We start from the raw sequence: 60,948 nt of genomic DNA on the forward strand, positions 1-60,948 counted from the left end.
CAGCCCGCAGACATCTTTAGGGTGAACTTCCATATGTTTCACCAATGAGAGTTCGGAGTAAAAAGATTTCTCACATACTTTGCAGATGATACAGGATTTTAGCTTTTTCTTTGTCCGTGGTGTCTTACCAGTCAGTGTACGATGTTGTCCGCTTGGCGTCCACTCTTTACTTCTGTCACCGTCTCCATCTTGAGTAGCATTCCAGTCATCGTCAATTCCGTTTTCAGCCTCAGAGAATCCTGGAGATGGGACCTCTTCATCAGTCTCTATTGGCATCTGCTCAGCTGAAGTGACAGGTAGAGGTTCCTCCTCTACTTTGTATATTATTTCATGTTCATTTTTCTCACACTGAGGAGTGAATATGTCATGGATGGTGTCGTCCTCTGGTCTTCTGTCCTGGCTGATGCTCAAAGGTTCATTGTGGCTCCTCTCAGTCTGCAGGGACTCAGGGTTCTTCTGCCTCGGACTGGAATTCCACTCCTGCTGCTGCTCAGTGAGGAGATCCTCCTCCCACACAGAGAGGTTGAGCTTTGCATCCTCTGAGGAGCAGAAAAGGAGAAGAGAACAGAAATGATTTGAAAACTTGTCAAACATTACTTGAGCATGCACTCATACATTAATTCATAATGAATTTACCATGACATCATCATTAATTCCTCGACCTCACCATTAACTATTGCTGAAGTCACTCACTCACTCACTATGACTAACGAAGTGTAATATATCATGATTTGTTAATGATGTTATTCCACAGTTCCACTTCCATGCCCAGGATGAGTGCTCATAGGAGTAGAGATCAGGAGGGTCAGTCTCACTCTGGATGTTGCAGAGGTGAGCACACATCCAGTGGGCATAGAAATGGAACTGTGGAAAGACCCACCATATATAATTACAGGCAATATGGATAAACCATTAAAAGCTGTCCATATATATGCATGGTGCAATATTGGTGAGTTTATCGTCGAGTAATACAACTAGATGGGACTGTTCTGTTCAATTCATAAATGGGGAATTTAACCTTAATCTATAGGTTGCTCGCGCATATGGAGTCATCTTGGAGATCAAAATGTTAAACAATGCACATATCAGATCTGATGTTCTATTTAATTTGATCATGGATAGGCATGACCCCGATTTTAGTAAGTAGCCTATGATAATCATATGCATACCCGATAATATATTTGACCTGATCTCTCGTTTGTACTGGTGCATTTCTTCCTCGTAGCCGGCAATTATTTTTTCAACAGCTTCCACGATCTCATCAGCAGCCGCAGACAGAAACTGCTTCACAAGGACCCGAAGACCTTGAATTTTACTCATCTTGTTATCTAGTCATCAAACGGTTATGACCGCACTGACTCCCTGTTGACCATAAACCATGTTCTGGTCACAATAAACTACACGAGTGTCTGTTTACATCCGTTGTCCTTCTTCTCTATTGGGGTTTATTGCTCTTATTCTTTCGTGTTTATTGGCCGTTAGCAAACATATTTGTGCATTACCGCCACCTACTGTTGTCTTCATTCGGCCTGCTACCCTGTCCTGTGCAAACTTAAACTATTTATAGAAGTGTCTGTCAACCCAAACAAGTGATTTCATTCCCAACTCATGGTCTGAGTATTGGTTGATGTGCATTCGTCCCTCAGAACACAATCCACACTGTCAGTGATGTGCACAACATTTAAGAATATCCAACCTAGCTGCTTCCAGTACTTATCATCTTGATTCTCAGACTTTCATCACAAATTCACAATAATAAATGCTTTTTCCCTCCTGTTCTTGTTGTACCACCACCCTGTTGTGTTAATTGTGCCCCTCCACTCCACGCTTTGTCATGATATATATACCGGCGGTAGCCTATATATGAGGCAAAGAAGAACTTCTGTTTTTTGAATAATGTATTTTGAAGGGGCAGTGTGTGGGGGCATCGGCAATGTGAGCACAATTTTATCCAACCGTCCTATGCTACTTCCATTTGATCTGCCTCTTTCCAGTTGAATCCATTCTTCTGCAAAACAACTTTTCACTCAATAACCTGTTATCAAAACATTCACTCCCCTGTAATGTATGTAGGAACTCTCGTTTTAAGGCACTTTTAATAATTATTTTAATCAGTTGGCATGGTAGCCTATGCCGCAGAGCAGCAGAACAACGAACACGTTTCGGCGTACAAGCCTTCATTATCTTTCTGAGAGAGACAACGCTCTCAATTTAATTGATTATTTGATTTTGCACTACAGTACATATGAATGATATTTCGGTGAGGTAAGAAGTGGCTTATACGAGAACCTCATCTCTTTTCCTTTTTGACTGGAAAGGTAAATTAGTCTTTGTGTCGTTTTAATGTAGAGTAGTCATTGAAGCATTTTGTGCAGGAGTATGGCTTCTCCCCAGTGTGGACTGGATCATGATTCATGAGGGGTCTTGTCATATTTTGGTATTGGTTGAAGGATTTACCACATTCATTGCAATTGAACGGCTTCTCTCCTGTCTGGATCCTCTTGTGTATCTCCAAACCGCTAGGATTGGCAAAGCAGTTCCCACAAACTAACAGCTGGCTAAATTAATAAATTCATAAACCTTGGCCTCAATTCGGCCATATCCACTGCCCAAATGTGCTGATCGTCACATTTGTGATGACGGCTATCGCTGTTTTTAGGCCAAGGAGTGTTTTTAGTGCAAAACTAATGCTTGGAATGGATTCAGAAACATGAAAACCCCCTAGTTTGACATGTCACATGCTAAAGTATGATGAAATGTTGCCTTATTATTTGTCTATGGTGTGGTATACAAAAATGGCCGTAACTTTTGTCGCAATGTTTCCGGCAGGGGAGGCATACTTTGGTTAGACATAGCATTGGTCCGACCGGATTAAGGTTGGTGAGGGGTGCGTTAAAACGACCGGATTAAGGTAGGTGAGGGGTGCGTTAAAACAACCGGATTAAGGTTGGTGAGGGGTGCGTTAAGGGTTGGGAGAGGGTTAACGTTAGGTTTAGGTGTGCTGCCCCGTGGGAGGTTAGGGTTTGAGTTATCGGACCTCTCATTCTGTGGACCTTAATGACCAAGTGAATAGAAAAAACACAAATAAAAAGTATGTCATGACATCACAGGTTAATCCTTAACCGTTGAGCTTTTGGACCTGTGGCTCCCCGGCTACTACACTAGCGTTGACTCCCATTATAAGAATGGAATGCGGAAGTGCTCATTCTATCTCAATGGGATAACGCCAATGGTGAGCATTCTCTTGTATTATTTATTTCTCATTCTCACCACGGAGTAACCTCGCGTCTCGGAGAACAGTCAAGACGGGCAATGTCGGTAGGCCAATCACAGGCAGCATGCCTATGCTCGGATGCAAATGAGATTGACATTTTCCTGTTCTAAATATCAAAACGTTTATACCACCCCCTTTAATAAACTAGAATGAAAATTACTTCTGAAGACTGGATTGGAATATTCACATGTGGCATTTTAATCAATATAGAGCAGTCATTCTGATTCTAAGTGAATAGTAGGGTCCATGTAAACACAGTCACTATTACTTCAGTACTGTTGCATCTTCTCCAACACTGGTTCTAGTGTGCATCGGGTGCAGACAAAGCCAACGACAGTTCAAGACCAGATGTGAGATTTGGCGTGGTGTACGTCAAAGTTCAGTGTCAGTCAAATGCGGAAAATGTGATGTCACTATATCACTGCATATTTCATTGGCACCTTTGAATGTCAAGGTTTCAGCTTCCAGGAAGAAACCCTAAATACAAAGGGAAGATATTATTTCACATAACCACACCAAGGGGTCTAATGAAGTATTGTCACATCATAAATACAGGAAGAATTGGAAAAAATACAAAAATCACGGCACTCCATCTTTAAATGAGCCTGCATCTCTTCATGTGCTGTCCTAAATTAGAATTGGTCCTGAAGCATTTTCTGCAGGTGGTACATGAGAATGGCTTCTCCTCAGTGTGGATCCTGAAGTGATCATTCAGTTTGCTGCGGTTTCTGAAGGCTTTATCACACACAGTGCATTTGAACCGCTTCTCTCCTGTGTGGCTTCTCATGTGTATTTCCAAATAGAAAGGTTTGGCAAAGCATTTCCCACAAACATCACAAACCTTTGCAATCTCATCGTTGTGAGTTTTCAGGTGAAGTTCAAAACCTTCCTCAGTATTAAAGTGCGTCCCACACAGACCGCAGTCATCTTTAGGGTGACTTTCCAGATGATTCACCAATGAGACTTTGGAGTGAAAATCCTTCCCACACACTTTACATATGATTCTCACCAGCTGCTCTTTTGTGATCACATCTGCATCAACATCCCCATCGTCATATACAGGAGTGGTACTGGTTACAGTTCCTTTTTTGTGTTTTAAATGAGTCCGCATGTGTTTTCTTAATGTAGAGTACCTAATGAAATGTCCACTGCAGATGGTGCATGCGTATGGCTTCTCCCCAGTGTGGGTCAGGTGGTGGTTTGTCAAATTGTCTTCAAGTCTGAATGATTTACCACACACCTCACATCTGAAAGGCTTCTCCCCAGTGTGAATCGTGAGGTGTTTTGTCATACTTTGGCGAACGTTGAAGGATTTACCACACACCTCACATGTGAACGGCTTCTCTCCCGTGTGGATCCTCATGTGCATCTCCAAATTGCAACGTTTGGAAAAGCATTTTCCACAAACATCACAAACTGCTACTTTCACCTGCTTGTGAGTTTTCAGGTGAAGTTCAAAATCCTCCTCTGTCTTGAAGTGCATCCCACATAGCCCGCAGTAATCTTTAGGGTGACTTTCCAAATGTTTCAGAAATGAGCCTTCATAATGAAAAGATTTCCCACATACTTTGCAGATAATACTTTTCTTTTTCTTCGTCTGTGGTGTATTACCAGTCAACCACTCTTCACTTCTGTCACTGTCTCCATCTTGAGTAGCATTCCAGACATTGTCATCTTCGTTTTCAGCATCAGAGAATCCTGGAGATGGGACCTCTTCATGAGCCTCTATGGGCATCTGCTCAGCTGAAGGAACAGGTAGAGGTCTTTCTACTTTGTCCATTTCATCTGAGGAGCAGAAAAGGAGACGTTAACATTCAGCGTCCATCCGACGTGTCCACACGTCCTAGGGAATCCAACCGACAGGTTGCAATGACGTTTGTACACATCCTAGCTCATCTTCAATGATATCAGGCGAGAGAATAATATTCAGATTTTTTTCCTTTTTGAGTGGATCTTCTGCCATCCAAAATTCGGATGTAATTTGTGCCTTTGTACCGCGTCACTCCCGAAATGTAAATGCTTCTGGCGACAGGTAAACGAACAGAACATCGATGTTAGGGGCTCATTACTGAATCATCACTACCTCGCGGTTACACTATTAATGCATCTTTTGATGACTTTTAAAGTTACACTGGTCACATAATTAGCTAGAGGCATATATGCTTCCTGTTATTTGGTGAATTTTGCGGTCTTCAAAATAAAAGACTGCTCGTCTACGGCTGGCGGTGAGGGACATTAGACTGAATTGTGGGAGGATGTCAGCATTGCCATCCAGAACAGATTTTCTTTGAAGTAGTATGACTGAAAAGAGAATGTATGGAAATCATATGGTCACCAGTTTTACCCCCAGCCCACCCATTCTACAGTACATATGTTTCAATGTACTACAATGTGTAAAACCCATAACTGCTCACAGGGCCCACTGTAATAATCACACCTATTAATTGTGTGCCCCATACGTTTGTGCTCCCAAAATGAAGTTTTCATTTATTCTGTCCAACAATCAAGTGTCAAGCCTGTCACACTGAAAGTTGTCCTTGTGCAGGTTGTGTAAAAGTGGAGATATTACTAAAACTAATTTACTGCGTGAACTTTCAAATGGATATGAAGCTAGAGGACGATATCCAACACAAAGTCGCAGCAATTAATTATTGGGTCAGTGAGTACACACACAGTGATACAAGTTTAAATACTGCCATGATCAGTCTGCTACCCAGGAAGGCATATCTATGTCACCACGTCAATGAGATGCATTTGAACACATACCTGTACCTGGTATTTTAGTTAACCTGATCTCAGGTTGTAGAAGCACATTGATCATCTTGCATTGTCGACTGATCTCTCGTTTTGACTGGTGCATTTCTCCCTTGTAGCCTGAGATCATCTTCTCAACAGCTTCCATGATCCTATCAGCAGCCACAGACAGAAAATGCTTCACAGAGACTTCACAGGAATTCCACTCCTGCTGCCGCTCAGTGAGGAGATCCTCTTCCCACACAGAGAGGTTGAGCTGTTCTTCCTCTGAGGAGCAGGAAAGGAGAAGAGAACATTCAGCAATATCTAATTACAACATCTGTATGTATGCGTAGTGTCTCCTCCTGACTGGTAACCATGGCAGCTGTGCCTGTGATCTTTTTTTTTTTTTAGCTCCAGGGCTCAGTCAAGGTTTGTCTATCAGTTCAGTGATTTATTTAAAAAATCATTATGCATTTCTAAACCAATCATCCTGAATTTCACCAGAATAAACATTTGATTTGAAGTGGGCGTTTTACATTAGAGGCAGGCTGCTTGAGTTGATTCTGCAGGCTAGATTAAGGCAATCATCTCTGGTATTCTGTTGATCAGATCTGTGTTTTATAAACGCACCAATCAATCATACATAATTTGTATGTGTATCACATACCTGGTGTTCTATTTAACCTGATCTCAGACTGTATAAAAGCATCGAGCATCTTGCGTTGTCGACTGATCTCAAGTTTGGACTGGAACATTTCTTCCTCGTAGCCTGAGATCATCTTTTCAACAGCGTCCACGATCTGATCAGCAGTCGCACACAGAAACTGCTCCACAAGGATCCGAAGACCTTGAATTTTACTCATCTTGGTATCTAGTTAAGCGGCTAATATCACATCGACTGACTGTTACTGTTATGGAGACTAGCAATGGTTCTCTTTATGTTCGCATCATCACAAACAGTTCTTCGGACTGGACATGTTTAGTTTGTTTACTTCCGCTGCCCTGCAAGGGGTTGAACTTACGGGTAACCCATTTCTTTCTTCTTTTTTTAACCCATTTATCAAGAAGCTCTTATCCAGACTAGAGCACCGCCGCCTGGTGGTAGAAGCATTTAGATTTGATGTATTTAGCGCAGTAAAAAAAAACTGCACAAAAGGGAAGATAAGTAGAGAAATAATTGAATAAAATTAACCGTTTGCAGTTTCACAGTAGGCCTACATTTCAAGCACAACACAATACATGACTCCATCGAAAATAAATGCCATTTATTATTTCCAGTGATGTTATGTATGTTTTGTCCCCGTTTCATTGAATTAAATGCATGCTTTTCTTTGGGGAATCTAGAATGTCATGTTTGGTTATATAATTTTTTTTTGTAAAAACATTAACTTAAGCATAACTACTTTGGGAAAATTCTCAAAACATATGAACATTTATTTGAGTTAAACAATAGCAAAAAGTAGCAATATGTTACTGGAACAACTCTTATCATTTTCTCCTATTTTCTCCAACCTTCCTTTGTAGCCTATAGGCATAACAACTAAATTGGGGCGAAAAAGGGTTAAAAAAAACACATTATGAGCTTCACTCATCCCAACGGTAAACTGAAGAGTGGGCATCTCAATGTTAGATTGGTATGTTTTTATTTAATCTTTGGAAAAAGTTTATTTTTTAAGAGTATTTTTTTTTCTCCATGTAAAGTACACATTGATCAGAGCATGCTTGAACATTCAACAATAAACCTAATATTTTCTGCAATTGCTTCAACTGTAACTGTTGAAGGGTACATTTAATTCTAATAATGATGTATGTTCATGAATAGTCTTCATTGCTTCCACCTTCTATGTGGCATAAAAGCATCCAACTATCAAGGCCTCCTGGCAATTCCCAAGAGAAGAAAAATAAAATACCATTCACCCTGACTCCTATCACAAGAGGAAATCAGCAATTTCTATGTTGAGCACTGTAGAGTAGAGTAGAGCACTGATGATTCACTACAAGTAATCTTAAAGAAAACATGACAGAAAACGCTATGTTAACATACAATAAAGGGCTATCCACACCAAGCACTCTTAGTCTTAACTATAACGTTATTGTTTTAAACATCGTTCTAATTCAAGTGTATGGAAGAGTGCACACACAACTACAAAGACGACAGAGTTCAATGATTGTTCAATTGTTGTAGTGCTTGCTGTGGACAGCCCGTAACATAACAGAATACAAAAAAACAATTTGAGTGCAATATTAAAAATGGCCTGCCCCGAGCTACAGATAATTGGAGATACTCGACTCTCGAGTCGTGCTGCAGATGGTGCACGAATATCAAGAGAGCACCTCTGCATTACCAAGTTACATCCCCCTACAGGTGGTTACAGGAGTGGTCATCTTTTAAATTATTCTGCATCTCTTCACGTGTTGTCTTAAATTAGAGTTGGTTGTGAAGCATTTACTGCAGGTGGTACACGAGAATGGCTTCTCCCCAGTGTGGATCCTGAGGTGTTGTGTCACCTCCCAGGGTTGTCTGAAGGCTTTATCACACACACTGCATTTGAACCGCTTCTCTCCTGTGTGGCTTCTCATGTGTATTTCCAAATAGAAAGGTTTGGCAAAGCATTTCCCACAAACATCACAAACCTTTGCAACCTCATCCTTGTGACTTTTCAGGTGAAGTTCAAAATCCTCCTCGGTATTAAAGTACATCCCACACAGTCCACAGTCATCTTTAGGGTGACTTTCCAGATGATTCACCAATGAGACTTTGGAGTGAAAATCCTTCCCACACACTTTACATATGATTTGCACCAGCTGATCTTTTGTGATCACCCCTGTATCAACATCCTCATCGTCATATACAGGAGTGGTACTGGTTACAGTTCCTTTTTTGTGAGTCTGCATGTGTTTTCTTAATGTAGAGTACCTAATGAAATGTTCGCTGCAGATGGTGCATGCGTATGGCTTCTCCCCAGTGTGGATCTGGTGGTGTCTAAACAAACTGCTGTGATAGCTGAATGATTTACCACACACTTCACATCTGAAAGGCTTCTCCCCAGTGTGAGTGTTGAGGTGTTGTGTCATATATTGGCGAACGCTGAACGATTTACCACACACCTTACATGTGAATGGCTTCTCTCCCGTGTGGCTCCTCATGTGAATCCTCAAAACTCTACTATTGACAAAGCATTTTCCACAAACATCACAAACCGCTATTTTCACATTCTTGCGTTTAGTTCTCATTCTCTCTCTCATTATCTCATTCTTGTGAGTTGTCAAGTGAAGTTCAAAATCCTCCTCTGTCTTGAAGTGCATCCCACATAGCCCGCACTCATCTTTATGGTGACTTTCCAAGTGTTTCAGAAATGGGCCTTTATAATGAAAGGATTTCCCACATACTTTGCAGATACAGGATTTTTCCCTTTTCTTCGTCTGTGGTGTCTTAACAGTTGGTGTGTGATGTTGTTTGCTTGGCGTTGGCGACAACTCTTCATTTCTGTCACTGTCTCCATCTTGAGTAGCATTCCAGTCATCATCATCTTCGTTTTCAGGCTCAGATAATCCTGGAGATGGGACCTCTTCATCAGCCTCTATGGGCATCTGCTCAGCTGAAGGTAGAGGTTCTTCTACTTTGTCAATATCATGTGAGGAGCAGAAAAGGAGAAGTGAACATTCAGCAATGATTAAACAACATCAGTATATCACACATTTCAAGGTTCTCACTTCAAAATGTTAAATGGACATAATTTCTCTGTAACCGTAGTGACAATTTAAGAAACAGTTTTCATTTAGCACACAAACACATCCAAGAATCTGCACGCACACAATAGTAGATGCACAAACTTTGAGAACTCAACATTTTTCAACACGGGTGGGCAACTACCACTTTTTGATGAGATTGGGCTATTGAGGTGATGTTGAGTTGGCAGATCTAAAGGAAGCATCGCCTCCTCCACCAGGTACAGAATCAATTTAACTCTCATACCGGTCATTTTGTTCCCAAAAGCCCTTTTGACAAACGCATCCGAGAATCTGCACGAGCACACACACACACAGGTCATATAAAAGTGGAGATATTACTGTACTAAGAACATGTTTACTGCCAGAACTTTTAAATTAAAACTAAAGGACAATATCTGACTCCAAGTAGCAGCAATTAATGAATGAATTAACTAATTAATTAATCAATTCATATTAATTAATTAATTGATTAATGGGTGTACACACGCAGTGATAGAAGTTAAAATTCTGCCACAATTCATGAGGGGTCTTGTCATATTTTGGTATTGGTTGAAGGATTTACCACATTAATTGCAATTGAACGGCTTCTCTCCTGTCTGGATCCTCTTGTGTATCTCCAAACCGCTAGGATTGGCAAAGCAGTTCCCACAAATTAACAGCTGGCTAAATTAATAAACCTTGGCCTCAATTTGGCCATATCCACTGCCAAAATGTGCTGATCATCACATTTGTGATGACGGCTATCGCTGTTTTTAGGCCAAGGAGTGTTTTTAGTGCAAAACTAATGCTTGGAATGGATTCAGAAACATGAAAACCCTAGTTTGACATGTCACATGCTAAAGTAGCCTATGATGAAATGTTGCCTTATTATTTGTCTATGGTGTGGTATACAAAAATGGCCATAACTTTTGTCGCAATGTTTCCGGCAGGGGAGGCATACTTTGGTTAGACATAGCATTGGTTAGATTTAGCATTGGTCCGACCGGATTAAGGTTGGTGAGGGGTGCGTTAAAACGACCGGATTAAGGTTGGTGAGGGGTGCGTTAAGGGTTGGGAGAGGGTTAACGTTAGGTTTAGGTGTGCTGCCCCGTGGGAGGTTAGGGTTAGGGTTTGAGTTATCGGACCTCTCATTCTGTGGACCTTAATGACCAAGTGAATAGAAAAAACACAAATAAAAAGTATGTCATGACATCACAGGTTAATCCTTAACCGGCTCCCCGGCTACTACACTAGCGTTGACTCCCATTATAAGAATGGAATGCGGAAGTGCTCATTCTATCTCAATGGGATAACGCCAATGGTGTGTCATTCTCTTGTATTATTTATTTCTCAATCTCACCACGGAGTAACCTCGCGTCTCGGAGAACAGTCAAGACGGGCAATGTCGGTAGGCCAATCACAGGCAGCATGCCTATGCTCGGATGCAAATGAGATTGACATTTTCCTGTTCTAAATATCAAAACGTTTATACCACCCCCTTTAATAAACTAGAATGAAAATTACTTCTGAAGACTGGATTGGAATATTCACATGTGGCATTTTAATCAATATAGAGCAGTCATTCTGATTCTAAGTGAATAGTAGGGTCCATGTAAACACAGTCACTATTACTTCAGTACTGTTGCATCTTCTCCAACACTGGTTCTAGTGTGCATCGGGTGCAGACCAAGGTTATAATAGTTAACTAAAAATAAATTAAAAACAATAACTAAACTGAAACTGTATTGTGTGTTCACAAAACTAACTAAAACTAACTGAAATTATAGAAAGAATACCCTTAGTTATAGTTTTTATCAATATTTATATGCATTTCGGAAATTCATATTATAAACCTTTTAAATCCATTAGATTAATTTCCTCATTTCTCCAACAAGTTTTACGGCTGTTTTCAGCACCGTACGGCAGCATGTAGCCACACTTTACATTGCTTGTTTACATTCTGCACTGCCTGAAACTGACTGCATGTTACTTGGAAAATCAAACCCGTCTTAAGTGAGTGGTACTGTACTGTACTGTACTGTACTGTACTGTAAGCCCTCCTCCCTGGCCTGTGTGTGTCTGTGTGTTAGGCTGTGCAACAGTGACACTTGGTGGTGAACAAACGCTATTTTCGTGCTCGGACACTGCCAGGAAAAGTTGGAAGAAAGACAGTCCAATATGGGAGAGAGACGCAAGGAAGTGCCTTGTGGAAAAGGATGATAGTAAAATATGCGGAGCACTTCTGAAGGGTATAGGCATATTATATAAGGATCAGGCATTTGTGGAATGAGCAACACAGCTAAATGCGTGGGTAGCACACATTTGCCAAAATGGCAAGTGGTTGGTATTTATTCACCCTTGCCACAACAGCTTGGTTTGGTATGGAACAGCATCTCTCTCACGGGCAAGACAGAACTTGTCATCATTAAAGGCAATCTCAATGCAGTGAGATTCTGAAGCCAGTGGCGATCCCATATCTTCAAAATATTGGACCTAACACCATCCTCCAGGATGCCAACGCTCTCCCCGTAGAGCCAGGATCACAGAGTACCCCCAAAATGTAGGAGTGAGTGAGGAGTGAAATGCTGTGAGTCTAGACCTCAACCCAATTGAACACTTGTGGGATCAGCTTGGGCGTGCTGTACGAGTGCATGTGCTGTACATGCAACCAACAGAACCAAGTGTTGTTTTTTCCTTATTACTGTGGGAGAGTGCAATCATCCAATCCACTAAGCAACTCAAAGCAAGGGTTGGTATACCAACCATTTGCAATTTTGGCACATTTTTTGGGGGCGCTACCCACACGTTTAGCTGTGTTGCTCATTCCACGAATGCCCGATTCGGCGATTCTTACAATCTATACAGACTATACCTCGTTGTACAGGTGACAATGATCAACGATTAAAATGATATAAAACACAATACCAAATGGTATCATCAAAGTGGAGAAATAAAGGACCAAAGTTACGTTTCTGAACTTTTAGTTTATATTTTTAAATGGTATATCTTTTAGGTTTTATTACACAATACTTATTGATCTTTTTTAATCCTATACCTGACAAATAAACCAAAGTACGAAAAAAAACTAAAACTAAATTATAACTAAACTAAAACTAAACTAAAACTAAGCATTTCAACAAAATAAAAACTAGCAAACCTGCTCTAAAAACTAACTAAAACTAACTGAATTAGAAGGAAAAAAAACAAGTCAAAACTAACTAAAACTAAACTATAATGAAAAAACCAAAACTATTATAACCTTGGTGCAGACAAAGCCAACGACAGCTCAAGACCAGACGTGAGATTTGGCGTGGTGTAGGTCAAAGTTCAGTGTCAGTCAAATGCGGAAAATGTGATGTCACTATATCACTGCATTTTTCATTGGCACCTTTGAATGTCAAGGTTTCAACTTCCAGGAAGAAACCCTAAATACAAAGGGAAGATATTATTGCACATAACCACACCAAGGGGTCTAATGAAGTATTGTCACATCATAAATACAGGAAGAATTGGAAAAAATACAAAAATCACGGCACTCCATCTTTAAATGAGCCTGCATCTCTTCATGTGCTGTCCTAAATTAGAATTGGTCCTGAAGCATTTTCTGCAGGTGGTACATGAGAATGGCTTCTCCTCAGTGTGGATCCTGAAGTGATCATTCAGTTTGCTGCGGTTTCTGAAGGCTTTATCACACACACTGCATTTGAACCGCTTCTCTCCTGTGTGGCTTCTCATGTGTATTTCCAAATAGAAAGGTTTGGCAAAGCATTTCCCACAAACATCACAAACCTTTGCAATCTCATCGTTGTGAGTTTTCAGGTGAAGTTCAAAATCCTCCTCGGTATTAAAGTACATCCCACACAGACCGCAGTCATCTTTAGGGTGACTTTCCAGATGATTCACCAATGAGACTTTGGAGTGAAAATCCTTCCCACACACTTTACATATGATTCTCACCAGCTGCTCTTTTGTGATCACATCTGCATCAACATCCCCATCGTCATATACAGGAGTGGTACTGGTTACAGTTCCTTTTTTGTGTTTTAAATGAGTCCGCATGTGTTTTCTTAATGTAGAGTACCTAATGAAATGTCCGCTGCAGATGGTGCATGCGTATGGCTTCTCCCCAGTGTGGGTCAGGTGGTGTTTTGTCAAATTGTCTTCAAGTCTGAATGATTTACCACACACCTCACATCTGAAAGGCTTCTCCCCAGTGTGAATCGTGAGGTGTTTTGTCATACTTTGGCGCATGTTGAAGGATTTACCACACACCTCACATGTGAACGGCTTCTCTCCCGTGTGGATCCTCATGTGCATCACCAAATTTTGTTTGGAAAAGCATTTTCCACAAACATCACAAACCGCTACTTTCACCTGCTTGTGGGTTTTCAGGTGAAGTTCAAAATCCTCCTCTGTCTTGAAGTGCATCCCACATAGCCCGCACTCATCTTTAGGGTGACTTTCCAAATGTTTCAGAAATGAGCCTTCATAACGAAAAGATTTCCCACATACTTTGCAGATAATACTTTTCTTTTTTTTCGTCTGTGGTGTATTACCACTAGTCAACCACTCTTCACTTCTGTCACTGTCTACATCTTGAGTAGCATTCCAGACATTGTCATCTTCGTTTTCAGCATCAGAGAATCCTGGAGATGGGACCTCTTCATGAGCCTCTATGGGCATCTGCTCAGCTGAAGGAACAGGTAGAGGTTTTTCTACTTTGTCCATTTCATCTGAGGAGCAGAAAAGGAGACGTTAACATTCAGCGTCCATCCGACGTGTCCACACGTCCTAGGGAATCCAACCGACAGGTTGCAATGACGTTTGTACACATCCTAGCGCATCTTCAATGATATCAGGCGAGAGAATAATATTCAGATTTTTTTCCTTTTTGAGTGGATCTTCTGCCATCCAAAATTCGGATGCAATTTGTGCCTTTGTACCGCGTCACTCCCGAAATGTAAATGCTTCTGGCGAAAGGTAAACGAACAGAACATCGATGTTAGGGGCTCATTACTGAATCATCACTACCTCGCGGTTACACTATTAATGCTTCTTTTGATGACTTTTAAAGTTACACTGGTCACATAATTAGCTAGAGGCATTATGCTTCCTGTTTTTAAAAGACTGCTCATCTACGGCTGGCGGTGAGGGACATTAGACTGAATCGTGGGAGGATGTCAGCATTGCCATCCAGAACAGATTTTCTTTAAAGTAGTATGACTGAAAAGAGAATGTATGGAAATCATATGGTCACCAGTTTTACCCCCAGCCCACCCATTCTACAGTACATATGTGTCAATGTACTACAATGTATTACAATGTGTAATACCTGAGTAAGACACTCAACCCATAACTGCTCCCAGGGCCCACTGTAATAATCACACCTATTAATTGTGTGCCCCATACGTTTGTGCTCCCAAAATGAAGTTTTCATTTATTCAGTCCAGCAATCCTGTCACACTGAAAGAACAGGGGAGGCGCTGTTTTCCCGAATATTTGACGATGGGATTCTCAGATTGCACTGAAAGTTGTCCTTGTGCAGGTTGTGTAAAAGTGGAGATATTACTAAAACTAATTTACTGCGTGAACTTTCAAATGGATATGAAACTTGAGGACGATATCCAACACAAAGTCGCAGCAATTAATTATTGGGTCAGTGAGTACACACACAGTGATACAAGTTTAAATACTGCCACAATCAGTCTGCTACCCGGGCAGGCATATCTATGTCACCACTTCAATGAGATGCATTTGAACACATACCTGTACCTGGTATTTTAGTTAACCTGATCTCAGGTTGTAGAAGCGCATTGAGCATCTTGCATTGTCGACTGATCTCTCGTTTTGACTGGTGCATTTCTCCCTTATAGCCTGAGATCATCTTCTCAACAGCTTCCATGATTCTATCAGCAGCCACAGACAGAAAATGCTTCACAGAGACTTCACAGGAATTCCACTCCTGCTGCTGCTCAGTGAGATCCTCCCACACAGAGAGGTTGAGCTGTTCTTCCTCTGAGCAGAAAAGGAGAAGAGAACATTCAGCAATATCTAATTACAACATCTGTATGTATGCATGTATGTATGCTTAGTGTCTCCTCCTGACTGGTAACCATGGCAGCTGTGCCTGTGACCTTTTTTGCGTTTGTTTTTTAGCTCCAGGGCTCAGTCAAGGTTTGTCTATCAGTTCAGTGATTTATTTAAAAAATCATTATGCATTTCTAAACCAATCATCCTGAATTTCACCAGAATAAACATTTGATTTGAAGTGGGCGTTTTACATTAGAGGCAGGCTGCTTGAGTTGATTCTGCAGGCTAGATTAAGGCAATCATCTCTGGTATTCGATCTGTTGATCAGATCTGTGTTTTATAAACGCACCAATCAATCATACATAATTTGTATGTGTATCACATACCTGGTGTTCTATTTAACCTGATCTCAGGTTGTATAAAAGCATCGAGCATCTTGCGTTGTCGACTGATCTCTCGTTTGGACTGGAACATTTCTTCCTCGTAGCCTGAGATCATCTTTTCAACAGCTTCCACGATCTGATCAGCAGTCGCACACAGAAACTGCTCCACAAGGACCCGAACACCTTGAATTTTACTCATCTTGGCATCTAGTTAAGCGGATATTATCACGATCGATTGACAGAGCAATAGTTATCTTTATGAGCCCAGTTCTTCGGACTGGACATGTTTACTTCCGCTGCCGTGCAAGGGGTTGCACTTCCGAGTATATCCCTTTTCTTTCTTCTTTTTTTAACACCATTTATCAAGAAGCTCTTATCCAGAGCACCGCCGCCTGGTGGTAGAAGCATTTAGATTTGATCTATGTATTTTAGCCATAGACTGTAAAATTTTTTAGCACAGTATAAAAACTGCACAAAAGGGAAGATACGTAGAGAAAAAAATTAATAAAATTAACCGTTTGCAGTTTCACAGTAGGCCTACATTTCAAGCACAACACAATACAATACAAGACTCCATCGAAAATAAATGCATTTTTTCCCCAGTGATGTTATGTATGTTTTGTCCCCGTTTCATTGAATTAAATGCATGCTTTTCTTTTGGGAATCTAGAATGTCATGTTTGGTTACCGGTATATCAAAAACTTTAGTAAAAACATTAACTTAAGCATAACTACTTTGAGGAAAATTCTCAAAACATATGAACATTTATTTATTTGAGTTAAACAATAGCAAAAAGTAGCAACTGTTACTGGAACAACTCTTATCATTTTCTCCTATTTTCTCCAACCTTCCTTTGTAGCCTATTGGCATAACAACTAAATTGGGGCGAAAAAGGGTTAAAAAAAAATCACATTATGAGCTTCACTCATCCCAACGGTAAACTGAAGAGTGGGCATCTCAATGTTAGATTGGTATGTTTTTATTTAATATTTGGAAAAAGTATTATGAAAAAGAGTATTTTTTTTTCTCCATGTAAAGTACACATTGATCAGAGCATGCTTGAACATTCAACAATAAACCTAATATCTTCTGCAATTGCTTCAACTGTAACTGTTGAAGGGTACATTTAATTCTAATAATGATGTATGTTCGTGAATAGTCTTCATTGCTTCCACCTTCTATGTGGCATAAAAGCATCCAACTATCAAGGCCTCCTGGCAATTCCCAAGAGAAGAAAAATAAAATACCATTCACCCTGACTCCTATCACAAGAGGAAATCAGCATTTTCTATGTTGAGCACTGTAGAGTAGAGTAGAGCACTGATGATTCACTACAAGTAATCTTAAAGAAAACATGACAGAAAACGCTATGTTAACATACAATAAAGGGCTATCCACACCAAGCACTCTTAGTCTTAACTATAAAGTTATTGTTTTAAACATCGTTCTAATTCAAGTGTATGGAAGAGTGCACACACACAACTACAAAGACGACAGAGTTCAATGATTGTTCAATTGTTGTAGTGCTTGCTGTGGACAGCCCGTAACATAACAGAATACAAAAAAACTATTTGAGTGCAATATTGAAAATTGCCTGCCCCGAGCTACAGATAATTGGAGATACTCGAGTCGTGCTGCAGATGGTGCACGAATATCAAGAGAGCACCTCTGCATTATCATCTCTCTTGAGGAGTTACATCCCCCTACAGGTGGTTACAGGAGTGGTCATCTTTTAAATTATTCTGCATCTCTTCATGTGTTGTCTTAAATTAGAGTTGGTTGTGAAGCATTTACTGCAGGTGGTACACGAGAATGGCTTCTCCCCAGTGTGGATCCTGAGGTGTTGTGTCAGTGCGCAGGGTTGTCTGAAAGCTTTATCACACACACTGCATTTGAACCGCTTCTCTCCTGTGTGGCTTCTCATGTGAATTTCCAAATAGAAAGGTTTGGCAAAGCATTTCCCACAAACATCACAAACCTTTGCAACCTCATCATTGTGAGTTTTCAGGTGAAGTTCAAAATCCTCCTCGGTATTAAAGTACATCCCACACAGTCCACAGTCATCTTTAGGGTGACTTTCCAGATGATTCACCAATGAGACTTTGGAGTGAAAATCCTTCCCACACACTTTACATATGATTTGCACCAGCTGATCTTTTGTGATCACCCCTGTATCAACATCCCCATCGTCATATACAGGAGTGGTACTGGTTACAGTTCCTTTTTTGTGAGTTCGCATGTGTTTTCTTAATGTAGAGTACCTAATGAAATGTTCTCTGCAGATGGTGCATGCGTATGGATTCTCCCCAGTGTGGATCAGATGGTGTCTTGTCAAACTGGCAGGATAGCTGAATGATTTACCACACACCTCACATATGAAAGGCTTCTCCTTGGTGTGAGTCGTGAGGTGTCTTGTCATATATTGGCGAACGCTGAAGGATTTACCACAAACCTCACATGTGAATGGCTTCTCTCCCGTGTGGCTCCTCATGTGCATCTCCAAATTTCCATGTCTGGCAAAGCATTTTCCACAAACATCACAAACCGCTACTTTCACATTCTTGCGAGTTGCAATCTCATTCTTGCGCGTTACAATCTCATTCTTGTGAGTTTTCAGGTGAAGTTCAAAATCCTCCTCAGTCTTCAAGTGCATCCCACACAGCCCACAGTCATTTTTATGGTGACTTTCCAAATGTTTCAGAAATGTTTTGCCGTGATAATGAAAGGATTTCCCACATACTTTGCAGATACAGGATTTTTCCCTTTTCCTCATCTGTGGTGTCTTATCAGTCAGTGTGCGATGTTGTTTGCTTGGCGTTAGCCACCACTCTTCACTTTGAGTAGCTTCATTTCTGTCACTGTCTCCATCTTGAGTAGCATTCCAGACATCGTCATCTTCGTTTTCAGGCTCAGAGAATCCTGGAGATGGGACCTCTTCATCAGCCTCTATGGGCATCTGCTCAGCTGAAGTGAAAGGTAGAGGTTCTTCTACTTTGTCTATTTCATCTGAGGTGCAGAAAAGGAGATGTTAACATTCAGCAATGATTAAATATCAGTACACCACACATCTCAAGGTTCTTGCTTCAAAATGTTAAGTGTCCTGTGGACATTTCTCCGTAACCAAAAAGCCCATTTAAGAAACCATTTTCATCTAGGACACGAATACATCCAAGAACCTTTGGATGTGCTATATTAAATCCAAAGATAATTTATTTTGAGGTATTCCTGTAATTATAGCATCTCTACAGTCAGATACTATGGTAACCAATGGTATGCTATCAAACTAGGAAGGGTATGGCCTTGTCAGCCTGCAATGACATGCATAAGATCTGGTCATCCCAGCTTAGTAAGATGTTAAAAGTAAAAGATATTTAGGACGACCGTTGAGCCGACTTACACCCGCCTTCTAATGAGAGCGCAAAATCTGTCTTGGAAGAGACACCCATCGACTAATCTAATATAGGGCAACCTTCCCCGTGTTTCTTCACTAGTCCAACTGGGCAACTGGCAATGAAGGACCGGGAAGTCTGGCGTAATATTGTGAAATCCATGATCTCGACCGCGGTCTAAAAATGATAATGGTAACCAATGGAGCTGAGGAACGCTACTTTAGAAAATTCCGTGCTCAGCCAATCAAATAATCACCAAACTCATTCCGGCCAATCACTTTTGGCGTCTTAACTTTCTGCCCTCACTTTTATCTTCAATATGTACTTTGCTCAGCCAATCAAATCATCGTTATGGGGTGATCAGCCAATAACAAGCAAATGTTTGTATTCACATAAACCCGGAAAGCTGGGCAGTTAGGAAAATATCTGCCAGTACAGTACAGTACAGTACAGTACAGTACAGTACAGTACAGTACAGTACAGTACAGTACAGTACAGTACAGTACAGTACAGTACAGTACAGTACAGTACAGTACAGTACAGTACAGTGATACAAGTTAAAATACTGACACGATCAGTCTGCTACCGGGCAGGCATAGCTTTGGATCTATGGCTGTGTATCTGGAATATCACAGCAATTCTAGGGCTAATGTTGTCACCACATCAATCAGATACATTTGAACACATACCTGTACCTGGTATTCTAGTTAACCTGATCGCAGGTCGTAGAAGCGCATTGAGCATCTTGCATTGTTGACTGATCTCTCGTTTTGACTGGTGCATTTCTCCCTTGAAGCCTGAGATCATCTTCTCAACAGCTTCCATGATCCTATCAGCAGCCACAGACAGAAAATGCTTCACAGAGACTTCACAGGAATTCCACTCCTGCTGCCGCTCAGTGAGGAGATCCTCTTCCCACACCACAGAGAGGATGAGATGTGCTTCGTCTGCGGAGTAGAAAAGAGAAGAGAACATCCAGCAGTCATTACAAATTGTGTGTGTGTGTGTGTGTGTGTGTGTGTGTGTGTGTGTGTGTGCGTGCGTGCGTGCGTGCGTGCGTGCGTGCGTGCGTGCGTGCGTGCGTGTGTGTGTGTTGGGGGGGGGGGGGGGTGTCCATATTTTGTCATGGCAATAAAACTCTTTGGATTGAATGGAGTGTGAGTGTGTGTGTGACTGTGTGTCTCCTGGCTCAACATACTGGTTCGATTAAAGGGATTTTTTCACTTCATGATTTGAGATCACACATCTCGGGTAGGTACAGTATTTCTGTGTATACTGTTAATATATTATGTAATAATATTTTGTTTGAACTTGGTATCTTTACTGTGATATTATTCTCCTGCACCTACTATAATTATGCCCTCAATCTGTAACCTTTACTGCTGTGTCTGGAGCCTGAATTTCCCTGTGGGAAAAATAAAAGGTAGCCTGGTTAAGTAACCACTCCAACTTGAATACATTTCATTCCGAAAAAAATGTAATGTAATTTCAAGGGAGGGTGGTTAGCCAGGCTACAGCTACAGCTTGAAAAACGTATTAGTGTCCAGTCCAGTAGCCATTTCTCAGTAACTGTAGTGCTAATTGAAGAACCATTTTCCAACTATTTGACAAGAGCCTTTGGATATGCAATAAAATCCAATACATGGAGATCAGTCATGCACCATGATCAATTATTATCAATATTTTTTTAATAATGTATTTTTATAATAATGTAAATTGGCTAGATTCTGTATAAATTCAAACTGATTTTAGCCAGCATTCCCTACAGCTGCAATGTTGGTGAGTTTGACGTCGTTTAATTCAAGCAGATGGCAGATGCAATTTGGATGAATGGGCTATAGTGTTAATGGATGGTATTATATTATTTATATTGCAACTCTAGATTCCCCCCATTTTAAGGATTTACACTGTCTCGTAGTAGATTTATCGATTCTGTCATTTTCAAACATGTCAGGGCTAATTGTATCACATACCTGATGTTCCATAACTTCCATTTAACTTGATCTCAGACTGTAGAAGAGCATCGAGCATCTTGCGTTGTCGACTGATCTTTCGTTTAGACTGGAACATTTCTTCCTCGTAGCCTGAGATCATCTTTTCAACAGCTTCCACGATCTGATCAGCAGTCGCACACAGAAACTGCTCCACAAGGACCCGAACACCTTGGTTTTTACTCATCTTGGTATCTAGTTAAGCGGCGTTATGGAGAGCAATGGTTCTCTTTATGATCACAAACAGTTCTGATGCTGATTGCTCTCCTAAAACTTCGACTAAACGAAAATGTTTACGTCTTGCACTGCTCCGGGGTTGCACTTCCGGGTAAACTTTTTTTTTCTACATGTGTTTATCAGCTCTTATCCAGAGTACCGCCACTTGGTGGTAGAAAAATACTTTTTGTAATCAAAATATTCTTACAGGCCAACTTTGATCAAAATAACAATTATTCCACATTCTCTAATTGTGTAGACTTCAGGACTTCTTGTAAAATAAGTAATGCCGGTGTTTCAGGCTGGAATGGCTTAGGGCTTCAATCAAACAATAATTTAACTTTTGAGAGCATAAAATGAAACCGGTCTATTGGTATCATTTTACGATCTCAAGAGTGAAAAATCTAATAAAGGGTCAATTTCGTTATTGCCTACACAAACTCTCCATCATTTAGCTGGGGAGTGATTGGTTGAGATTTGAGAACCACTGGCCTAAAGCACGAAATGTAAAAGAAAATGCAAAATGTTCAATTTCACAATCATGGACTATGCCTCGAGAGCCAGACTGCATGGGCACATCAATATAAGTGGATGTCTAGCCCCTTTCGGGACCCTACGTAAAACTTTTTTGATATTTTGTTGAGTTTTACGTTGGGTCCCTGCTCACTACTGTATTTTCGTATGGAAATTCCTATATGCGGATGTGGAGATTCTCTCTAAAATAGGACCCGCGGCATGTGACGCCATTATTTTCCTTGAGTTATTCTGAATTCGGTAACTTTAAGTAGCTATACATCCAGCTGCGAATATCTCCTGTGGCGCGGAAGCCGTTAAGTATTTTTAATCTTTGTTTGACCGATTTGGTCGCTTTATTTCTTCTTGTTTGTTTACCGTTTATTGTACCGCCTCCCGGTGTGCGGTTGGCTTGTGAGGCTACGTCCCTGCCTCTGATCTGCTGTGTCATAGCTATAGCGCCACTAGCTAGCCAGATAGGCGGTACAATGAGGTGTCAATAAACAAGGAAGGAAAAGAAGAATCCAAGCTTCCAAATCGGGCAAACATATATTAAAAATACTTAACGGCTTCCGCGCCACAGGAGATATTCGCAGCGGCATGTATGGGTACTTATACTTTACATATTCAGAAAGCCTCATACTGAAGAATATCGTCAAAGAGCGCGGTGAGGCGGTAAACATGTAAACATGAGCCAGTAAATGTTTTAATCAGGTGGCATGGACGACGTGGAACAGGACCCAATGCACTGGGTCGAACAAATGTCAGAAACTTCAGTAGCATTTGGGTTCTGCTTGGAGGGCTAGTGGATGTCATGAGTTGTAATTTTAGTCGTAGGCTACAACACTCTGTTAACTAAGCAGCTGCAACTGAATACAACTCTCACCAAACGGCTGCCTACAAAGTTGTAGTTCTCTTTAAACTCTAAATATTACAAGACTAGACACAGTGGTCTAATGTTGCAACTACAAAAACTGAATGTATTTAAATGATTATTTATTATTAAACAATAAGGTGGATTCTTAGCATTCGAGTACATTTTACAACAAATGCATTTTCATGCTCCATGCAGTGAAACAGACACACAGCTCAAACTATGTAGGCCTAAGACATATTTATGATTAATGTATTTACCTGCTAAACAAATGAATGGTGAATGTGGTACACCACATAATATATAGGCCTAAACTGAACTCACTACTTTCTGGGAGAACTTCAATTCCTTCTGCAACATCCATATTATCCAATATACACCTGACCTAACCACCATCGTTAACAGTTAACTAACATAGGTAAATTATTATTGCCAGTGAGATTAAGAATTAAGTGAATTAAATGCATGCTTTTCTTTTGGGAAATCTAGAATGTTTGATAATATCACAATTTAATAAAAACATTAACCATAGCTGTAGAGGCAAGCTTAAACTATATACTTTGCCTCTCGGCTGGGCACATGCGTACAAAAACTGTTTTTGACGCGTATATAATATATTGTCCAGGCATTGACTGCTGTAGGGTGAGGTTCCCATTTATTATACACATTTTGTAATACAGCAGTTTTAGTTATGCAAAATACAATGATACGGTAAAAACCGTTCAACCTGGCTTGTTGCACCTGTGTTCTCATATGTCACTCCTGTGTGACACACACACCCCATGGTGAACCCGCCCATCAAACGGGTTAAAGCCAAGGCACACACAGGCAGAAATGGCTCCTTCAATAGCATCATTACTTACAATAGGAAAAGGTAACTGATTGGGAACAACTAATTTTCTCCTATTTTATCAAACCTTCCTAGCTGAATATACTTAATTTCAATACTCTTTTCTTAAATGGAAATACATTCATGACATTTCATGACATCCACTTTGTCTAATCTCCCTCCTTAAACTACATGTTCAGGGGACTGAGGGAGGGATGTCGGGCGGGGAGGATGATAGGCTAATTGTCATTGCCCGTACTCTTGGGCTGGAGCGGCACTGTGAGGGGAAGAATAAATTAGCTTGACAACTAAATGGGGGAGAAAAGGGGGTTTAAAAAACAAACAAAAAAACCCATTCTGAGCTTCACTCATCCCCCGAACGGTAAACTGGAGAGTGTTTAGTTTGTAAATACATCAAAGATGCAATTATAAGTTATACTAACCCATCTGTGTGGATAAAGCCTTAATAATAATAATATAATAAGCTTTATTTATATAGCACCTTTCATACAGGGTTGCAGTTCAAAGTGCTTCACAGGCAGGATATACATCAAGTGCTTTACAGTTAGGTCATAGGTTATATATCAAACACAATACAAGACAAGACAAGACAGTGAATGTGCATAAAGTCAGACATCGAGATAAAAATAGGCATGAGAAGGTCAAGCATTTAAGATATTTGTTAAAAAATACATGATGGGAATTAAGTGCTACAGTAGGGTGGAGAAGGCTAATCTGAAGGTGTGTTTTTTGTTTTTGTTTGAAAATGTTGTTGGAGTTGGTCTCTCTGATTTCCTGAGGAATTGTATTCCATAATTTTGGTGCATAAAAAGAGAATGCGGCCTCTCCTATTTTTTACGAACTGCAGCGGCCAATGAGGCATCTATTTTTTAAATATCTATGGGGGAGGCTGCATGGAGGTGTGACTTTGTACAGTAGTCCAGGAAGGAAATGAGACCATGTTCACGACAGGTTTTTGGTCATGAACATGGCTTCATAACAAATATATATATTTAAAAAAAAAACATAGTACACACATAAAACCCCCAAGAAAATGTCCTATAACAAAATACATACATAAATGGATGCACCTGGGACGTATCCTCAGTGATGTATCCCAAGGTCATCGGGGTTTCGGGTCTCTCAACATCATACCCCTCACTCAGGTGACCCAGCCGGGAGTGATCAAGTCCCAACTTACGTCCCAGTAGCTACCCTCGATAAGTCCCATTAGGGAAAAACCAGGGCCACACAATCCGTTCCTCCTGAACTACTCTGCCGGGACTGGGAGGTACCATTCTGGCACATGGAAGGACTAGGCTCTGTGGGTTGACACCTGTCCGGGCCCCTCCTACGTCTCACCAGGTCCACTCCTGCTCTCACCAGGTCAGGCCCTGTGCGTTGCACCAGACTCCCAGCACCAGGCACTTTATTCAGGAATGGTGGATTCTCAAGCTGCAACGGTTCCGCAGGCCCCACCTTGCCCTTGGTGGTGCCGCAGGCTCCGCTTGGCCCTCCTAAAGGCCTCACCGTGGGTTTGTTGGGCTTCTTCCTCACGGAAGACACAGGCTGGGGCGCTAACCCATACTGCTCCCGGGTGCCGTCTAATTTCCGGCTGCCACCCGTCTCTCCGGTGGTCACCAGAGTGGCCCTTTAAAGTGTTTCACACTCCAGTTGGTGGGTCAGCAGTCATTGTTGATTGCCCTTTCTCTTATGGCTTGTGTTCTTGGAGGATTGCAGGCAGTAGGAATAAATCTGTGCGGTGTTGGTGTGCATGCGTCCATCATTGTCCAATGTCCACACTTGGCCTTACTCTGGTGTAATAAGTCATGGTTTGTTTGAGCCTTCTCTGCGTCACTGTAACTGTTATTTTTGCTGTTGAATCCGTCCTAGTGAGGGGAAGTGTTCCCCCCTCCATTCAGGACTCTGGGGGCATTGCTCATTTTGTACATTCTGTAGCTGTACATTGCTGCAAAAGGGATTGCTGGCCCCCACCGACCTTCAAAACTGTATATGTGATACTGTAACTGCACCTCCTCAGCACCAGTCATTTGAGGTATGAATAAGAAGTTGAAGGATGCATAGTTCAGATAATGATGTACTGTGCATGTTTATGTTCATGTTAATGACTTAATTGTCTTCATTGCCTTCCACCTGCTATGTAGCATAAAAGCCTCAAACTATCAAAAACTCCTGCAATTCCCTTATAGTTCTTCAGAAGCCCCACCTTTCACCCCCTGGCCTCGATCCCAAATAGGAAAACAGTATTTTATATTTTGGCACTGTAGACTGTCTAGCACTGATGATCCACTTCAAGTAATCTAGTTAAAACAGAAAACGTTATGTTAACATACCATGAAGGGCCATCCACATCAAGCACTCCAACTATAAATAGTTTCATTCAAGTGGATGAAAGAGTGGACACCATGACTGCAAAGATGACAGAGTTCAATGATGTAGATATCGTAGTGCTTGCTGTGGACAGCTCTTAATTAAACAGAACACAAAAACCAATATAAGTGAATCATTGTTAATTGCCTTCTAACTAGAGCTACAGATAATTGATATACAAGAAACTGTGGTATGGGAACAAACCATTTTTTATGTTACAGCAACAGAGTTTACACTCGTGGTAATAACACATAACATACACAGTACAGTACAGTTCAACCCTTAATGACGGCTATGTCACTGCAACTACTTTCACATTCTTGTGCGTTTTCAGGTTTTTAAAATCCTCCTGTCTTGAAGTGCATCCCACTCATCCCACAGTGATCTTTACAGTGAGACTTGAGTGAAAAACCTTCCCACAGACTTTACGTATATGATTTTCTGCTCAGTGCTATACCGTCTTCCACCTTTGCATTAGCATCCTCATAGTCAAATATAGGAGTGGTTACAGTGATTGTTCTGTCTATTAAATTAGTCTTAATGAGTACCCAATGAATGGTTTGCTGCAGATAGTGCACAACTCAAGTATGGCTTTTCCCGTGGATCGTGAGGTGTCTTGTCAAAGTGTTGCGTACACTGAAGGCTTTACTACACACCTCACATGTGTATGACTGCTCTATTGAGGCCTGTGCTATTCCACCTTTTCATTAACATCCCCAATGCCAATTACAGGTCAGTAATCATCTTTTAAATGACTTTGCATCTCTTCATGTGTTGTCTTAAATTAGTTTTTGTTTTGAAGCATTTACTGCAGCTGGTGCTTCTCCCCAGTGTGGATCCTGAGGTGATCCGTCAGTGCCTCTGGTCGTCTGAAGGATTTATCACACACAGTGCATTTTAACCGCTTCTCTCCTGTGTGGCCCCTCATGTGCATTTCCAAATAGAAAGGTTTGGCAAAGCATTTTCCACAAACATCACAAACCTTTGCAACCTCATCCTTGTGAGTTTTCAGGTGAAGTTCAAAATCCTCTTCAGCATTAAAGTGTGTCCCACACAGTCCACAGTCATCTTTAGGGTGACTTTCCAGATGATTCACCAATGAGACTTGAGTGAAAATCCTTCGCACACACTTTACATATGATTCGCACCAGCTGCTCTTTTGTGATCACCTCTGCATTTTTCTTAATGTAGAGTACCTAATGAAATGTTCACTGCAGATAGTGCATGTGTATGGATTCTCCCCAGTGTGGATCAGGTGGTGTTTTGTCAAATTCTCTTGAAGTCTGAATGATTTACCACACAACATCTGAAAGGCTTCTCAACAGTATTTTGTCAAATTGTGTCGATAGTTGAAGGATTTTCCTACATACCTCACATGTTTGGAGCAGTTTGGAAGTGCTCGTTGACTATCACTCAACGGACCATGCGTAGCTCATAAAATGTCTAGGGTGGATTTTTATTAAACAAAAACTTTACAGATTGAAAGAGGATAGTTCAAGCTTTCCCTGCAGCTGCAATGTTGGTGATTTTGACGTTGTTCAATATAATTAGAGAGGACTATTCTCTTTGGATGAATGGGCTCTCTATGGGAAGTGTCACCTAAGTATCACCTGGCAAGATGGCTGCAGTCTGAATATGGAGAATGTTGAAACTATACATTTAAACCCATAAATCATTCATCAAGGTGAATTGTTAGCATTTGAACAACAGATGCATTTTGCGCTCCACAATGTTCATCGATTCCTAAAAGATGCAATGAAACAGACAGCTCAAACTGTGTACATATTTCTAAGAAAGAAAATTTGATGTGATGCATTTACCAGCCAAACAAATGAATAATGGTGAATGTGCAGTATACCACTGTATGGAGGAACCCAAGTACTCCCAATAGGTATAGGCCTACTATAACACAGGATATTCTCCTCAGGATATACACCTGCTAACCTAATCTCCATTAATAATCAGTGATGTAAATAGGTTTTCAATGTAATGGGTCCGTGTACCAAGGGGTGGTCTTTTATATGGGTCCCAGGGACTTTCAGGTATAGTATTGCATCCCAGGACCCCCGGAGGGTGACATGATTGCGTCCTTTCTATAGCCATGAACAAAACAATATATTTTGGTTAATTAAACAATAGCAAAAAGTAGCAACTGTTACTAACTGGGAACAACTCTGGTCATTTCCTCCTCCATTTTAGTCACCTCCCTAGCTGCTTTCACATATTAAGTGGAATTGACTTTGATTACATAGTTTGTTTCATGACATCCACTCCATCTAATCTCCCTCCTAAAACCACACACATAATGGGCGGCACATCCGGAGCCTGTCGAACGTCAATACGAACACAGTTTGCTTGTGTTTGGGGGAGTGGGAGGCCTAAACTTGACAATTAAGGCCTAATATCTTCTGCAATTGCTAAAAGAACTGTACCTGTGGTACGGTAAGGGCATCTCTGCATGTGTTGTCTTAAATTAGAGTTGTTTGTGAAGCTTTTACTGCAGGTGGGGCACGAGAATGGCTTCTCCCCAGTGTGGATCCTGAGGTGTCGTGTCAAGGAGCTGCGTTGTCTGAAAGCTTTATCACACACACTGCATTTGAACCCCTTCTCTCCCGTGTGGCTCCTCATGTGTTTATCTAAATAGAAAGGTTTGGCAAAGCATTTTCCACAAACATCACAAACCTTTGCAATCTCATCGTTGTGAGTTTTCAGGTGAAGTTCAAAGTCCTCCTCAGTATTAAAGTGCATCCCACACAGCCCGCAGTCATCTTTAGGGTGACTTTCCAGATGATTCAACAATGAGACTTTGGAGTGAAAATCCTCCCCACACACTTTACATATGATTTGCACCAGCTGCTCTTTTGTGATCACCTCTGCATCAACATCCCCATCGTCATATACAGGAGTGGTACTGGTTACAGTTCCTTTTTTGTGTTTTATATGAGTCCGCATGTGTTTTCTTAATGTAGAGTACCTAATGAAATGTTCGCTGCAGATGGTGCATGCGTATGGATTCTCCCCAGTGTGGATCATGTGGTGTCTTGTCAAACTGTCGCGATAGCTGAATGATTTACCACACAACTCACATCTGAAAGGCTTCTCTCCAGTGTGAGTCGTGAGGTGTCTTGTCATATTTTGCAGAAAGTTGAAGGATTTACCACACACCTCACATGTGAACGGCTTCTCTCCTGTGTGGCTCCTCATGTGCATCTTCAAATTGCCTCGTGAGGAAAAGCATTTTCCACAAATATCACAAACCACTACTTTCTTGCGAGTTACAATCTCATTCTTGTGAGTTTTCAGGTGAAGTTCAAAATCCTCCTCCGTCTTGAAGTGCATCCCACACAGCCCGCAGTCATTTTTATGGTGACTTTCCAAATGTTTCAGAAATGTTTTGCCTTGATAATGAAAAGATTTCCTACATACTTTGCAGACTACTTTCACATTCTTGGGAGTTACAATCTCATTCTTGCGAGTTACAATCTCATTCTTGCGAGTTACAATCTCATTCTTGTGAGTTTTCAGGTGAAGTTCAAAATCCTCCTCAGTCTTGAAGTGCATCCCACACAGCCCACAGTCATTTTTATGGTGACTTTCCAAATGTTTCAGAAATGTTTTGCCTTGATAATGAAAGGATTTTCCACATACTTTGCAGATACAGGATTTTTCCCTTTTCCTCATCTGTGGTGTCTTATCAGTCAGTGTGCGATGTTGTTTGCTTGGCGTTGGCCACCACTCTTCACTTTGAGTAGCTTCATTTCTGTCACTGTCTCCATCTTGAGTAGCATTCCAGACATCGTCATCTTCATTTTCAGGCTCAGAGAATCCTGGAGATGGGACCTCTTCATCAACCTCTATGGGCATCTTCTCAGCTGAAGTGAAAGGTAGAGGTTCTTCTACTTTGTCTATTTCATCTGAGGTGCAGAAAAGGAGATGTTAACATTCAGCAATGATTAAATATCAGTACACCACACATCTCAAGGTTCTTGCTTCAAAATGTTAAGTGTCCTGTGGACATTTCTCCGTAACCCAAAAGCCCATTTAAGAAACCATTTTCATCTAGGACACGAATACATTTGAGGTATCCCTGTAATTATAGCATCTCTACAGTCAGATACTATGGTAACCAATGGCATGCTATCAAACTAGTTAGGGTATGGCCTTGTCAGCCTGCAATGACATGCATAAGATCTGGTCATCCCAGCTTAGTAAGATGTTAAAAGTAAAAATATGTAGGACGACCGTTGAGCCGACTTACACCCGCCTTCTAATGAGAGCGCAAAATCTGTCTTGGAAGAGACACCCATCGACTAATCTAATATAGGGCAACCTTCCCTGTGTTTCTTCACTAGTCCGATCCAGAAGAACAGTTTGCCGTCCACTGCAGGCATCAGTAAGCAGGAGAGAGACAGCGAAATGCCTTCACGACTGACGACCTATGTCGCGACGTATATTTTTCCGTCGCAACGTATATTCGAGTACGTCCTGGCGTAAATATCAATTCGTCCCGGCAGAACGGACTCGTCGCGGCTATATCTACCCGTTTGCGACCTAGTAGTTTGACTATTCTTTTACGTCGCGACAGAACGGGACACGTCACGGCTATATCTACCCTTCTCGACGTAAAAGGTAATTCGTTGTGGCGTGTGTGGACTCGTCGCAACAGAACGGAACTCGTCGCGGCTATATCTACCCGTTTGCGACGTAGCCTAATAGGTTGACTTTGTTATATGCCCGGTGCGCGGTGCCCTGCGCGGTGCCCTGCGCTGCCCTACGCCCACCGCGTGCACCTTGCCGGTCCGCCCTGCGCCCTGTGGCCTGGCACGTGTGCACGTGTGCCAGGCACCTTGCCGGTCCGTGGAGCCCTTCGCCGTCCCCAGGCGACCCTGCGTTCCAGAGCTGTCACCCATGCCCACCGAAAATAGCTGATCTACCAGCTCCTATACGGGATGGCCCGACCCGCGTCTGTGGACCCCTGGGGATCACGGTAGTCCACGGGGGTCCGTCTGTGTGTGTGTGTGTGTGTGTGTGTGTGTGTGTGTGTGTGTGTGTGTGTGTGTGTGTGTGTGTGTGTGTGTTCTGCGCAGCCCCGTGCGCCTTGTGGATCAGAGCGCACGGGGGTTAATGATAATACCCCCGGGCGGTACGGGTCCCTGTGGACCCTTGGGGATCAAGGGGGACCACGGGTGTCCACGTTTGCGGAGACGCTGCCTTCATATTAGCCTATACTTTAATAACAATAAGCAGCTGATCTACAATTGACAATTTGACATGTCATTGCGTCGTATTCTGTCTGTCTTTCACGCACGCACGCAGACATGTCACAGACCACCACATAACCATATTTGTATGGCCATATCGTTTATAGGCCTTATAGCTGAATAGCGCCGGCCGTCGGGGGTTCATTTGGTTCCACTTCCAACCGTCCCATTATGGTCAACACTTATGATATGCTATTGCATTCTTCCAACTAAAGATTTCAATATTAATCTGGCAGCTCCGAAAATAGCAGAAGATGTAATGCAGTAAATGACATGGCACGGACTGGCTCAGAAAATCTCCCTGCATCATTATAAACCAGGCCTATACTGAATGTAGGCAATTGAATTCCATTACGTTTGTTTCAATCAACTGAACTAGACCAATAAAATAGTAGGCTAGTATTTATGTTTTTCGTTAATAATAATACTGCTAATTATTATTGAACGGTAAGTACGCTGGTATGTACGCTATGGTACACTATAAGCTTGTATATCTGTTTATTTTAAGCATGCCGCCGCATTCTGTCAGAATCTCGTGTGTGTGTGTGTGTGTGTGTGTGTGTGTGTGTGTGTGTGTGTGTGTGTGTGTGTGTGTGTGTGTGTGTGTGTGTGTCGCACGCGTGCGTGCGTGCGAACTTCATGACAGTGGTGCAGCATTACATTGTATTTTGATTTGAAATAAATAATGATGAATAGATGTCTATACTGTTGCTTGTGTGTGTGTGTTATGCTATAGGGTTAGCTGGAACACACGCCCTGTATGATCTGTGGTGCGCATCTACAAGCTCCAAGTGTTGCGTCCACATGCAGCGCGTTGTGAGCTTGCAGATCGTCGGTGCCCCACTATAGAGAGATGGTAGGGTAGTGCCCAAGCCTATTCGTATTCCTATATGATCTGTGGCTATATTAAAGGCCTTTTATATGTGATCTCACATAATGTGCGAGTCAGAGCTAACGTTACTCAATCATCATTTGCCGACTGATTTATATCACAGCACAGCTATAACATATAGCACACATGTGTGCACATGTGTGCTTGTAATAAAAGTGGGTTTCCTATGTTTGCTATAAATTGTAGCTATGTCAGAACCTGGACGGACCACAGACAAGGGATTTAAATATATAACAGAGCAATCTTTATTAAAGCACAACAATAATAGAATGAGGCAAAAAGGTAATAAACTATAACAGGACATTTCATATATGCACAGCACTTAATGATAAAACCACTCTATAAAATACCAGCCTATTTACATGTACACATAGTGACATAATACAACAGTGTTTGGTCATGTACTTAACTAGCCGCCAGGGCGGGACCCCCCAGGGTCTGAGCTGTGACGCCGTCCAACTCCCCAGGGGATGCTTAGCTGGCCGGCGTGCCGCGCTGACAATACAGTCTCTTTAAACTTGGTCAGCTGTCATCGTAGGTCGCGGAGCGAGGCGGCCGATCACCCTGCTACTTGCCCAGCCCTGTCTATGGAGACCGTAAGTGTAGTCTCCCCTCCTGCTTCATTCAAAGCTAACTCCCCCTCGCTGTCTGTCTTCGCTGTCGGCTGGACTAAAACCAGCGAACGGCCCCTCCCGTCCCCAGAGTGCCGTGCCGCAAGACGTATGCTCCGACCTGTACAAACACCCAAGTGTCCCTTTTATACTGGCGTCCACCACCTGAATTCACTGCCGTCAATCAGTGCGTCTCTGCTCATCAATCACTGAGCTCCTCCTCTGCTGCACACATCACAATATGTTATAGCTCTAGAGACGCAGAGACAGAGACATATTTATTTAAAATAATCCTGTCTCGCACGGCCTATATAGAGCCAATAAACGGAGCACCCCCCCCCCCCTCTCTCTCTCTCTCTCTCTCTCTCTCTCACTCTCTCTCTCTCTCTCTCTCTCAGCACACGCTGTGCTGTGATATAAATCAGTCGGCAAATGATCATTGAGTAACGTTAGCTCTGCCTCTGACTCGCACATTATGTGAGATCACATATAAAAGGCCTTTAATATAGCCACAGATATAGTACAATAATCCAACATTAATGGTCGATCTTTTTTCCAGGCGAGACGAAGAAGTGGAAGAAGAGGTACAGTTATCTTTTACTATTCATGAACATATGAAAATAACAAACATGCTTGTGAGAATGTACAACGATTTAAGTAATGTAATTTATTTTGTTTATTCCACAGACTGACAGTGAGGACTAAAGGAAAAAGAAATCTGCGTTTTTTCAATGTTTTTAGGCGGTGATTCCGGAGGAAAATCTGTGGGATTCTGCGGAGTGTATTATATTTTTTTCTTTTGATCCATGCATCAATGTGTTTAGAGAGCAAAAATAACTCTAAATATGCTAAATAAACATTAAAGTACAAACCTTTAAAAAAATTAAAAACATCTCCTTAATCCTTGGGAAGTACAAATATCTTACTGCCTTGACAACATCACTTTTAGGTATAAAATAACAGCAAATATAGCACATCTCGGGGAATTTAATGTTGTAATAACATATCCAACAGGCTGTGTACTGATAACAGGTACTTGTACGTGAATATGCAATGTACTTATATATGTGCAGCCGCGTCACGTTCCTATACGGCGGTGGGTGGGTGCCAAAAAAATAATAATAAAAAAAGCCCAAACTGGTACACCCGATACTATTTAATATTTCCCTTATTTTCCCTACATTTTCTTATCACATCTATGGTATGAAAACAATGCTAAGGAGTTGCTTCAATGAAATATAATTGCTTTAAGCTGAAAACGATATGTTTAATGATGTTTTTTAGCGTTGTTACATTTATCATGCATGCCAATTAATCCGACATGCGCAGCAATTGTAACACTGGAACAGCGTCCACGTTCGGTTTAATAACTCCCGACCTGTTTTATAAAAAAAATAACTTGAAGTGGTTTATGGTAGCTGACATGTGTAGGTCCGTTGCCTGAAAATATTACATGTGTAGATAAACGGATCTCTGAGTAAAAAAATGAAACGTGCAAAGTGTTACATCGTTGGCGGCTGTCCGAACCATGGAAATGTCAACCGGGTCGTCACACACCAGAACCAGACGAGGGTCCGAGTACTTAGATAAGAATCATAAAGTGTTTATCATAACATTTAATACAACAGTAAATTGAATGAAAGAATGAATGAATGCATTGATGAATGAACGAATAGTTTATTTCGGTGCTAAGACAATGTAAGTGAATGTTAGTCAATAAAATGAGAAAGACAGGCTGTTATAGAAGTAAGAAAACAATCACTATATATTTTGCGTGCTCTGCGCTGGCTGGCTGGCTGGCTGGCTGGCTGGCTGACTGACTGACTGACTGACTGACTGACTGACTGACTGACTGACAGACAGAAATGACGCTATGAGCGTGGTGAGCTTTGATGATCGGCTAAAGTATAGGCTAATATAGCCTTGTATAGAAATGCATATGACCCCCCCCCCCGGCCCCCTCAAAGGGTCCACATGGGGTGGGGGGGGGGGGCACGGATAGGAGCACAAGCGCTCAAACTATAGGTGCATGCGAGAATAGGCCCTATAGTTGCACACATGGCTATGTGCACAAGCCACGCATTATCACAGTTTCTCTGTAAAGGTTGCTCACACACACACACACACACACACACACACACACACACACACACGAGATTCTGACAGAATGCGGCGGCATGCTTAAAATAAACAGATATACAAGCTTATAGTGTACCATAGCGTACATACCAGCGTACTTACCGTTCAATAATAATTAGCAGTATTATTATTAACGAAAAACATAAATACTAGCCTACTATTTTATTGGTCTAGTTCAGTTGATTGAAACAAACGTAATGGAATTCAATTGCCTACATTCAGTATAGGCCTGGTTTATAATGATGCAGGGAGATTTTCTGAGCCAGTCCGTGCCATGTCATTTACTGCATTACATCTTCTGCTATTTTCGGAGCTGCCAGATTAATATTTAAATCTTTAGTTGGAAGAATGCAATAGCATATCATAAGTGTTGACCATAATGGGACGGTTGGAAGTGGAACCAAATGAACCCCCGACGGCCGGCGCTATTCAGCTATAAGGCCTATAAACGATATGGCCATACAAATATGGTTATGTGGTGGTCTGTGACATGTCTGCGTGCGTGCGTGAAAGACAGACAGAATACGACGCAATGACATGTCAAATTGTCAATTGTAGATCAGCTGCTTATTGTTATTAAAGTATAGGCTAATATGAAGGCAGCGTCTCCGCAAACGTGGACACCCGTGGCCCCCCTTGATCCCCAAGGGTCCACGGGGACCCGTACCGCCCGGGGGTATTATCATTAACCCCCGTGCGCTCTGATCCACAAGGCGCACGGGGCTGCGCAGAACACACACACACACACACACACACACACACACACACACACACACACACACACACACACACACACACACACACACACACACACACACACACACACACACACACACACACACACACACACACACACACACACACACACACACGGACCCCCGTGGACTACCGTGATCCCCAGGGGTCCACAGACGCGGGTCGGGCCATCCCGTATAGGAGCTGGTAGATCAGCTATTTTCGGTGGGCATGGGTGACAGCTCTGGAACGCAGGGTCGCCTGGGGACGGCGAAGGGCTCCACGGACCGGCAAGGTGCCTGGCACACGTGCACACGTGCCAGGCCACAGGGCGCAGGGCGGACCGGCAAGGTGCACGCGGTGGGCGTAGGGCAGCGCAGGGCACCGCGCAGGGCACCGCGCACCGGGCATATAACAAAGTCAACCTATTAGGCTACGTCGCAAACGGGTAGATATAGCCGCGACGAGTTCCGTTCTGTTGCGACGAGTCCACACACGCCACAACGAATTACCTTTTACGTCGAGAAGGGTAGATATAGCCGTGACGTGTCCCGTTCTGTCGCGACGTAAAAGAATAGTCAAACTACTAGGTCGCAAACGGGTAGATATAGCCGCGACGAGTCCGTTCTGCCGGGACGAATTGATATTTACGCCAGGACGTACTCGAATATACGTTGCGACGGAAAAATATACGTCGCGACATAGGTCGTCAGTCGTGAAGGCATTTCGCTCCACCTGGAGAAGGAACTGGGGTGGCAATGAAGGACCGGGAAGTCTGGCGTAATATTGTGAAATCCACAATCTCGACCGCGGTCGAAAAATGATAATGGTAACCAATGGAGCTGAGGAACGCTACCTTGGAAAATTCCGTGCTCAGCCAATCAAATAATCACCAAACTCATTCCGGCCAATCACTTTTGGCGTCTTAACTTTCTGCCCTCACTTTTATCTTCAATATGTACTTTGCTCAGCCAATCAAATCATCGTTATGGGGTGATCAGCCAATCACAAGCAAATGTTTGTATTCACATAAACCCGGAAAGCTGGGCAGTTAGGAAAATATCTGCCAGTTAATCATCATCAGAAATTAATTATTATAAGTACAGTACAGTACAGTACAGTACAGTACAGTACAGTACAGTACAGTACAGTACAGTACAGTACAGTACAGTACAGTACAGTACAGTACAGTACAGTACAGTACAGTGATACAAGTTAAAATACTGACACGATCAGTCTGCTACCGGGCAGGCATAGCTTTGGATCTATGGCTGTGTATCTGGAATATCACAGCCATTCTAGGGCTAATGTTGTCACATCAATCAGATACATTTGAACACATACCTGTACCTGGTATTCTAGTTAACCTGATCGCAGGTCGTAGAAGCGCATTGAGCATCTTGCATTGTCGACTGATCTCTCGTTTTGACTGGTGCATTTCTCCCTTGTAGCCTGAGATCATCTTCTCAACAGCTTCCATGATCTTATCAGCAGCCACAGACAGAAAATGCTTCACAGAGACTTCACAGGAATTCCACTCCTGCTGCCGCTCAGTGAGGAGATCCTCTTCCCACACAGAGAGGATGAGATGTGCTTCCTCTGCGGAGTAGAAAAGAGAAGAGAACATTCAGCAGTAATTACAAATCGTGTGTGTGTGTGTGTGTGTGTGTGGGTGTGTGTGTTGGGGGTCCATATTTTGCTTTGGCAATGTAAACGTATGTTTTGTCATGCCAATAAAACTCTTTGGATTGAATGGAGTGTGTGTGTGTGTCTCCTGGCTCAACATACTGGTTCGATTAAATGGATTTCTTCACTTCATGATTTGAGATCACACATCTCGGGTAGGTACAGTATTTCTGTGTATACTGTTAATATATTATGTAATAATATTTTGTTTGAACTTGGTATCTTTACTGTGATGTTATTCTCCTGCACCTACTATAATTATACCCTCAATCTGTAACCTTTACTGCTGTGTCTGCAGTCTGAATTTCCCTGTGGGAAAAATAAAAGGTAGCCTGGTTAAGTAACCACTCCACCTTGAATACATTTCATTCCGAAAGAAATGTAATGTAATTTCAAGGGAGGGTGGTTAGCCAGGCTACAGCTACAGCTTGAAAAACGTATTAGTGTCCAGTCCAGTAGCCATTTCTCAGTAACTGTAGTGCTAATTGAAGAACCATTTTCCAACTATTTGACAAGAGCCTTTGGATATGCAATAAAATCCAATACATGGAGATCAGTCATCACCTACCTAGGTTCCATCCTGGAGGCAAATCTTTCCGATGTTAAAATGGCCACCAACGTAATCAAAAAGGTCAACCAAAGAACAAGATTACAGTATACAGGATCTCCTCACTGGTCAACAAAAACACCTTGAAGACCCTAACAGGAGCCCTCGTACAAGGTTTCTTCGACTATGCTTGGTACCACAGCACCTCTAAAGCCCTTAAAACAAGGCTCCAGACTTCCCAAAACAAACTGGTCAGGCTACTACTTGGCCTCACTCCCTGAACCCATCTCACCCCTGCCAACTTTGACAGGCTGGAATGGCTTAGGGTTGACGACAGTACAGGACCTTGCAATGGGTCTGGTCCACAAGATTCGCTACACCACCAAGATACCCATGTCCATGTACCTGTCTAAATACTTCCTTAATGTCAACGAAGTCCACACCCACAACACCAGAGGGAGTTCAACAAACCAAGTGCAACCCAGATTCGGCACAAACAAGGGACTAAATTAATATCGCTCCTATGCCACTAAAATGTGGAACGCCCTACCAACAGTCATTAAGACATGCTAATCCCTTGACTCCTTCAAAACTGCTCTCAAAGGGCACCTACGGACGGCTGCAATTCGAAACTGTCCCCCGTAAAATCTGAATCCCCCACCCACCTCTGTTCCCCCTCACTGTATATGTTTCTTTTCCCTTTTTACCTCCTATGATGATTTCCTTTTGACTATATAGTTGTATATTCGTACGTCTCTAAATGTTTTTTTTTTTTTTTTTTTTTAAGATATTTTTTTGCGGCTTACGCCTTTATTGATTTTTTAAGGGATAGAAAGTAGGCTGACAGGAAACGGGAGAGAGATGGGGGGATGACATGCGGTAAAGGCCGTGTCGGGTCCGGGAGTCGAACCCGCGGCACACCGCGACTGGATCACCAGTCCGGTGCCCAGACCGTTACGCTACGGCCTGGGCCGTCTCTAAATGTTTTGATGAATTGAAAATGGTGGGCCCTATTGTAAACAAGTGCAATGCTTTATGGTGTCGTCCACTCACTGTAAAAGTTTTTGTATTGAGTTGTACTGTAAACACAAACACATACTATGTGTATACGTGCTGGTATTCTAGTCGCAATTTGAAACACTAGATTTTTTTAAATAATGGGATGAATCATCCATTGACAGCACATTCATCCAAATTGCATTTGCGATCTGCTTGTATAAGTATTAGACGTTAAACTCACCAACATTGCAGCTGTAGGGAAAGCTTGAATTATCCTCTTTCAAACTACAAAGAGTTTGTTTCATGAAAATCCAACGTAGACATTTCATGAATATGAGCTACTTATAGTACTTACTGTCAAGAAATTCTATGCAGGCGATTTATTTTCTTTAGTTTTGGAGTTTGGAAGCACGACCCGTTAATAAAAACACATAATGCAGGAGGCAGCAGCACGACCCGTTAATAAAACCGGTGCTTCCAAACTCCAGCACGACACGGAATGTCTTAGCTGAAAACAGCTCATAACATGACTACTGTTTTTATTAATCAAACGCTTTGCAGTTTGAAAGGACAATTTAAGCATTCCCTACAGCTGCAATGTTGGTGAGTTTGACGTCGTTTAATTCAAGCAGATGGCAGATGCAATTTGGATGAATGGGCTATAGTGTTAATGGATGGTATTATATTATTTATATTGATTGATTGATTGATTGAAATATTTATTAACAGTTTGTAGAATTTACAGTACATTTTAAGCACAAACTCAATACAAAGACTGTCAACTGTGAGTGGACGACCCAATTAAGCATTACACTTGTTTACAACAGGGTCCACATTGTTCAATTCATCAAAACATTTAAAGACATACAAACATTTAGAGACATACAAATAGACATTTCTATGTAGCTAAATTCATCATATGGGAAGCAAAAAAGGGAAAAGATACAATATACAGTGAGGGAAAATGGGGTGGGGGGGATTCAGATTTTACAGAGGCCAGTTTCGAATTGCAGCCATCCGTAGGTGCCCTTTGAGAGCGGTTTTGAAGGAGTCAAGGGATTCACATGTCTTAATGACTGTTGGTAGGGCGTTCCACATTGCAACTCTAGATTCCCCCCATTTTAAGATTTACACTGTTTCGTAGTAGATTTATCGATTCTGTCCTTTTCAAACATGTCAGGGCTAATTGTATCACATACCTGATGTTCCATAACTTCCATTTAACTTGATCTCAGACTGTAGAAGAGCATCGAGCATCTTGCGTTGTCGACTGATCTTTCGTTTAGACTGGAACATTTCTTCCTCGTAGCCTGAGATCATCTTTTCAACAGCGTCCACGATCTGATCAGCAGTCGCACACAGAAACTGCTCCACAAGGACCCGAACACCTTGGTTTTTACTCATCTTGGTATCTAGTTAAGCGGCGTTATGGAGAGCAATGGTTCTCTTTATGATCACAAACAGTTCTGATGCTGATTGCTCTCCTAAAACTTCGACTAAACGAAAATGTTTACGTCTTGCACTGCTCCGGGGTTGCACTTCCGGGTAAACATTTTTTTCTACATGTGTTTATCAGCTCTTATCCAGAGTACCGCCACCTGGTGGTAGAAAAATACTTTTTGTAATAAAAGATATTCTTACAGGCCAACTTTGACCAAAATAACAATTATTCCACATTCTCTAATTGTGTAGACTTCAGGACTTCTTGTAAAATAAGTAATGCCGGTGTTTCAGGCTGGGATGGCTTAGGGCTTCAATCAATCAAAAACAATAATTTAACTTTTGAGAGCATAAAATGAAACCGCGGTCTATTGGTATCATTTTACGATCTCAAGAGTGAAAAATCTAATAAAGGGTCCATTTCGTTATTGCCTACACAAACTCTCCATCATTTAGCTGGGGAGTGATTGGTTGAGATTTGAGAACCACTGGCCTAAAGCACGAAATGTAAAAGAAAATGCAAAATGTTCAATTTCACAATCATCGACTATGCCTCGAGAGCCAGACTGCATGGGCACATCAATATAAGTGGATGTCATGAGTTGTAATTTTAGTCGTAGGCTACAACACTCTGTTAACTAAGCAGCTGCAACTGAATACAACTTCATCTTTCTCACCAAACGGCTGCCTACAAAGTTGTTGTTCTCTTTAAACTCGAAATATTACAAGACTAGACACAGTGGTCTAATGTTGCAACTACAAAAACTGAATGAATTTAAATGATTATTTATTATTAAACAATAAGGTGGATTCTTAGCATTCGAGTACATTTTACAACAAATGCATTTTCATGCTCCATGCAGTGAAACAGACACACAGCTCAAACTATGTAGGCCTAAGAAATATTTATGATTGATGCATTTACCTGCTAAACAAATGAATGGTGAATGTGGTACACCACATAATATATAGGCCTAAACTCACTACTTTCTGGGAGAACTTCAATTCCTTCTTCAACATCCATATTATCCAATATACACAATACACCTGACCTAACCACCATCGTTAACAGTTAACTAACATAGGTAAATTATTATTGCCAGTGAGGTTAAGAATTAAGTGAATTAAATGCATGCTTTTCTTTTGGGAAATCTAGAATGTTTGATAATATCACAATTTAATAAAAACATTAACCATAGCATCATTACTTACAATAGCAAAAAGTAACTGATTGGGAACAACTCATTTTCTCCAATTTTATCAAACCTTCCTAGCTGAATATACTTAATTTCAATACTCTTTTCTTAAAAGGAAATACATTTCATGACATCCACTCTGTCTAATCTCCCTCCTTAAACTACATGTTCAGGGGACTGAGGGAGGGATGTCGGGCGAGGAGGATGATAGGCTAATTGTCATTGCCCGTACTCCTGGGCTGGAGCAGCACTGTGAGGAGAAGAATAAATTAGCTTGACAACTAAATGCGGGAGAAAAGGGTTTAAAAAAAAAAAAAAAAAAAACATTCTGAGCTTCACTCATCCCCCGAACGGTAAACTGGAGAGTGTTTAGTTTGTAAATACATCAAAGATGCAATTATAAGTTATACTAACCCATCTGTGTGGATAAAGCCTTAATAATAATATAATAAGCTTTATTTATATAGCACCTTTCATACAGGGTTGCAGTTCAAAGTGCTTCACAGGCAGGATATACATCAAGTGCTTTACAGTTAGGTCATAGGTTATATATCAAACACAATACAAGACAGTGAATGTGCATAAAGTCAGACATCAAGATAAAAATAGGCATGAGAAGGTCAAGCATTTAAGATATTTGTTAAAAAATACATGATGGGAATTAAGCCTCAATAAACTTATAAAGTGCTACAGTAGGGTGGAGAAGGCTAATCTGAAGAGGTGTGTTTTTTGTTTTTGTTTGAAAATGTTGTTATAGTTGGTCTCTCTGATTTCCTGAGGAATTGTATTCCATAATTTTGGTGCATAAAAAGAGAATGCGGCCTCTCCTATTTTTTACGAACTGCAGCGGCCAATGAGGCATCTATTTTTTAAATATCTATGGGGGAGGCTGCATGGAGGTGTGACTTTGTACAGTAGTCCAGGAAGGAAATGAGACCATGTTCATGACAGGTTTTCGGTCATGAACATGGCTTCATAACAAATATATATATATAAATAACATATTACACACATAAAACCCCCAAGAAAATGTCCTAAACATCATTAAATTAAACTTTGGTTGCAAAAGGGGTGAAGTGGCCCTTTTAAGTGTTTCACACTCCAGTTGGTGGGTCAGCAGTCATTGTTGATTGCCCTTTATCTTATGGCTTGTGTTCTTGGAGGATTGCAGGCAGTAGGAATAAATCTGTGCGGTGTTGGTGTGCATGCGTCCATCATTGTCCAATGTCCACACTTGGCCTTACTCTGGTGTAATAAGTCATGGTTTGTTTGAGCCTTCTCTGCGTCACTGACACCGTTGTTTTTGCTGTTGAATCCGTCCTAGTGAGACACTTCCCCCCTCCATTCAGGACTCTGGGGGCATTGCTCATTTTGTACATTCTGTAGCTGTACATTGCTGCAAAAGGGATTGCTGGGCCCCACCGACCTTTAAAACTGTATATGTGATACTGTAACTGCACCTCCTCCGCACCAGTCATTTGAGGTATGAATAAGAAGTTGAAGGATGCATAGTTCAGATAATGATGTACTGTGCATGTTTATGTTCATGTTAATGACTTAATTGTCTTCATTGCCTTCCACCTGCTATGTAGCATAAAAGCCTCAAACTATCAAAAACTCCTGCAATTCCCTTATAGTTCTTCAGAAGCCCCACCTTTCACCCCCTGGCCTCCACTTCAAGTAATCTTAAAACAGAAAACGTTATGTTAACAATAACATACCATGAAGGGCCATCCACATCAAGCACTCCAACTATAAAGAAATAGTTTCATTCAAGTGGATGAAAGAGTGGACACCATGACTGCAAAGATGACAGAGTTCAATGATGTAGATATCGTAGTGCTTGCTGTGGACAGCTCTTAAACATAACACAAAAACCAATAGAGTTTGTGAATCATTGTTAATTGCCTTCTAACTAGAGCTACAGATAATTGATATACAAGAAACTGTGGTATGGGAATAAACCATTTTTTATGTTACAGCAACAGAGGAAGATATTTCAAAGTCAGGATAAATGTGTTCTGCGCAAAGCTGCATGTTGATTTATAATAAGAAATTAAATTATAAACTATCTTCAGTTTACACTGAAAGTTCACCACGAGTTCAATTTACACTTGTGGTAATAACACATAACATACAAGTACAGTTCAACCCTTAATGACGGCTATGTCACTGCAACTACTTTCACATTCTTGTGAGTTTTCAGGTTTTTAAAAATCCTCCTGTCTTGAAGTGCATCCCACTCAGCCCACAGTGATCTTTACAGTGAGACTTGAGTGAAAATCCTTCCCACAGACTTTACGTATATGATTTTCTGCTCTTTTGTTGTCAGTGCTATACCGTCTTCCACCTTTGCATTAGCATCCTCATAGTCAAATATAGGAGTGGTTACAGTGATTGTTCTGTCTATTAAATTAGTCTTAGGTCACATTCACACAAGAGAGCTTTGCTGCGATTAAAACGAATCCTGCTGTGCATTTTCAGAAAGTGCACTTCGTTTGGCAGGTGTGAAGGCTCATTCGAATCCTAATGCGTATCAAAGAACCACATTTTACTCCGAGCAAAAACGGGGGTTTCGCTTCGCTTCCAATCGCACTTGATTACGATTCGGTGCAGGTGTGAATGCAATCCGCAGTAAATAAAGGAAATGAAGCAAACAATGTGGCGGGTGAGGAGCTGAACACAGTTGGAGACGGAGAAGGCATATTTTACGCAGCGCAAAGATGTCCCGTTACCGTGGATAGACGTGGTCGAATGAGGAGACTGAAGCCCTGATCGAAATGACGACGAGTACATTAATCAATTGCTTAAGAAAACACATAAAAACACTGCAGTGTATTATAGCTTACAGAATATTCTGTCTGTCTGTCTGTGCGTGCCGTAAACATGGAGTGCTGTCACTGTGTGGGGACTGGTGAGTAGGGACTTCCATCTCGATAACATTTTGCGCTGCTGTCTGTTATATCAGACAGCGCTGTGCCTCCATATAGTGAGAGAGCGAGAGAGAGAGAGAGAGAGAGAGAGAGGTGGGGTCCAGTCCCAGACGGCACGACACATGCATGTTATGACAACTTATGAGTATAATTTTACCACCATAGATTTCACTGTGTAGGCTAGTTTATGAATGGAACACATTGATAAAGGCCCCCCCTGCTGCGTTTCCAATTGCTGCGGATGACAGACAGTGTGAAGGCAAACCGCAGCAAATTAAATATGCAGGAACCTCAATTTCCCCTCCCTTACGTATCGAGTCTACCGAAGTATTAGGTGAGAATGTGACCTTAATGAGTACCCAATGAATGGTTTGCTGCATACTCAAGTATGGCTTCTCCTGTGGATCGTGAGGTGTCTTGTCAAAGTGTTGCGTACACTGAAGGCTTTACTACACACCTCAGTGACCTCACATGTGTATGGCTGCTCTATTGAGGCCTGTGCTATTCCACCTTTTCATTAAGATCCCCAATGCCAATTACAGGTCTGTAATCATCTTTTAAATGACTTTGCATCTCTTCATGTGTTGTCTTAAATTAGTTTTTGTTTTGAAGCATTTACTGCAGCTGGTGCACGAAAATGGCTTCTCCCCAGTGTGGATCCTGAGGTGATCCGTCAGTGCCTCTGGTCGTCTGAAGGATTTATCACACACAGTGCATTTGAACCGCTTCTCTCCTGTGTGGCCCCTCATGTGCATTTCCAAATAGAAAGGTTTGGCAAAGCATTTTCCACAAACATCACAAACCTTTGCAACCTCATCCTTGTGAGTTTTCAGGTGAAGTTCAAAATCCTCTTCAGTATTAAAGTACATCCCACATAGTCCACAGTCATCTTTAGGGTGACTTTCCAGATGATTCACCAATGAGACTTTGGAGTGAAAATCCATCCCACACACTTTACATAAGATTTGCACCAGCTGCTCTTTTGTGATCACCTCTGCATCAACATTCCCATCGTCATATACAGGAGTGGTACTGGTTACAGTGCTTTTATTGTGTTGAGTCCGCATGTGTTTTCTTAATGTAGAGTACCTAATGAAATGTTCACTGCAGATGGTGCATGCGTATGGCTTCTCCCCAGTGTGGGTCACGTGGTGTTTTGTCAAATAGTACTGAAGGCGGAATGATTTACCACACAACTCGCATCTGAAAGGCTTCATTCCAGTGTGAATTGTGAGGTGTTTTGTCAAATAGTCTTGAACGCTGAAGGATATACCACATACCTCGCATGTGAACAACTTCTCTGCCGTGTGGGTCTTCATGTGCATCTTCAAATTGTGATGTGCAAAGCATTTTCCACAAACATCACAAACCACAAATTTCACATTCTTGTGAGTTACAATCTCTTTCTTGTGAGTTTTCAGGTGAAGTTCAAAATCATCCTCTGTCTTGAAGTGCATCCCACACAGCCCACAGTCATCTTTAGGGTGACTTTCCAAATGTTTCAGAAATGAGCCTTGATAATGAAAAGATTTCCCACATACTTTGCAGATGATACAGGATCTTTTCTTTTTCTTCATCTGTGGTGTCTTATCAGTCACTGTGCGATGTTGTCCGCTTGCTGTTGGCAAGTATGGCAACCACTCTTCACTTTGAGTAGCTTCATTTCTGTCACTGTCTCCATCTTGAGTAGCATTCCAGACATCGTCATCTTCATTTTCAGGCTCAGAGAATCCTGGAGATGGGACCTCTTCATGAGCCTCTATGATCATCTGCTCAACTAAAGTGACAGGTAGAGGTTCTTCTACTTTGTCGATTTCATCTGAGGTGCAGAAAAGAAGATGTTAAACATTCAGCATTGATTAAACATCAGTACATCACACATCTCAAAGTTCTGCTTCAAAATGTTAAGTGTCCTGCAGACATTTCTCTGTAACCGTAGTGCCAATAAGCTGTTTTCATCTAGGACACCTTGGACATCCAAGAACCTTGGATGTGCGATATTAAATACAAAGAAAAAGAAAATAAGTATCCCTGTAATTATAGCATCTCTACAGTCAGATACTATGGTAACCACTGGAGCTGTGACTTAATTGGTTAAAACAGATGTGCAGTAAACACGGTATAGTCACAGTAGCTAGATGATTCGATATCAAACATGGGAGGTACAACAGACTAGTTTATGTTTATGTTTAAGTTTATGTTATGTGACCTCTGCTTAGCTCCAGGACTCAATCACATAGCATTGCCATCCAGAACTGGGGGTGCCGGGGTTTAGTGACCCATTTCACAATGTGTTAATTCTTTGTTTGTAAAAGTAGTATGGGTGGATGGAGAATGGATGGAAATCATAAGGTCACCTTCTACCCCCATGCCATCTTCTACGCCCAGGGCACCCATTCAATGTATGTATTATACATTGAGTAAGACACTCATAACTGCTCCCAGGGCCCACCGTATTAATCACACCTGTCAATTGTGTGCCCCATACGTTTGTGCTCCCCAAAGGAAGCTTTCATTTCTTCAGTCCAGCAATCATGTCAGGCCCGTCACGGGCAGGGAAAGTTGTCCATGTGCAGGTAGTGTAGAAGTGGAGATACTACTAAAACTGAAGAAAAAAAATCACACCCGTAATCACAACCCAGAAGGTTGGGCATAGGAGGGGCTAGCACACCTCAACTAAAGGAAAATATCTGACCAAGTCACAGCAATTAATTATTGGGCGAGTACAGTACAGTAGTAGTTCAAGTTTAAATACTGACACGTCACATCAGTCTGCTACCGGGCAGGCATATCTATGGATCTATGGCTGTGTATCTGGAATACCACAGGCTAATGTCACCACATCAATCAGATACATTTGAACACATACCTGTATCTGGTATTTTAGTTAACATGATCTCAGGTTGTAGAAGCACATTGATCATCTTGCATTGTCGACTGATCTCTCGTTTGGACTGGTGCATTTCTCCCTTGTAGCCTGAGATCATCTTCTCAACAGCTTCCATGATCCTATCAGCAGCCACAGACAGAAAATGCTTCACAGAGACTTCACAGGAATTCCACTCCTGCTGCTGCTCAGTGAGGCGATCCTCCTCCCACACAGAGAGGTTGAGTTGTGCTTCCTCTGAGGAGCAGGAAAGGAGAACATTCAGCAATAATTGCAGTAATTACGTGTGTGGGAATAAAACCCAGACGTTTTATTTCATCGTACATCATCATCAAGAATGGTGGGCCCTTATTGGCAAAGCATTCCCACATACATCCGATTGGTTAGCCGATTTGCTCGTCTACATATGACGTAAATTGTCCCTTCATTGTCAATGGCGTTTTGTTTTGACGGAAATTTGACATTTCTCCTTTCATTGTCAATAGCAAATATTGAGAGGTGTGGGGACAAGATTTGTCAAAAATCACACTTGTGTGAAGTGAGGGGCATTATCATCGTACATCATCTCATACTGGCCAATCAGAATGCCTGTTGCCTGTAACGTGTTGCCACAAATTCACGTCACATTTGACAGACATTTGACCTAATTTCTCCTTTCATTGTCGAAGGCAAATATGAGCCTTGTGGGGACAAGATGACGTACATTTTCCCTTCATTGTCAATGGCATATGTGTTGTGGACATTTTACCTAATTTCTCCTTTCTTTGTGAGGGCCTCCTATAGACAGGTTTAATGTTTGTCTTTAGTTCAATGTTTGTTTTGTAAACGCCATTGACAATGAAGGGAAAATGTACGTCATGTGCTATGATGCTATCACATTGTCTCTTTATTGTTAATGGCGTTTAATGTTTGTTTGCACCATTTGTGGCTACCATCTCAGGGAATGTTGCAAACTCTCATTAGTGTCCAGTAGCTCTGGTCCATGATGCCAGGCTATAGTATGGACCAGAGATATTAAAGTGTCCAGTAGCCATTTCTCAGTAACTGTAGTGCTAATTTAAGAACCATTTTCCAACTATTTGACAAGAGCCTTTGGATGTTCAATAAAATCCAAAGATAAAAAAGCAGAACTATCCCTTTAATACCAGAGAGTGGGCGTTTTACATTAGAGGTAGCTCTGTTCTAGCCCAAGCTCAAGAGCTATGGATCAGAGAGCTACATTAGAGGTAGCCCTCCAAGCAGAACCCAAATGCTACTGAAGTTTCTGACATTTTGTTGACAACTCGTAAAAATTTCAGAAAAGCTTTATGTAGGGTCCCGAGAGGGGCTACATTAGAGGCTGGTTGAGATGTTTCTGCAGGCTAGATTGACGCAATCATCTCTAACACATACCTGCTCGTATTTCTGTTATTTTATCCGTTTTATAAACATATTATATCACATACCAGATATTCCATTTATATGCATATTGTGTCGTCGACTGATCTTTCGTTTAGACTGGAACATTTCTTCCTCGTAGCCTGAGATCATCTTTTCAACAGCTTCCACGATCTGATCAGCAGTGGCAGACAGAAACTGCTCCACAAGGACCCGAACTTCCCGAAAACCTTGAATTTGACTCATCTTGGTATCTAGTTAAGTGGCTATTATCACATCGATTAACTGTTATTATTATGAGATCAATGGTTCTCTTGTGAACTGTTCTTTATGATCACAAACCTTAGAGTATATCACAAACAGTGAGTGAATGCTCTAAAACTACAAGCCAGACGAATTGTTTACTTCCGCTGCCCTTCCGGGTAACCTATTTGTTTTCCTAAACCAATTTATCAGTTCTTATCCAGAGCGTCGCCGCCTGGTGGTAGAAGGATAACTTTCTGTAATAAAAGTTTCTTACAAGCAAACTTTGATAAAAATAATTATTCCACATTCTCTTCAGGACTTATTGTAAATTAAGTATTGCAGGTGTTTAACAATAATTTTAACTTTTGAGAGCATACAATGAAACTGGTCCATTTGGTATCATATAATATTAACCTCTCAAGAGTTAAAAATCGAATACAGGGTCCATTTGGTTATAGCCATAGGTTATACCAACTCTCCATCATTTAGCGAAGGAGTGGACCACCTGGAATCCCTGCAAGGACCACTGGTTGAGAACCACTGGCCTAAAGCACCTAATGTAAAAGAAAATGCAGAATGTTCAATTTCAAAATCATGGACGATGCCTCGAGAGCCAGACTGCATGGGCACATCAATATAAGTGGATGTCATGAGTTGTAAACACTCTGTTAAGCAGCTGCAACTGAATACAACTTCATCTTTCTCACCAAACGGCTGCCTACAAAGTTGTAGTTCTCTTTAAACTCTAAACCTTACAAGACTAGACACAGTGGTCTAATGTTGAGACTACAAAAACTGAATGAATTTGAAAGATTTATTATTAAGCAATTACACACACACACACAGCTCAAACTATATATTATGTATAACTGCTAAACAAATGAATGGTGAATGTGGTACACCACATAATATAGGCCTAAATTCACTACTTTCTGGGATAATTTCAGTTCCTCCTTCAACACAGCATATTCTCCTTGCACATCCATATTATCCTAAATGTACACCCAACCTCCATCATTAACTAACATGGAAAAGAAAGGTTATGTTTTATTGCCAGTAAGGTGCATGATTTTCTTTTGGGAAGTCTAGAATGTCTGATGTTTGATAATATCACAATTTAATAAAGCCTTATTACAATAGAAAAAACACACAGGCACCTTTCTTTGGGGAAAAACATTTATGATTGATGTATTTACCTGCCAAAGGAATGGTGAATGTGGTACGCCACATAATATATAGTCGTAAACTCACTACTTTCTGGGAGAACTTCAGTTCCTCCTTCAACACAGCATATTCTCCTTTCACATCCATATTATCCAATATGTACACCTAAACTCCATCATTAACATGGAAAAGAAAGGTCATGTTGTCCCTGCTTCAGAGTGAATTAAATGTATGCCTTTCGTTTGGGAAATCTAGAATGTCTGATATCACAATTGAATAAAAACATTAACCCAAGCCTGAGTATCTGATACTGTACATCCTCTACACCAGGTCAGCCATTTGTGTTATAAACAAGAAGTTGAAGGATGCATTTAGTTCAGATAATGATGTACTGTGCATGTTCATGTCGGTTCATGTTTATGACTTAAGTCTTCATTGCCTTCCACCCTAATAAATGGTGCATTTTATATTGCGCCTTTATCCAAGGCGCTTTAAATAGGTTGTGCATTACATTCACACACACATTCATACACCGATGGTGGCAGAAACCATGCAAGGCACCAACCAACACATTAGGAGGAATACTGGAAGACTCACCCCGGTGCGTGCTCGTTTTTCCTCCCGGAATTTTCCCCAGTGAGGGGGATAACTTTGTAATATGCTATTGGCTGTTTGTATTCTTTTTGGAAAAATATAAAAAGATACTCCTGTGGAAAGGCTATATTATATTACTTATATTGACCCTATAAACAATTTAGTATTATTTAGATTAATAGGTTTTGCCCCCTCAAATGGTACCTCGTCAGATAATCCCCACATATCCTACAACAACTTCTGTGAACAGACTTCACTGTAGTAGCTTTTCATAAATTATATTTGTACTTAGGCTGTCTGCTGTCATGAAAGTTTATAGTTAGAGCAATTCAAAATCCAGCCGTCTGCTGTCCAGCCTCTCCCACCCCTCACTGGGGAAAGTTCTGTGAGGAAAACAGAAACGGGGTGAGTCTTCTTGTTACCACTAGGAGCAATTAGGGGTTCAGAGTCTTGCTCAAGGACACTTCGACACCAACTCTGGGGGAGCCTGGGTTTGAACTGGCAACATTGCGGTTACCATCCAGCCACCCTATGTAGCATAAAAGCCTCCAACTAGCAAAGACTCCTGCAATTCCCTTGAAGTTCTTCAGAAGCCCCACCTTTCACCCCCTGGCCCCTATCACAACACAAATATTAAAACAGTATTTTATATTCTGAGCACTGTAGACTAGGGTTATGATCCACTGCAAGCAAGTAATCTTAAAGAAATTGTGACAGAAAACGTTAACGTACAATGAAGGCCCATCCACGCCTAGCACTCTAACTATAAATAGTTTTAAAAATCGTTTTAATTCAAGTGGATGGAAGAGTGGACAACACGACTACAAAGATGACAGAGTTCAATGATGTAGTTACCGTAGTAGTGCTTGCTGTGGACAGCCCATAACACAATACAAAAACCAATGAGTGAAACCTTGTTAATTGCCATCTAGAGCTACAGGTCATTGTTAATTGATATACAAGAATAAACCCTTTTTAATGTTACAGCCACAGAGGCAGATATTTCAAAAGCCCAAACACAAGGGTAGGAGGATGGTAGCAGAAAGCATGTTGATTTATAAAATAAGAAATTCAATTATAAACAATCTTCAGTTTACACTGAAAGAACACTCGTGGTACTATCACATTACAAGTACAGTTCAAAACCATTAATGAGGGTAGGTACCCTCACAAAAACATTCAGTAATCCTGGTCTCTATACTACCTCCTCCTGGCCAGCCGGGGCACCTGATGGAGAGGAAAGGAACTGGTTGGAATAACGTGTTCCTTCCAGGGAAATTCCCTGTCAGGTAAAAAGAAACGTCTTGGGCCCGGGCGGTTAACTCAACCGTCTGGGCACCTAGGCTGCCCAGACGGTTAAAATAATAATAAGAAACGGCTTGGACTCCTCATGCATAGAAGGAAGCGGGAGGACATTTCTTTGCTTTCCCCAGGTTGGCAGAGGGAGTGTAAGTAGCCTTGCCGAGCCATGAGGCCCATAGGGCAGAAGCCTATCTCCCGTTTCTGTAGTGTGAGGCAGCTTGATGTACAAGTACACCCCCTGGACATGAGGCTAGTATGTCGCAGGGACTTACCCCCAATCCAACCCTTGATGCTGAGTGTCAAGCAGGGAGGCATTGGGTCCCATTTTTTACAGTCTTTGGTATGACCCGGCCGGGGATTGAACCCCGACCTCCCAGTTTCAGGGCGGACACTCTAACCACAAGACCACTGAGCTGAGAGGGAGTGTAGCGACCAGGATTACATTGATTAGATAGTCAGTGGGTGAAAAAATTGGTTGGAAAATCGTATTAAAAACATAATCAAAAATCCATTAATGATGGTTGTGTCCATCGGCGGTGGACAGCCATTCTTGTGAGTTTTCAGGTAACAGTGAATTTCCAGATGATTCACCAATGAGACTTGAGTGAAAATCCTTCCGACAAACTTGACATATGATTCGCTGCTCTTTTGTCATCAACTATACTGTCTTCCACCTCTGCATTAACATAAACATCCCCCTATAATACAGGAGTGGTTACACAGTGATTTTTATTCGTCTTTAAAATGAGTCTGCATGCGTTTTCAAAATAGAGTACCTAATGAACGGTTTGCTGCAGATAGTGCACGACACAAATGTGCACGACACAAATATGGCTTCTCTCTCCAGGTGTCTTGTACCACATATCTCAGCAGCTGCTCTTTTGCCGTCTGTGCTATACTGTCTTCCACCTCTGCATTAACATCCCCCTTGTCAAATACAGGAGTGGTCATATATATTTATTTTTTCAACAATGTATTTATTTTCCTTTTTACACACAAATGACAATACAAACATACAAAAAACAACAATGAACATTACAAGACAATAGTCTTGTAATGTGGTAACTTCAAGGAGCTTGATTCCACATCTTTCCATGCCGGTGCCGCAACCGTTGTAAAGTACAACATTAGTGTTCTCAATTGAGCTGCCCAAAAATACCACAGCAAATCCTCCCCTATCATTGGGTAGATAAAGCAAGGACAATCTAAGTCTAGGACATCTATTGTTCCAAATAAAGTTGGTAAACTATTTCCTGGTTCTAGAAAATAAGTTTCGTGGAGGTGACAAGGGTACGTTTTGAAATAAATACAATAGCTTGGGAAGTACATTCATTTTGAGTATATTAATTCTGCCGATCAAAGATATTGAAAGACTTGACCATCTATTAATTGAAATTTTTATTGTGGCTAAAATTGGGTTATAATTAGCATTCACCAACCTTGGCACAATTTGGATTCCCAAATAAGTAAAGGCTTTACTGGTCTGAACTGAAGTGACGAACATGACCGGGAGGGTTTGATCTTTCTTCCGAGTTCAGAAGCATAATGGATGACTTAGAGTTGTTTACTTTGTAGCCAGATATGCGACCATATGATGTTATTAGATCCAGAATAGCTGGGACAGATACCTGAGTGGTCATATTTTAAATGATCTGCATCTCTTCATGTGTTGTCTTAAATTCGATTTGGTTTTGAAGCATTTACTGCATGTGGTGCACGAGAATGGCTTCTCCCCAGTGTGGATCCTGAAGTGATCTGTCAGTGCACTCTGTAGTCTGAAGGATTTATCACAGACACTGCATTTGAACTGCTTTTCTCCCGTGTGGCTCCTCAGGTGTATCTCCAAATATAAAGGTTTGGCAAAGCATTTCCCACAAACATCACAAACCTTTGCAATCTCATCCTTGTGAGTTTTCAGGTGAAGTTCAAAATCCTCCTCGGTATTAAAGTACATCCCACACAGCCCGCAGTCATCTTTAGGGTGACTTTCCAGATGATTCACCAATGAGACTTTTGAGTTAAAATCATTCCCACACACTTTACATATGATTTGCACCAGCTGCTCTTTTGTGATCACCCCTGTATCAACATCCCCATCGTCATATACAGGAGTGGTACTGGTTACAGTTCTCTTTTTGTGTTTTAAATGAGTCTGCATGTGTTTTCTTAATGTAGAGTACCTAATGAAATGTTTGCTGCAGATGGTGCATGGGTATGGCTTCTCCCCAGTGTGGATGACGTGGTGTCTTGTCAAATAGTACTGAAGGCGGAATGATTTACCACACAACTCACATCTGAAAGGCTTCTCCCCAGTGTGAATTGAGAGGTGTTTTGTCAAATAGTATTCAAGGCTGAAGGATTTACCACACACCTCGCATGTGAACAGCTTCTCTGCCGTGTGGGTCTTCATGTGTTCTTCCAAATTGGAATGTCTGGCAAAGCATTTTCCACAAACATCACAAACCACTACTTTCACATTCTTGGCAGTTGCAATCTCATTCTTGTGAGTTTGCAGATGAAGCTTCAAACTTTCCTCTGAGTCACAGTGTGCGCCGCAGACCCCACAGACGCCCTCAGTGTGTGTTTTGGCGTGATTCACAAGGGCCATTATTTTGCGAAAATAAATCCCGCACACTTTACATATGACGCGGTGCTTTTTTGACTTTTGCGCTTTGCTATCCTTAATGTTTGCGTTGCCATCCCTGTCAAGCACAAGAGGGGTTACAGTGACTGTTTTGTGTTGACTCTGCACGTGTCGTTTTAAGGTAGTGTAATCACCGAAGCATTTGCTGCAGCTGTTGCAAGTGTATGGCCTCTCCCCAGTGTGGACCCGGAGGTGTCTTTTCATATTTTGGTGCATGCTGAAGGATTTACCACAATCACTGCATTTGAACGGTTTCTGTCCCGTGTGGATCCTTTTGTGTGTTTCCAAAGTGCTAGGACAGACAAAGCATTTCCCACAAAAATCACAAACCTCTGCTTTCATGTGAGTTTTCAGGTGAAGTTCAAAATCCTCCTCTGTCTTGAAGTGCATCCCACACAGCCCGCACTCATCTTTAGGGTGACTTTCCAAATGTTTCAGAAATGAGCCTTCATAATGAAAAGATTTCCCACATACTTTACAGATACAGGATTGCAGATACATTGTCTTTTTCTTCGTCCGTGGTGTCTTAACAGTCAGTGTGCGATGTTGTTTGCTTGGCGTTGGCAACAACTCTTCATTTCTGTCATTGTCTCCATCTTGAGTAGCATTCCAGTCATCATCTTCGTTTTCAGCCTCAGAGAATCCTGGAGATGGGACCCCTTCATCAGCCTCTATGGGCATCTGCTCAGCTGAAGTGAAAGGTAGAGGTTCTTCTACAGCAGAAAAGGAGAAGTGAACATTCAGCAATGATTAAACAACATCAGTATATCACACATCTCAAGGTTCTCGCTTTAAAATGTTAAATGGAGATCATTTCTCTGTAACCGTAGTGACAATTTAAGAAACCGTTTTCATTTAGCACACAAACACATTGAAGAATCTCACAGACAGACAGACAGACAGACACACACAATCAATAAAAGCTCTCAACGCGTAAGTCGAGTAGGCTTTTCACAACTTTTGTACATCACCATATATGACAAAGTATAATACAGGGTTGCGCAGAGCGGAAATCACTGCAGAGGGTGGTGAAAACGGCACCGCATATTATAGGCTCCTCATTACCATCAATTGAGTCCATAGACAAACAGCGCTGCCAGTCTAAGGCCCAGGCCACACGTATATGGATCTTTTGCTAAACAGATATTTCCGTCCCTGGCCCTGCACATACGACTCCACACACAAAGGCAGAAACGCATTGAACACAGCATAAAAATCACTGCAGTAGCAGGTTTCAATTGTAGGCTATATTATACTTGATTTTATATTTATACTTATGAGGTGCCAATCATATTTTTTAAGTAAGGAATAAGTACCGCAAGCCAGCTAAATTGTGAGTGGAAGTGGAACATGTTTCTTTCATTGTCTGTCAGCATGTCACATGCAATATGTGCGTAAATCTCCAAATCCCAACTGGACTTTTCTCTCCATATAATTTTAAAATGATACACACTTTAGAGTACTTTACCATTGCTCTGGCGACTTGGCAAGTCCTGCACAGAAAATAGCAGAGTCAGACATGTCCGCAACGAGTCAGTAGTAGAGTCAGATCTATGGAAGTGTCCACAACCACTTGTGAGCTTGTAGAGATCTTTATTTTATAGTTATAATGTAGGCTAATAAAAGTTCACACGCGCACTTGTCGGCATGCAGGCATAGTGACAAATGCAGTCAAGGGTGCGCCCTTTATTACCTAAACAGGAGAGAGCTATTATATGCGCAAGGCGACCCACTGTATACTTTCTTCTCACCATTCACACCTCTCTCTCTCTCCTCCATGACCATGAAATGGAGAGCAAAATACAGCACGAGAATATAGTTTCACATCACATGGCTATGCACACACCACGCATAGACTGTTGTAGGTGTAGCCTACTGCAATGGCATTTGGCCGGGGTCCTTATAGGTAGGTTAATATCCACAGTTTATCTGTAGCGGTCCGCAATTAACCTCAAGCTTCGCACTCGGCACCAATACAAATTAAATCACCAGTCCGCACTGGACTGATAGGCTGATATATTTATTATTGGATGCAGCAGAGCAGAGCCTTTGCTCGCTGCAGTTGACACAACATATGATACGTTTTAAAGTTGTTAACAGTGATATATAAACATGAACAATTGGATAGATATCCGAGTTTCCGCATGCAGGCAAAATTAAGCTGCATTTCTCACCTAATTATAGCGGTGACATCATAGTTTCTCAAAAGCTCCGTTTCGCATGACTATACAGCTCCACTGATCCGGATATTTTCGAAAATCTTCACTTATTTATCCGTTTCCAAAAACCTCCGTTTGAGTGGCCGAAAACGCTGTTTGAGTGTGGCTGAAAGGCCCAAACGCACAAAATAATGTGCGTTTAGCAAAAGATCCATATACGTGTAGCCTGGGCCTAAGGCCCTTAGCTTCATCAAGGATACCTCCCTCCCAAACAACAAACTGTTCCCCCCCTCCCATTCACAGAGGGGAAAGGGCTATAGATGCCTCAAGACCTCAACCACCAGATCCAGAAACAGCTTCTTCCCCTCAGTCATCATTCGGTTTCTCCGGATAGGGTAAATTGCCGATCACAGATAGGGAAAATTGCCGATCAGAGTGAATATTGGCCAATATTAACTTTTCGGTTAATTGCCCATTGGCTCATTGGTTGGTTCACAACCAAACAATCATTAGTTTGGGTCAAGGGTCTATGATGTGATCTATGTATGTCACTGGTTGCATGGTGGTGTCTGAGGGATCACTGAGCTCTATGATCTTTAGTCTATGGTCATGCTTTTCCAGGAGGATATAACCATCCCCTCACATAGGCTGCGGTACGTGGTAGTTTAACGTCACACGTATCCTGAATTTCACCAGAATTAAATGTAGATTTTTAAGTGGATGTTTTACATTAAAGGCTGATCGTGTTGGTGTATTGTTGTGCAAGATAGATTGAGCCAATCAAATATCACCATAGCCCTAGAATGTCTGTGATATTGCATACATTTCATGTATTGCAGATACACAGCCATAGATAACTCCTAGCGTGTGTTCTCACCCAATACTTAATTGTCAGTTTCATATCAATTTGAATGTTCTGGCAGTAAACATGTGTTTTGTAAAATATGTCCACTTTCCGCAAACTGCACACAGACAACATTCTTTCCCTGTGACAAATGAAAACTTAATCTAATATAATCTAATGTTTGTTTGCTCTTTGTCTTTAACCTCTACAGCACTTTAATTGACCTGGTCATAAGTCTAGCCAAGCCACAAGGCCCATGGAATAGGGCAGGATGTCAGGAGCCTAAAGGCTCATTCATAGTCTGGATTTTCGGTGGTGAGGTGACCACCGCTCCGGTGGTGAGGTGACCACCGGAGCTGAAATAATGTTGAGTGGTGGTGAGTAAAAACAGAGAGAAGGGCTGGAGCGGTGGCGGTGGTTTGCTCTTCACCAAGGCTCGTGACGTCATGTTGTAGTTCGGTGGTTACCTCGCCACCGAAAATCCAGACTATGAATGAGCCTTAACACTCAAAACAACAAGGCCACTGAGCTGGTTATGACTCATGATAAATGTGCTATATAAATCAAATTTGAGTTGAGTCCAGAAATTGTGTCAGGCCTGACGTGAGCAGATAAATGTGTGTGCAGGTGGTTTAAAAGTGGAGGTATTACAAAAAAACATGTGTCTGTCAGAACTTTCAAATTGATATGAAATATAATTTCTTCAGATGTCTTCTTTACGGCAGACATCTGTAGGACCTGTGCATAATAATAATTTAGTCCCACTCCCACGCAATTATTGAGTACACACAGAAAAAGGGTTAAATACCGCCACGATAAGTCTGTTACCGGGCGTGCATATCTATGAATCTATGGCTGTGTATCTGGAATATCACAGGCATTCTAGGGCTAATGTTGTCACCACGTCAATCAGATACATTTGAACACATACCTGTACGTGGTATTTTAGTTAACCTGATCTCAGGTTGTAGAAGCGCATTGAGCATCTTGCATTGTCGACTGATCTCTCGTTTTGACTGGTGCATTTCTCCCTTGTAGCCTGAGATCATCTTCTCAACAGCTTCCATGATCCTATCAGCAGCCACAGACAGAAAATGCTTCACAGAGACTTCACAGGAATTCCACTCCTGCTGCCGCTCAGTGAGGAGATCCTCTTCCCACACAGAGAGGTTGAGCTGTTCTTCCTCTGAGGAGCAGGAAAGGAGAAGAGAACATTCAGCAATAATTGTGTGTGTTTCTAAAGCGATCATCCTGCATTTCACCACAATAAACATTTGATTTGAAGTGGGAGTTTTACATTAGAGGGCTGGTGGTGGTAGCTCTAGCCTCTGGTCCATAGCGCTAATGCCGGCAGCAAGAGCAAGGCTATGGACCAGAGATAGAGGGCTGGTAGCCATGGTTCACATGACGCTCGTGTCATGATTATGACAGTCATGTTTCAGGGCTAGAGGGCTGGCTAGATTGAGGCAATCATGACACCAACACATACCTGGTATGTGGTATTCTATTTTATCTGATCTGTTTTTTATAAACGCACAAATCAGATTGTATTACATACCAGATATTGAATTTAACCTGATCTCAGGTTGTATAAAAGCATCGAGCATCTTGCGTTGTCGACTGATCTCTCGTGTTGACTGGACCATTTCTTCCTCGTAGCCTGAGATCATCTTTTCAACAGCTTCCACGATCTGATCAGCAGTGGCAGACAGAAACTGCTCCACAAGGACCCGAACACCTTGAATTTTACTCATCTTAGTATCTAGTTAAACGGCTATTATTATCACATTGATCAATCTGAGAATCCCTACTGTTATGGAGAGCAATGGTTCTTCTTTATGATCAAAAACAGAGCCATTTACTTCTGCCCTGGCGTTGCACTTCCGGGTAAACCTTTTTTTCTATATCCATTTATCAGAGGCTCTTAAATCCAGAGCCACCTGGTGGTAGAAGGCTATATCACCTGGAATCCCAGGTGAAGCAAATTATTGTAATTGTCTCCACCAGGCCGAAGGCATGGGGGGAGAGTATGTTTTGCACTCCATCCGTCCGTCCGTCCGTGTGTGTGTCCGTCCGTGTGTGTGTGTGTGTGTGTGTGTGTGTGTGTGTGTGTGTGTGTGTGTGTGTCCGTCCGTGTGTCCGTGAGCAGCTAATCTCGGCCACCGTTAACCCAGTCGATGCCAAATTTTGCACACACACTCCCTGGATGCCAACGATGAACCTCTGCCCCAAACTTTCCAGAACGGCCTGTTATAGCGCCACCAGGAGGCCGCTTTGTGCAAAACAAGTTTTTGCACAGTACACCTACAGATTTTGTCCAAACATCACGCAAATTGGTACACAGTCTCTCTAGAGCCATTCAACGAAACCAGTCTTTCAGATTTCTCAGACTCCATCCTGATTGGTTAAGATTGGCTTCCAAAGTTCACAGGAGTGCTCAGTTTCAAACAAAATGCTGCAAATCATGAACACATCGCGTGATTTCCGTGAAATCGTGCACCCACATTCCCACTAGGCCGAGGACGAAATGCCACATGAACAATTTCAACTCAGCCTCAAGTTGGCGCTATAACTGGCCGAAAAGTGTTTTTACCTCTAACTGCACGGATCTGTGGATAACTTTGTATGCCAACTCCCTAGAGGCCAAGGAAAAACCTTTGCCTGGAATTTTTCACATCTGCTCTTTATAGCGCCACCAGGAGGCCGCTTTGTGCAAAACAAGTTTTTGCACAGTACACCTACAGATTTTGTCCAAACATCACGCAAATTGGTACACAGTCTCTCTAGAGCCATTCAACGAAACCAGTCTTTCAGATTTCTCAGACTCCATCCTGATTGGTTAAGATTGGCTTCCAAAGTTCACAGGAGTGCTCAGTTTCAAACAAAATGCTGCAAATCATGAACACATCGCGTGATTTCCGTGAAATTGTGCACCCACATTCCCACTAGGCCGAG

General features: G+C 41.7%; 2 protein-coding genes across 3 annotated transcripts in view; both read right to left on the reverse strand.

Annotated features, from left to right (window-relative positions):
- Positions 1–1,411, reverse strand: part of LOC310868894 (uncharacterized protein) — a 1,897-nt gene extending 486 nt beyond the window's left edge. Inside the window, exons 1-2 of the mRNA XM_083779374.1 lie at positions 1,170–1,411; positions 1–539 (exon numbers count right to left, since the gene is read on the reverse strand). The exon at positions 1–539 is cut by the window's left edge and continues 486 nt beyond it. Of these exons, the coding sequence (XP_083635500.1) occupies positions 1–539; positions 1,170–1,320 (690 nt within the window). The 5' untranslated portion in view covers positions 1,321–1,411. The remainder of the gene's footprint in view (positions 540–1,169) is intronic.
- A 42,155-nt stretch (positions 1,412–43,566) lies between these two features.
- Positions 43,567–59,798, reverse strand: LOC310869463 (uncharacterized protein). 2 transcript variants are annotated; one of them, XR_014570160.1, is made up of 5 exons: positions 59,552–59,798; positions 58,931–59,179; positions 47,646–47,900; positions 45,124–46,595; positions 43,567–44,262 (listed from the first exon to the last, which is right to left on the reverse strand). XR_014570160.1 is itself a non-coding variant. In XM_083780216.1 (4 exons), exons 1-4 carry the CDS (start codon positions 59,745–59,747, stop codon positions 47,323–47,325), a joined length of 759 nt encoding a protein of 252 aa, XP_083636342.1. In that variant the 5' UTR covers positions 59,748–59,798; the 3' UTR covers positions 46,625–47,322. The 2 variants fall into 2 exon arrangements, 1 of the variants encoding a protein (XP_083636342.1); XM_083780216.1 differs by lacking the exons at positions 43,567–44,262; positions 45,124–46,595 and adding an exon at positions 46,625–47,381.
- Positions 59,799–60,948: the final 1,150 nt, after the last annotated feature.

This window comes from Protomyctophum parallelum (assembly GCF_964188405.1).
Source record: "Protomyctophum parallelum genome assembly, chromosome: 13".
Taxonomy (NCBI): domain Eukaryota; kingdom Metazoa; phylum Chordata; class Actinopteri; order Myctophiformes; family Myctophidae; genus Protomyctophum; species Protomyctophum parallelum.

Excerpts from the sequence above, each read along its gene's own strand:
- LOC310869463 (XM_083780216.1), bottom strand. The coding sequence starts at position 59,747 with ATGAGTAAAATTCAAGGTGTTCGGGTCCTTGTGGAGCAGTTTCTGTCT. Across the intron at positions 59,180-59,551 it reads CAGGTTAAATTCAATATCTG|AGGAAGAACAGCTCAACCTC; the intron begins GTATGTAATACA and ends CCTGCTCCTCAG. Across the intron at positions 47,901-58,930 it reads CAGGTTAACTAAAATACCAC|AGGAAGCACAACTCAACCTC; the intron begins GTACAGGTATGT and ends CCTGCTCCTCAG.